General features: G+C 40.5%; 2 protein-coding genes across 3 annotated transcripts in view; both read left to right on the forward strand.

The window, feature by feature from the left end:
- Window positions 1-16,896: 16,896 nt before the first annotated feature.
- On the forward strand, window positions 16,897-49,274 carry MCM6 (minichromosome maintenance complex component 6). Of its 2 annotated transcripts, none has more exons than XM_032411221.1 (17): window positions 16,897-17,070; window positions 20,709-20,855; window positions 22,602-22,712; window positions 24,010-24,259; window positions 24,676-24,841; window positions 25,122-25,267; window positions 26,225-26,375; window positions 28,619-28,760; window positions 34,118-34,259; window positions 34,964-35,071; window positions 36,098-36,253; window positions 38,383-38,511; window positions 40,046-40,207; window positions 41,846-41,981; window positions 42,946-43,101; window positions 45,335-45,474; window positions 48,804-49,274. In XM_032411221.1, the coding sequence occupies exons 1-17, from the start codon at window positions 16,964-16,966 to the stop codon at window positions 48,918-48,920; spliced, it is 2,466 nt and encodes an 821-aa protein (XP_032267112.1). In that variant the 5' UTR covers window positions 16,897-16,963; the 3' UTR covers window positions 48,921-49,274. The 2 variants fall into 2 exon arrangements, with proteins under 2 accessions (XP_032267112.1, XP_032267113.1); XM_032411222.1 differs by having other exon boundaries at window positions 34,994-35,071; window positions 48,804-49,242.
- Window positions 49,275-55,063: 5,789 nt separating this feature from the next.
- Window positions 55,064-72,089, forward strand: part of LCT (lactase) — a 50,852-nt gene continuing 33,826 nt past the window's right edge. The window contains exons 1-4 of the mRNA XM_032411223.1: window positions 55,064-55,703; window positions 64,226-64,305; window positions 66,854-66,937; window positions 70,568-70,670. Of these exons, the coding sequence (XP_032267114.1) occupies window positions 55,064-55,703; window positions 64,226-64,305; window positions 66,854-66,937; window positions 70,568-70,670 (907 nt within the window). The remainder of the gene's footprint in view (window positions 55,704-64,225; window positions 64,306-66,853; window positions 66,938-70,567; window positions 70,671-72,089) is intronic.

Consider the following 72,089-nt stretch of genomic DNA (forward strand, 5'->3'; position numbering starts at 1 on the left):
ATAGATAGACCCCTTAATTATGATATAATGTAACTCTTGTTACAGTCTTTTGTTTAAAATTTAGTTTGTCTGATATAAGTATGGCTACTCCAACTTTCTTTTGATATCCATTAGCATGACAGATGGTTCTCCACCCCCTCACTTTCTTTTTTTTTTTTTTTAAGATTTTATTTATTTATTTGACAGAGAGAAAGAGAAAGAACAAGCACAAGTAGGAGAAGCAGCAGACAGAGGGAGAGGCAGGCTCCCTGCTGAGCAAGGAGCCTGATATGGGGCTTGATCCCAGGACCCTGGGATCATGACCTGAGCCGAAGGCAGCAACTTAACAACTGAGCCACCCAGGCACCCATCCATTCCCTCACTTTCAATCTGCAGTTGTCTTTAGGTCTAAAATGAGTCTCTTGTAGGCAGCATGTAGATGGGTCTTGTTTTGGTTTGGTTTGGTTTGGTTTTTATCCATTCTGACACCCTGTGTCAGATTGGAGTATTTAGTCCATTTACATTCAGAGTGATTATTGATAGATATAAATTTAGTGCCATTGTGTTACCTGTAAAGTTGGTGTTTCTGGTGATGTTCTCTGGTCCTTTCTAGTCTTTGTTGCTTTTGGTCTTTTTTTCCCCACTCAAAGGATCCCCTTTAATATTTCTTGCAAGGCTGGTTTGGTGGTCATGAACTACTTTAGGTTTTGTTTGTCTGGGAAACTCCTTATCTTTCCTTCTATTCTGAATGACAGCCTTGCTGGGTAAAGTATTCTTGGCTGCATATTTTTCCCATTCAGCATGTTGAATATATCCTGCCACTTTCTTCTGGCCTGCCACATTTCTGTGGACATCTGCTGTGAACCTGATCTATCTTCCCTTATAGTTTAAGGACTTTTTTTCCCTTGCTGCTTTCAGGATTCTTTTCTTGTCTGTGTATTTTGTGAAATTGACTATGATATATCTTGGTGATGGCCGGCTTTTGTTGAATTTAATGGGAGTTCTCTGTGCTTCTTGGATTTCACTGTCTGTTTCCTTCCCCAGATTAGGGGAGTTTTTAGCTATAATTTGCTCAACTAAACCTTCTGCCCTTTATCTCTCTCTTCATCTTCTGGGACTCTTATGATACAAATGTTATTTCATTTTAAGGAGTCACTGAGTTCCCTAAGTCTACTTTCGTGATCTAATACCTTTCTTTCCCTCTTCTTTTCAGCTTCATTATTTTCCATAATTATATCTTCTTTTTTTAAAGATTTTATTAATTTATTAATTTATTTATTTATTAATTTATTTGAGAGAGAGTGAATGAAAGAGAGAGATCAAGAGGAGGGGGGAAGGGTAGAGGGAGAAGCAGACTCCCCGCTGAGCAGGGAGCCCAATGTGGGACTCTATCCCAGGACCCCGGGATCATGACCTGAGACAAAGGCAGACGCTTACCCAACTGAGCCACCCAGGCACCCCATAATTGTATCTTCTATATCACTGATTCATTCCTCTGATTTGTCCATCCTCATTTTTATGGCATCCATTTGGGTTTGCATCTCAGTTCTATCATTTTCACTTTCAGCCTGACTAGATTTTAGTTCTTTTGTCTATGCAGTTAGGGATTCTCTAGTGTATTCTATGCTTTTTTCAAGCCCAGCTAGTATGTTTATAATTGTTGTTTTAAATTCTAGTTCAGACATCTTACTTATATCTGTATTGATTAAATCCCTGTTACTTCTTCCTGTTCTTTCTTTTGGGGGTGAATGCCTCTGTCTTGTCATTTTTTCCAGGTGGGAAAAAAAGGGAAGCTAGATCCTAGGTGTGTTTGGTCTGCTTTTAAAAGAACCTAGATCCAGGGAACCCAGGTGGCTCAGCAGCGGGGGCGTGCTTCTCCCTCTCCCTCTGCCTGCTACTCCCCCTGCTTCTGCTCTCTCTCTCTGTCAAATAAATAAATAAAATCTTTTTTAAAAAAAAAAGAATTAATCACCACGATCAAGTGGGATTTACTCCTGGGCTGCAGGGGCGGTTCAATATTCACAAATCAATCAACATGATACACATTTTAATAAAAGAAAGAATAAGAACTATATGATCTCAATAGATGCAGAAAAAGCATTTAACAAAATGCAGCATCCATTCTTGATAAAAACCCTCAACAAAGTAGGTATAGATGGAACATACCTCAACATCATAAAGGCCATATATGAAAGACCCACAGCTACTACCATCCTCAATGGGGAAAAACTGAGAGCCTTTCCCCTATGTTCAGGAACAAGACAGGGATGTCCACTCTCACCATTAATATTTAACATAGTACTGGAAGTCTTAGCCTCATCAATGAGACAACAAAAAAAAATAAAAGGCATCCAAATCAGCAAGGAAGAAGTCAAGCTTTCACTATTTGCTGACAACATGATACTCTATATAGAAAACCCAAAGGACTCCACCAAAAAATTGCTAGAACTAATACATGAATTCAGCAAAGTCTCAGGATATAAAATCAACATACAGAAATCTGTTGCATTTCTATACACAAATAACGAAGCAGCAGAAAAAGAAATCAAGGAATCGATCTCATTTACAATTACACCAAAAACGGTAAGATATCTAGGAATAAACCTAACTAAAGAGGTAAAAGGTCTGTACTCTGAAAACTACAGAACACTTATGAAAGAAATTGAAGAGGACACAAAGAAGTGGAAAAACATTCCATGCTCATGAATTGGAAGAACAAATATTGTTAAAATGTCTATACTACCCAAAGAAATCTACACATTTAATGCAATCCCTACCAAAATACCACCAGCATTTTTCACAGAGCTAGAAGAAACACTCCTAAAATTTGTGTGGAACCACAAAAGACCCCAAATAATCAAAACAATACTAAAAAAGGAAAGCAAAGCTGGAGGCATCACAATTCTGAACTTCAAGCTATACTGCAAAGCTGTAGTCATGAAGACTGTATGGTACTGGCACAAAAAAAGACACATAGATCAATGGAACAGAACAGAGAACCCAGAAATGGACCCACAACTATATGGTCAACTAATCTTCAACAAAGCAGGAAAGAATATCCAATGGAAAAAAGACAGTCTCTTCAACAAATGGTGTTGGAAAAACTGATCAGCAACATGCAGAAGAATGAAACTGGACCACTTTTTTACACCATACACAAAAATAAATTGAAAATGGATAAAAGACCTAAATGTGAGACAGGAAACCATCAAAATCCTACAGGAGAACACAGGCAGCCTCAGCCTTAGCGAATTCTTACTATACACATCTCTGGAGGCAAGGAAAACAAAAGCGAAAATGAACTATTGGGGCTTCATCAAGATTAAAAAGCTTCTGTACAGTGAAGGAAACAATCAACAAAATTAAAAGACAGCCTCCAGAATGGGATAAGATATTTGCGAACAACATACCCAATAAAGGGTTAGTATCCAAAATCTATACAGAACTTATCAAACTCAACACCCAAAAAACAAATAATCCAGTTAAGAAATGGGCAGAAACCATGAATAGACACTTTTACAAAGAAGACATCCAGATGGCTAACAGACACTTGAAAAGATGCTCAACATCATTCATCATCAGGGAAATACAAATCAAAACCATGAGTTACCACCTCACACTTGTCAGAATGGGTAAAATGAACAACACAGGAAACAACAGATGTTGGCAAGGATGCGGAGAGAGGGGAACCCTCTTGCACTGTTGGTGGGAATGCAAACTGGTGCAGCCACTCTGGAAAACAGTATGGGGGTTCCTCAAAAAGTTAAAAATAGAACTACCTTATGACCCAGCAATTGCACCACTAAGTATTTACCCAAAGGATACAAAAATACAGATTCGAAGGGGTACATGTACCCCAATATTGATAGCAGCATTATCAACAATAGCCAAACTATACAAAGAGCCCAAATGTCCACTGACTGATAAATGGATAAAAAAGATGTGGTATAGGGGCGCCTGGGTGGCCCAGTTGGTTAGCAACTGCCTTCGGCTCGGGTCATGATCCCAGGGTCCTAGGATCAAGCCCCACATCAGGCTCCCTGCTCGGCGGGAAGCCTGCTTCTCCCTCTCCGACTCCCCCTGCTGGTGTTCTCTCTCTCTGTGTCAATTAAATAAATAAATAAAATCTTTAAAAAAAAAAACGATGTGATATATATATACACACACACACACACATATAGATATATAAAATAGAATATTACTCAGCCATCAAAAAGAATGAAATCTTGGGGCACCTGGGTGGCTCAGGTGGTTAAGCATCTGCCTTCAGCTCAGGTCATGATCCCGGGGTCCTGGGATTGAGTCCCACATTGGGCTCCCTGCTCAGTAGGGAGTCAGCTTCTCCCTCTACCCCTCCCCCCTGCTCGTGATCTTGCTCTCTCTCAAATAAATAAATAAAATCTTAAAAAAATAAAATACTTTTAAAAAAGAATGAAATCTTGCCATTTGCAATGACATGGATGGAGCTAGGATATATTATGCTAAGAGAAATAAGTCAGTCAGAGAAAGACAAATACCATATGTGGAATTTCAGAAACAAAACAGGTGAACATATGAGAGGGGGGAAAAGAGAGAGGGGGAAACAAACCAAACCATAAGAGACTCAATAACAGAGAACAAACTGAGAGTTGATGGAGGGAGGTGGGTGGGGGATGGGCTAGATGGGGGATGGATATTAAAGAGGGTACTTTTATGAGGAGCACTGGGTGTTGTATGTAAGTGATGAACCACTGAATTCTACTCCTGAAACTAATATTGCACTGTATGTTAACTAACTAGAATGTAAATAAAAGTTTGGGAAAAAAAAGAAAGGAAGAGAGGAGGGGGAAACCTTGAAGACGCTTTTTCCCACACTAACTCAGTACTTTCCCCCTCATTCTAGCCTCCACCTCAGTGTCCATAAAACTACCATAGCTTCTTTTTAAGATTTATTTATTTATTTGAGAGAGAGAGCGAGAGAGAACACATGAGTGGGGGGGGGGCAAAGGGAGAGGGAGAGAGAGAATCCTCAAGCAGACTCCCCACCTAGTGCAGAGCCCAACTTAGGGCTGGATCCCAGGACCCTGAGATCATGACCTGAGCTGAAATCAAGAGTCAGCCGTCCAATCGACTGAGCCACCCGGGCGCCCCTACCATCGCCTTTTGTTCAAGGTTACCTCAATAATGAGATGACCCCACCTCTGCACTGATCCACCTGACCCTCCACCACTCATCAGTCCATGGGGGAAAGTGCAACAGAGAAGATTTTGCTTTCTCTGCTTTCAGCATCTTGCTCAATATCATAGTGGTAAGGGATTTATGGCTTTCACTTTGGGCTTCCTGCTTGAATCAACTATTCAGACACTTGACAGCTCAGCTCTTTCTCAACTCATTTGAGTTTCCAACACTGATTCTATTACATTCTGCACCACCCAGAAGCTTGAAGCCTTCTAGAATGATAGAGGAGCCTTCTGAAGGTTTGACCAAGGTGCCAGTATGGAGATACTGTGCAGGGAGGGGGCACCACCTCCAGGACATGGTATGTATATACCTTGAATCAACAACCACTGTAAGATGCATGGTGCCCATCAGATGGAATGCAAGGGTCCAGGATACAAGAGTTGGAAGGAGTGGCCCTGCTCATCATCTCTTCCAGTAATCCCCTTGGGGAAATTTGTGCCCTTCTGCACAGCTTGAGACCCAGGATCCAGAGGTCCTGGCTCCAGGACAGTAACATCTCTACCAGGAGACACAGTAGAGCCCCATAAACCTGAAACCACAGCTGCTGCTCTGCCATTTTAGGCTCCTCATGCCAAAAACTAGGAGGCAAGGAAGAGTCACAATATGGCAGGTTTAACTAACCTTATTAGCAGTAGCTGTTACGCACTGGGGGGAGGGGAAATGTCTGACACCAGATAATCCAGTAGGGCTTCTCCTCATATGACCATCACCAGATTCAGCCATGGCCTGAAAAAGGTATGGTACCCTTGTATAAGCCATGGTGGAACAAAGAGATCCAGGCTTAGTGCAATACACTGAACTGTATTTATTGAAAGCTGGTAAGGTGTCTTAGGAAATGATTAGAATATATGTAAAAACTAAATGTGGTCTCATTTTTCCATCTTAAATTGGCAAGGAAGAACAAACTTGCAGTGGTACTACTATAATGCTGTACAGAGTGCACAAGTTTTCTAGAGGTCAGTGTGGTAACCTATATTAAGAGTATTAAAATGTTTTCCCCTTTGACTCATTAATTCCTCATCAAAAAATTATCTAAAGATTTAAACTGGGGCGCCTGGGCGGCTCAGTCAGTTAAGCGGCTGCCTTCAGCTCGGGTCATGATCTCAGGGTCCTGGGATCGAGCCCCATGTCAGGCTCCCTACTCAGCAGAGAGTCTGTGTCTTCCTCTCCCTCTACCCCACCTCCAACCCTCCCCCTGCTCATGCTCTCTCTCTCTCAAATAAATAAAATTTTTTAAAAATAAAAATAAATATTTAATTAAATTTGTAAAAATATACTACCTGGATGGACTTCACAGTAATCTAGACAGCCATTAAAATAATACTGAAATATATTTACCAACTGAAAAGATGTTCATTATATATTGTTGACTTCTAAAAGGAAAAAAAAAAAAAAAACCCAGCTCACATAATAGTGTGTTTCACAAGGAAGGAGGTACAGCACCAAAATGTTAACAAGTAATATTTCTGTGTGATACAACTTGAGATGGTTTTTATTATCTTTTTGTTTATCTGTGTCTCTGCTCTTCTTCTGTTAATGTGTATTACCTGCAGTTGTTAAAATTATAATTTACTATAAAATAGGGAATCAATGATTATCTCATTTTACAGAAAACACACTATTAGAATCCTCCATTTCTACTTTCCTCTTGTGTATCACTTTATACTTTACATATTACGTATACTGGCATATTTCTGCAATTTGCTTCCATCTTTAGGTAAGTTTCTAAGGCCCTACCTTTTTTTTTTTTTTTTTAAGATTTTATTTATTTGAGAGAGAGAGAGAGAGAGCGCGAGCAGGGTGGGGGGCAGTGGGGAAGGACAGAGGCAGAGGGAGAAGCAGGCTCCCCGCTGAGCAGGGAGCCCTACTCGGGGCTCAAGCCCAGGACCCCAGGAGCATGACCTGAGCCGAAGGCAGACACCCAACCGACTGAGCCACCCAGGCGCCCCTCTCAGCCCTATATACAAAAACGGCTGCCCACTGCAAGATACGTCAGCACTTTGATGAGTGAATAACAGAATACACACACCAAGCTGTAGCACAGAAGGGACTAGTAGCCGCACAAAGCACTAGAGCCCTTTGTCCTGTTAATTAAAATATAACACAAAACCCATAGAGACCACACCCTTGGATATTTCAGTTGCAGTCATGCTGGGAATCAGACTAGCCATCCTGTTGCCTCCCACATACCCTGCAACCCGATGCTTTCTAGAGAGCTGCTATGGGTCATACAATCCTCTCTCTAACTGCTGAGAAGAGCTTGGGCTCTTTTTGGTTTTGTGTTTGTGTTTTTGTTTCGTTTAGTTACTTCAGAATAACTTGTTGGGCTTGCAGCTCAGATCAGAAAAATGTTTCATTTGGTTCCATCTGAACTGCTTGGAAGTGCATCTTTTTCTGAGTTGCCTGTCAACCACCAGTCCCCTAGGCCCAGGATGATCTCCTGGAGCTGATGAAAAATGGATGATTAACCCATGACACTCACACAGCCTGCCACAACTGCACATGAACTATATGAATCTCTTTGTCTTTGAAGAATGGGGTGTGAAATTTTCTTTTTCCATTTCAAGCCAAGGAGATGGGTTTTATCTCTTTGTGAAACACTGGGTAATTATTGGTAGAGAGAGGAATGAATTATATCAAAGTCTTCAGTATGCTCCAGTGTGCCTGGCTCCCTAGAATGTAAGCTCCATGACAGGCAGGGACTTTTGTCTGCTCACTATGGTATCACTAGTTTCTATCTTAGTACTGGCATATAGTAGGTACTCATTAAATATTTGTTGCATGGAGGCACCTGGGTGGCTCAGTTGGTTAAGCGACTGCCTTCGGCTCAGGTCATAATCCTGGAGTCCCAGGATCGAGTCCCGCATCGGGCTCCCTGCTCAGTGGGGAGTCTGCTTCTTCCTCTGACCCTACCCCCTCTCGTGCACTCTCTCTCTCACTCTCTCTCAGATAAATAAAATCTTTAAAAAAATAAAATAAAATAAATATTTGTTGCATGATTGAATAAATAAATGAATGGAACAAAGTACGGGGATTGCTGAAATTTTAGGGGCACCAGGTAGCTTCTATTGCCCAAATAATCTTTTTCCATCAGAAGACCACAGCCTGTAATTCTAAGGTCAGAACTGAATCCATTTGCCTTAAGGTTCTTATTACACTTAAAATGAAAATGCCCTTGGGGCACAAAGGTGGCTCAGTCGGTTAATCATTCAACTCATTATTTCAGCTCAGGTCATGATCTCATGGGGCATGGGTTCCCACTCAGCAGGGAGTCTGCTTAAGATTCTCTCTCTCCCTCTCCCTCTGCCCCTCCCCCCACTTGTGCACACTTTCTCTCTCAAATAAATAAGTAATCTTTTAAAAAAATGAAAATGTCCTGTGTGTTGTTAAGAAAATAAATTGGTGGGCGCCTGGGTGGCTCAGTTGGTTAAGCGACTGCCTTCGGCTCAGGTCATGATCCCGGGGTCCTGGGATGGAGTCCCACATCGGGCTCCCAGCTCGGCGGGGAGCCTGCTTCTCCCTCTGACCTTCTCCCCTCTCATGCTGTTTCTCTCTCGCTCACTCTCTAATAAATAAATAAATAAAATCTTTAAAAAAGAAAAAAAATAAATTGGTACAACTTTATTGAAAAATAACTTGGCAGTTTATGAAAATGTAGAATGTCCATTCCCTCTCACCTAGGGCCTGCCCTTCCAAGAATTTATCCTCAAGAAATACACACACATACAAAGATGTTTAATGCACTGTTGTTTCTAATGGGGAATAAGGGAAGGAAAAGAGGGAAAAAACCCTAAGCTAATCTAAATAGCCATTGGTAGGGGATGCATTAAGGATAAAAAATTTAACCACTGACTCTCCTCTTCCATTGATCAAAGATTCTCTTAGGGCCTTCACTTCATTTCTCCTCCACGGTGCTTCTGAGAGGCATGAGCCAGTTCCTCAGTGCTGACAACAGGGAAACCTGAGAGGCACAGGGGTAAGGAGATGCAATCAAGTGGCTCAGAGCCCACATGGAACTGGAATGAGAGACAGGTGAGCCTGGGAAGATCTGACCGGATGCATAAGAGCATCTGAAAAAGTGATATAGTGGTGATATAGATAGATAGATAGATAGATAGATAGATAGATAGATAGATTGATAGATAGATGATAGATGTATACATATACATATATATATACACACACATACATACACATATACATACATATACACATACACATATGTACACATACATACACATATATATGTATGTATTTTTTAAGAATGCTCATCTTTTAAAGATACATTACATACTAGAATATTTACAAAAGAAATTATATGTCAGAAATTTGTTCCCAAATAATTTGGCATCAGGAGAAGATGGTGAGCTTATAGATCCAGCAAGATTGGACTAGATGATGGATACGTGGGGGGTGCATAATTCTATTCTCTCTGCTTTTTTATATATTTGAAATTTTTCCATTATGCACACCAAAAAATTTTAAGAAAATGTGCTCTTTTTTTCTTAAATGATTTTAAGTCTTCCCAAGTTCCCAGTTTTAATCACTCAATGAAAATGTCTGGCATCAAGCCAAAAGATAACAACCCGAAATGAAAACCAACCAAATTAAGGCAGAAAACTGCTTGTGCCAACTGGGTGATGTACTGTTTCCAGAGTTCAGAGAAAAGAGGGAGAATCATAGGTGGGGAGGTCAGAAAGCTTCACAAAGCAGGTGGGACAGTAAGGAGACAGGTCTAATAGTTATGAGCACATGTCCCATGCTGATAAGGGGACTATGGATCCCTACAAATGGGAGTGCCAGCCAGATCAGCCCCACGTGGGTCCTCATAGCACAGTCTTCAGGGGAACATACTCCTGGAATATTGGCATTTAATCTTGGCCTCCTCAAAACTCCAATAGTTTCTCCCAGGCATACATCCTACACATTCTCGGTCTCTGCTCCCAGGTGGCAGTGATGTTTATGATGCCCTTCCTAACGTCCGTCTTCCACCAACCTCCAACTGCTAGTCCTAAATACAGCTGAGGTGCAGAATACACCCACGTCAGCAGATGGTGGTATGCAGTTTTGCAGTGTGGTGGGCTAATGAACCTTTACTGGTACAGAGGGTTACAGTGGCTCTCTTCGGCTGAGCACACGTAAGCACACTCAAAGCAAGGTTTCACAGACACATACACACACACATTACACACGTACATATGGTACACCATAATGTATTTATATTATATAAATATACTTTTATGGAAAACATTTTAGACACGGAGTTATAATTAATCAGTCCTGAACAGGGTTAAATAATAGAATATGAGTATGATATATGTGCCAGGCATATTTACACATATTATGAAGCACTTTACACATATTCTCTCACTTAATTTTTATGGCAACAGCCTTGTTAGCAGATACTATTATTATCCCACAGATAAAACCCTCTTGCACAGAGAGGTTAAGTAACTTACCCAAGATCAGTTAAGTAGTGGTCAGGATTCCAGTCCAGAGCTCATGTGCTTAACTGTTTAAGCTACAGCATTTACTCAGCATACAAAATGTCCTTCCTGATGTGACTGGATTCTGGTGCAAAGTTCTAAGTGAGTACTCCTTCATTGCCCACACCTGTGTAGAGCAAAACATCTCCCCCATATTTGCCTTTTGGGGAGGAGAAGTGGGATTAGCTAAGGCCAAGATCCTTGGAGAGAGATAGGCTATTTGCAGGGAAGCGGCTAGCCCATCTGGTGGCTCTGTGCAATCCGGAACAAAGTTCTCCTTCCTCCCTGGTGAAAGGCTGGAGTCGGACTGGATTCCAGCAGCCCCGGGCCTTGCCTACCATAGGTGGTGACCCTGGCCATCAGAGTGGAAGAGGGAATAGCGGGAAGCCTCCATAGAGTATGACACACATCTCATCACAAAAGTTGGGGGCCACGTAGTCCCCCCTCTTCTCCTGGGTTGCCAAGGGGAGGCAGTAACCGCTGACTTGGCTGGCTCTCTCTCCCTGCACTCCTGCTCCAACAGCTAATGGTTTCAAAAGCACCAAAGCTTGGGTTAAGGGTCTCTCAACCCAGGGCAGAGCAGAGCAGGTCCCTCACAATCCACTCTGTCATTGCAGACTGACTTGGTAAAGCATGGCTGCCTGTCAGTCTGCTTCCTGGCCTCCCTTCACCCCCCTGCAATCTGACTTCCACCCCTTCCATGTCCCTGAAACTCCTTCTACCATGTTCAGTTGCTGTCCTCTGGGACTGCTCTGCAGCACTCTCTATTGACAAGAAATGTTTCTGGAATCTCCTCTTTTGACTTTTGAGATTCTCCTCCTATTTCTCTGGCTGTTCTTTCTTAGTCTCCCCCATGGCATTTCCTCCTCAGCCTCTCCTTTACTGCTGGTCGTCTCCAGCTTTCATGCTTGGATCTGCCTTTTCTCTTTCTTCAGATGCTCCCCGGGTGACTGCATCTACTTCCAAAGCTTTTCCATCATCTCTTCTGAGGATTTCTCAACATGTTTCTGCTGCCCAAATCTCTCTCTTCTAAACTGAGAATCAAAAAAAAAAATGTTAACTTCAACACACCTCTGTTTATACATTTTTTAATGAAGTGTTTTCATTTTATAATCTTTTTAAAATATGATTCTGGAAAATGCCCACCATTTAACCCACTAAGCAAAGCCCATCCTCATTTTAAATCAGCCTAATCATACTTACTGTTTGTTAGTACCCAACTTCGTTTTTCAATACAAACAGATGTATTAATACTTGTTTCAATAAATAGTCTAGGGGAGCCTGGGTGGCTCGTTTTTGGTTGAGCATCTGACTTCGGCTCAGGTCATGATCCCAGGGTCCTGGGATCCAGCCCTGTGTTGGGCTCCCTGCCCAGGAGGGAGTCTGCTTGTCCCTCTCCCTCTGCTGTCCTTCCGTTTGTGCTCTCTCTCTGTCTCGCATGCTCCTGCTCTCTCTCTCTCAAATAAATAAATAAAATCTTTAAAAAAAAGAGGAATAGTCTAATAACCACTGGGGGACTAAATATGGAATACAATTTGTAAAGGTGATGATTAAAAACTGTTGAATCAATATTAAAATAACATGGGTACAATGTGATTAATGTATCCATTTTTATAACAGCTATAAAAACAAGAGTAAGTCTGAATGCAGTTTCTCATTCTTTTAATTTATAATAATATAATGTAAGGTATGGTTTAAATAAATTGTGAAATGAGAAGTATGATGAAAGTTTTAAATATTTTTTCAGTAACTGTGTATGTGTATAATTCTGATATTTAGCTTTTAGGAAAAATTAAACAAGTATCATATAAAAATAGGTAAAAACTGCCATCATTCCCACTGCCCTCACCCCTACTTTTGATATACATCATGATCAAATCCTACCTTCTCATCTGTAGGTAACTAAAGAGAAAAGCAAATGACTAAAAAGGCATTTCATCAAGTACTGCTAAAAACTAATTTGGTCAGTAGCTAGCATGAAATTTTCTTATCCTGTTAAATAAGAGATAGGATATATTAATATTTTATAAGTTGGGGATTGACTATATTTGGAAAAAAATACCTCATAGTATGTTTGGTAAATATCTTATTGAATATTGCACACCAGCTAAAATAAATCACATCAAAATTTAATCTAGTAGTTTTATTCAAAGTGAGATAAAGTGTTGGTAATCCAGGAAAATATTATAGTTTGATTTAAATTATTATAGTTTGATTTAAAAGAATCAGCATCATTAATCTGTACTGCTACAGCTGTTTGAAGGAACGTTCCTTCCCAGCCAAAGATATGTCTCTGGAAAAATAGCCCTTTTTTTTATTGAAATATAGTTGATGTACAATGTTATATTAGTTTCAAGTGTACAACATAGTGACTCAACAATTCTATACATTACTCAGTGCTCACCATAAGCACAGTCACCTTCTGTCATCATGTTATTACAATCTCATTGACTATATTCCCTATGCTGTAGTTTCATCTCCATAATTTATTTATAACTGGAAGTTTGTACCTCTTGATCCCCTTCACTGATTTCGCCCATCCCCCACCCCCTTCCCCTCTGGCAATCATCAGTTCTCTGTATTTATGATTCTGTTTCTATTTGTTCATTTGTTTTGTTTTTTAGATCCCATATGTAAGTGAAACCATATGGTATGTGTCTTTGCTTGACTTATTTCACTTAGCATAAATACTCTCTGAGTTCATTCATGTCACAAATGGCAAGATATCATTCTTTTTTTATGACTGAGTAACATTCCAATAGTCTGTATCTTCTAGAGATTCATTCTGAAATGTCTACATATGAAATGATACACCTAGGATTTGCTCCAAAATTGTAAGGGAGTGGTAAGAACTATACTTTACTTCTGTGGTCTTCCTTCCAAAACCAGTAACTACAGTTTAATCATGAGAAAAACATTAGACAAATCCCAATTGAGGGATGTTTTGCAAAATATCTGAGCAGTATTCCTCAAAACTATCGATGTCATCAAAACCAAGGGAAGCCTAAGTAACTGTCACAGACCTGAGGAGACTAAGGAGACATGACAGTACGATGTAATGTGGTATCCTGGATGGAATCCGAGAAGAGAAAAAGGACATTAGGGGGAAACTAGCAAAACTCAAATAAAGTATGGAGTTTAGCTAATAGTACTGTGCCAAAGCTGATTCTTTAGTTGTGACAAATGTATTATAGTAAGATGGTACCAATAGGGAAAAACAGGCACAGAATATATGAGAATGGATGTACTATCTTGCACAACTTTTAGTAAATCTAAAACCATTCTAAAATAGGTTTTTTTAAAGACAATAGTAACAGTGGAGAAGGAAAAGCAGAGAAGTGTGTTGTTGGACCAGGAATGGCCACATGTTGACAGTTATTGGGGCTATATAATGGAAGTTCATTATACTATTCTGTCTATATTTGAGTATGTTTAAAATTCTCTTTACAAGAAGGTTTTATATATATATATAGTGTTGGGGGTCCTCAGTTTTGATACTTTGCTAGGAGGGCTCACAGGACTCAGCATATAATTGTACTCCCAGCTACCATTTATTACAGCAAAAGGATAGAAAATAAAATCAGCAAAGAGAAAAGGCACATGGAGCAGTCCAAAGGAGACCAAACACAAGCATCCCAGAGTCCTCTTCTTATGGAGTCATAGGGAATGCATTTAATTCCACCCCAGCATCTAACCGTGACAACACGCGTCACACTGTTTACCAGGGAAGCTCATTAGAGTAGCCCAGAGTTTTTACTGGGGTCTGGTCACATAGGCACCCTCTAACTAGCACATATCAAGATTCCAGACTCTTAGAACAAATTCAGCATAAACTACATTGTTTGCACAAACATTTTAGGCACAGTGAGCCATCCTTATCATTTAGGGAAACTGTCTTATCAGTGTAGGGAACTTTTACCCGTCAAGTTCCCAAGTGCCAGCCAAAGGCCAACCTTGCAAGCAGGCCTTTCTAAGAATGGCAATCTCAGGCCTATACATACCCACAGGCATATGACTCTCTGGGACATAGCAGAGAGATGTTTCATAACCCACACCCTCCTCCTGCTATGGAAAGAATTCCCACAACCCTCACTTGGAGACCTCATGTACTATTCTGGGCCACAGGTGCATGTCTGAGAGAGGAAGGGAGGACCTGTGAGGTGTGGAGAGCTGAGAAGAGGAAATCCCAATTTTCTCAGTGAGCATAGCTCCAAATTAGCCTGGAACTCTGCACTCTTTTTCCTTGCTTTTTTCCTTCTGTATGTGAGACTAAAGTTCTGAGAAATTGACCCTGAGGATAGAAGAGAAAGAGGAGGGCAGAAAGGAAAAATGGGAAAGAAAGATGAGACCTTTGGAGAGGAAGAGACCAAATCGGGTCAGCAAACTGCTCTTAGCTATCTCCTAGATCCATTCTTAGTAGCATGAGGGTTATGACTGTCCTGTAGCACATGGACTTTGAGGTTCCTAAAATGCATACAAGTGGTGATGTCCAGAATCTGGACGTTGTGAAGAGCTGAGGGATACAGGGCCACAAGTGTTCCCATCCCCTTCAAATGAGGTAAGACATACAGTCTCAGATAGTACATCCGCAGTGAGCATTTTTGTTAAACCTTGTATTTTGTGAAGAGTGTATTTGTACACGCGTGGCGGTGTTAAAGGAATTACAGTAACTTTTGTCACCCTGTTTGGCATTAAGAAAAAAATATTTTCATGTGTGGAAGCCTCAAGAAATGGAAGTGGTCCAGGCTTCTCTTAATCTCTTGGAAGCCCAAGAAAGAGTACTGGTTGGTGATACACAAGTTGGAAGTCATTGGCACCCAGAAGCGATGGTGATGAGAGATAGAAGCAGAAAAATGTTCATCTTGGGGCACGTGGGTGGCTCAGATGGTTGGGCGTCTGCCTTTGGCTCAGGTCATGATCCCACGGTCCTGGGATCGAGTCCCGCATCGGGCTCCCTGCTCGGTGGGGAGCCTGCTTCTCCCTCTCCCTCTCCTTCTCCTGCTCCCCCCTGCTTGTGCTCTCTCACTCTCTCTGTCAAATAAATAAATCAAAAATCTTAAAAAAAAAAAAAAAGAAAAATGTTCATCTTTAGCGCAGAAGGCTGACCTATTGCCTGCCTAATTCTGATAAGGATCAAATAAGTGCTGGCTGCTACATTCTTAAAGAGTCTCATGACTGCATGTACATCTCACCAATAATATCAAGCTGAATAAGCACCAGAGAACTCTTGTGAAAGTAGTTTTATGAGTAGAAATTCCAAGAAAATATTTATGATCTAATACTTCCTGCACGTCCCCTCCCCCTTGAACACTAAGTATATAACCACCAGTTTCACACAGCAAAGGTGCAGCTCTTTCTGCTGACGGGTCCTAGCCCCGTGCTATTTAAGTAAACTTGCTAAGTTGCACCGTAAAACCCCTCAAGAATTCCTTCTTGACCAGGCTTACTCAACGATCCTGCAACAACAGGAATGAAGAGGGTCGCCCAACAGAGCTTCTTTAGGAGAAAGAAGGGCCCTGGGACCAGACCACTTAAGGGGCTCACTGAAGAAGAGGCATCTACAAAGGCTAACCAAAAATGACCAAAAAGGAGAAAAGGCAAGTGGAACGAAGTTGGGTAAAGATTGCCAAAAAGAGAGTAAAGAAAATCAAGAGGACGCAAACCAACAGTTGAGTTTAGGAGAGGAGTTAATCAACAATGTCAAACATTTCGCTGATTTTCCCCAGTCAGCACCAACTACAATAACTCTGCCAACGCCCCTCCCTGGTACTATTTATACATCTCTTTGGGCTCTTGTACAGCTTTACCCGGTGATTTAGTTTATTTCCTCCAATTACACGGCTCAAGCAGGTCTGAATCTTACTCATTTCTCTTTTCCATGGAGCTTTATGTCTACTGCTCAGTTAATATCAGTGAAATGATTTGAAGAACATTTGAAAAACCACCCGAACCGAGATCCAACCTGTTCCAGAAACCAAACTGCCGGTGACACGGCCACACTACGCAGGCGCAAAGGCAGAACCCGCGGGCTTCCTCCAGGTCTTAGCATTTGGCGCGAAATCCCGGCTCCGTGGGCGGGGCTGAGGGAGAAGCCGCGCTCATTGGGCAGGTTTGGCGCGAAATCCGCGAGCTCTTGCGCCGCGATTGGTTCCGGCCATCCCGGTGGGGCGAGGGGGCGAGCAGTGGCGGCGGCGGCGCGCGCAAAGCTGTAGCGTCGGTGGTGAAGCGACTCGTGGCTGCGGAGCGTGTCGGCTGCGACCCCTCGGCTCCAGGCAGCCATGGACCTCGCGGCCGCAGCGGAGCCGGGCGCCGGCAGCCAGCACTTGGAAGTGCGCGACGAGGTGGCAGAGAAGTGTCAGAAACTGTTCCTGGATTTCTTGGAGGAGTAAGTCGGCGGGCGCCCCTTCCTCGCGGAACTTCCCCGAGCTGCCCCTCCCCGCTTCCGGCTCCCGGGGCCCGCCGACTCGCGGCTCCCGGGGCCGTGGGGCCGCCGTGTATTGGGGAATGGAGGGGTCACGCGCCTTGCAGAGCGTCCCACGCCCCACTTGGGGCTTAGCCGGGCTGCCGCGGGGCACTAAAATCCACCGCGAGCCCTTCCTCAGACTCAATGGGCAGCGCTTTGGTCCCATCATTCAGTCTTCACCGCCTGTAAGGCTGGTGGTCCCGTCGGCCCTGGGTACCTGTACGGAAACTGAGGCTCGGGGAGGATAAGTAGCACGATCGAGTGGGGATCCCTGCAGAGTCCTGATTGGACCGGACAGCCAGGCCCCTTGGTGTTGGGGGCGCCGAGGGCCCGGGCAACCCCTGGAGCCTTTGGAGATAAAAGTACTAGAGTGAACCCTGAGCGTAGACAGATGCTGCGGGGGGAGGGGAGAGCCCCCGACCTGCTTGAAAGTGAGCACGCTCCTTCCATCCATCCCTCCCTTTCCTTCCACCGCCCCCCTCCCCATGCACGGACTTTTTTTTTTTTTTGGTCAGTTGCCTTCCAAGCCCCTGTCCTCTCATAACCTCCCTGCCTGGCTTTCCGCCACTGCCGCCAGTTACTTTTCTTAGATAGTGCAGATGTATCACTTCTTTCCCTAAGACTATGGACTTTGGAGTGTCTTATGAAATTCTTTTTTTGTTTATTGTAAAATATACATAACAAAACTTGGCATTTAACTTTTTTAAGTGGAGAGTTGAGTGGCATGAAGTACATACATGCACCTTATTAAGCAACTATCACCATCATCCATCTCCAGAACTCTTTTTGGTGTTCTCAAACTGACACTCTGCAACCACTAAACAGTAACCCCAATCCCCCACCCCGCCCCAGCACCTGGCAACCACCCTTCTCCTTACTATGAATGTCACTATATGGTTATCTCATATACTTGGAGTGTGTGTCCTTTTGTGACCAGCTTATTCCACCGTAATGTCTTAAAGGTTCATCCGTGTATACAGCATGTGTCAATTTCTTTTTAAGGCTGAATGGTATTTTAACTGTATGCGTGTACCACTTTTTGTCCATTCATCCACTGACTTTTGGGTTGTTTCCACACTTTTACTACTGTGAATAATTCTGCTGTCTTAGGAAATTCTGATATATTTAAAACAATAATTTAATTTACATTCTCTACCTCTGCCTAACAGCTCTTCATCTTTCAAAGCCAGTTAAAGACTCACAACTCCTTTGTGAAACCCTATAAACCTTTCAGGCAGCACCAATCCTTTCTTCCTTTATGCTCCTAAGGTGCCATTTTCCATTATCTCTGTAGAGTATCTTATATCTACCTGTCAGCCACTTCATCTTGAATGTAAATCCCACCCTTAACCCCACCTGGCCACCACACCATATTGCAAAAATCCTCAATGAATGTTTAATTTTAACAAAGGATATAATTGCCTTCGTTACCTTGCAGTTTACCATACAGCTAGGTGCTGGGGATGATGATAGATAAGACAGATAATCACTTTATGGGGGGGGGGGATGTTAACTTCCTCTCAAAATTCCAGCTTTGATTTGCCCTTGTTTATGGAATAAAGTCCCAAATTCTTCACAGCTCTTCCCAGTTTCATCTTTCACAACCAGCCTGTTCCTGTACCTTTCCACAACCATCCCTGTTCCTATACCTTTGCTGACATTGCCACTTATTTGCCAACATCTGCAGTCAGTCTCACCACCACTGGGGGTTTTTTGGTGTTTTTGTTTTCTTTCAAATTCTGAACCTTTTGAATTCTTGAAGCCTTTCTACATGTTCCTGTTGGGCAGAATTAGTTTATAGTCCCCCGGCACATTTCTTGTACTTTTTTTTTCCCCTTGATTTTATTTATTTATTTATTTACTTTAAAGATTTTATTTATTAGAAAGAGACAGCAAGAGAGGGAACACAAGCAGGGGGAGTGGGAGAGAGAGAAGCAGGCTTCCCACTGAGCAGGAAGCCCGATGGGGGCTCAATCTCAGGACCCGGGGATCATGACCTGAGCCGAAGGCGGACACTTAATGACTGAGCCACCCAGGCACCCCTTTTCCTTGATTTTATTGTGGAAAGAACACAACATGAGACTAACCTCTTAACAAATTTTTAGCTGTACAATATAGTATCATTGACTATAAGTACAATGTTACACAGTAGATCTCTTAAAGCTTATTCAGTCTCACTTGGCTGAAACCTTATGCCTATTGATTAGTACCTCCACATTTCCCACCTTACTCTAGCCTCTGGCAACCACCATTCTGCTGTCTGTCTATTTAATGTAAGCTCAGCACCCAACCTGGGGCTTGAACTCCTAACCCTGAGATCAAGAGTCACATGCTCTACCAACTAAGCCAGCCAGCTGCCCTCATTCCACTTGGACTGTATTAATTTGACTATTTTAGATATATAGGCAGGATCATGCAATATTTGTCTTGCTGCGATCGGCTTATTTCATTTAATGTAATGTCCTCAGAGTTCATCTTTGTTGACACATATAGCAGACTTTCCTTTTTAAGGCTGAGTAGTATTCCTTTGTATGTGTTCTATACATTTTCTTTACTCATTTGTCATGGATGTTTAGATTCTCTTGTTACCTCTCTTTAATAGGAGTGTCTCCTGTGAGAGTGTCAATCCTAGGGCAGGAACAACACTGTCATTTTTAGCTTCAAGTATCTCTGGCATAATGCTTTGCAGGTAGATGTCCAGTATATATCTTAACAGAGCATGCTGTATTTGAAGAAGGAATTGATTTTTGCCTCAAAATGAATCTGCATTTTATGTTAAAAGAACAAAAAGAAAAATATTTGTGATAATCCTTTATATTGTGTGTATAGATGTTTGTTTTCCTGAGGTCTTGGACAGTGAAGCACCTCATCTCTGTATTTTCATGTTTTTAAATTAGCAACTAGTCTGTTAGTTTTCCCTATAGTAACTGAATCTTTGGATTTCAACCTGCATTTCTTGGTTTAATATTTTCCAATCTTAATTATACATAACAATAATAAAAGAATAGTTGGCTTTTTTTTTTTTTTTTAAGATTATTTATTTATTTATTTATTTGACAGAGAGAGAGATAGCGAGAGCAGGAACACAAGCAGGGGGAGTGGGAGAGGGAGAAGCAGGCTTCCTGCTGAGCAGGGAGCCCGATGTGGGGCTCAATCCCAGGACCCTGGGATCATGACTTGAGCCGAAGGCAGATGCTTAACTACTGAGCCACCCAGGCGCCCTAGTTGGCATTTTTTATTAGAAAATACTAAATTAAGAAATGCAGATTAAAATTGGAAGGCCTAGTTTTTCTGTGTTCTAAGCTCTGTGCAAAGCATTTTACAGGCATTCTCATTTAAACTTCACAGTAATCTTCTGCGATAAAGCAATGTCCTAATTTATTTATTTTTTCTCAAAAAAGGGGGATAACTAACTTGCCCCAAGTTACACAATTAGTAAAGTGAGCCTGTCTGACCCTACAGCTGATGAATTTTAACCAATACACTGAGTTATCAGGCATCTAGATTCTTCTTTTTACTACCTAATTCTTAAGTTTAATCTGACTTACATGTACCTGCAGGTTCCAGAACAGTGATGGAGAAATTAAGTACTTACAGTTAGCAGAGGAGCTCATTCGTCCCGAGAGAAACACGTTGGTTGTGAGTTTTGTGGACCTGGAGCAATTTAACCAACAACTTTCTACCACCATTCAAGAAGAGTTCTATAGGTATGGTGTATTAATCTTCTTTACTTTAAATAGGCATGGAGCCTGTGAATCCAGATCTTCTTGAACTGCCAAGTGTTCATTTGTGAGGCAAAAGCCAGCTGTCACAGAGGCCCTTTGATAGAGCCAGTGGTCATTTTAGTTGAACTAATTTAGGCCTTTGTGGAGCCGAATATTTTTCACATGCGAATGTTGAAAACCTACGCCTTCTATGTAGCTTTCCCATTTTCAGAGGATCGCTTACTTTCTTTCAGGCATTCAGTGCTATTGCTGTGTCATTCATTTGATCCTTTCCCTTGCCCCCAGGAGTAGGTATTTGAGAAAGTGTGTGGATCCTATTCTTGATCAGGGTGTCTTTAAAGTATGACATTGTCCTTAAAGTTTAATTTTTTTCTGATTATGAAAGTAATGTGTATGTTGTAGGAAAGGTAGAAAGTAGAGATAAGTAGAGGGAATACACACATATCTGTGGATAGTGGGATTACATATATATTCTCACCATCCATAGATAACCATCATTAGCAGGTCTGCAAATGTGGAGTTTCCCAAGGATCTTCTGGCACATTTTGTTTTATTTCTGGGTATTATGTAACTGTTGAGGTCATACTGTAGATATAGTCGCCTGCCTTCACTTAACAGTATAACATAATTTTCCATATCCTATAAAATCCCTGGAAAACATTTTAATAGCTGAATGGTATTTCTTTTGGGCAGAAACTAGACATTAATTAGTCTTTCATTTTATTTTTAATTGCTGTATAAAATAAGAAACATCTCTTTAAACAAATCTTTGTCAGCATTTGGATTAATAAATTAATAAATAACATTATGTAAATACATATATAAATAAACGTTAATAAATAAATGTGACAATCTGTATAAATAAAACTAGGTTAAAATAAACATTGTGGACAGTTGTGAAAGAGAAATGAAGACCCAGAAGTAAGGAGAGACAACCCTGTTCCTTTACATGGTGGGCTGGGAGATGGATGACTTGTTTCAGTGTTTCTGATCATCGGGAATAGTTTCAGGGATAAGCAGCAGAGTTTATTGTAAGAATACACAGCAGGAAAAGTTGTATTGACGAGTGAGGGAGATAGAAAATCCAGGCTGGTGGTAGAAATACCTATACCCATACCTCATGCACAGGCCATGTAGCAGTTCTGTCTCCTGAAGGTAGCTCATTGTTCAGAGGACTTCCAGATCCCACTGCTTAAACAAACCAAGCTGTAACAACTACTGGGAACTTGTATCAAGACACTTCAGTCTAACCGATCAAGTGGTATGTTTCTGCCAGTTTGCTCTCATGTCAGTACACAAATTTCTCCCCTCATCCGTTTCTTATCAGTCAAAAATTATACCTAGAAAAATATACCAGGCCTTGACATCAAATGGGAGACTGTCTTGCTGGATTGTAAACCACCAAGGTTGTTCAGGTAGATTCATCTTGGACAGAGGAGTGGCCTACAGTGTCAGTGCTAAGTGCTAATTTAAAGATAGTGGATATTTGGGTATAGCATTTTATCTTTTGTGTTTCTTTTGTCTTAGATCTATTTATGGTGGATAGGAGAGGATTGGAAGAGGCTCATAAACCTAGACTAGACAATATAAGTGTCCTGCATAGTTAAATTTTAAGGCTTGGTTGTAGCCAGATGAAATTGCTTAGTCTCAGCTGTTCATAAGCATGAAAGGCCTTGGTAGGCCTCTTGAAGAGGACGTGTGATTTTTGTTCGTTTGTTTGCTTTTCAGAGTTTACCCTTACCTGTGTCGGGCCTTGAAAACCTTCGTCAAAGACCGAAAAGAGATTCCTCTTGCCAAGGATTTTTATGTTGCATTCCAAGACCTACCTACCAGACACAAGTAAGAAACCTTTCTTTGGAAGAACAGGAATTCACCAAACAGTATAGGCATCATTTAATGATTAAAAAACTCAGGAGATTTAGTTGTTTTTTGTTTTTGTTTTTAAGATTTTATCTATTTACTTGAGAGAGAGCAAGTAGGAGAGCGAGCACAAGCAGGGAAGAGGGGCAGAGGGACAGGAAGAAGCGGACACCCTGCTGAGCAGGGAGAAACACAGGGCTTGATCCCAGGACCCCAGGATCATGATCTGAGCCGAAGGCAGACGCTTAATTGACTGAGCCACCCAGGCACCCGTAGGTTTAGTTTTATATGTGTAAAGAGTTAGGCTTAGTTATCTAGAAAGTTTGATTTTGGAGAAATACATTTTTCTAGGGAGATGAAATAGGAAGTAAGTTAAATCAAGCCATTTCTGGGGATTGTCATATTTCAGGACGCCTTTCAGGGGACATCTGGGGAAAAATCAGTCAAGTGAGAAAATACGAAAACTGAGAACAGTCACAGAAAATCATGAATCTTTGGAAATTTTTGTCAGAGCTTAAATGGCATAACTTTAAAACATTTTTTCCTGTTAGCAGTTATTTAAAGAATAAATTTACTGGAAGAAATTGAAGTGATATTTTGAAAACTTAAACTACTGAAATTACTTGTAAAATTAACAAGTTATTTAATATAAAATGGGTTTGTGAGGTAAAGGAAGTGTTTCTGAACTTCTGAGTATACCATTTTTTTCCTGTGATGATTTTATTGTGAAACTAATACATGATTATTTAGAAATTGTAGGTAAGCAGAGAACATTTGCATATAAAATAAAATGGGATCATCTGTTTTATAGTTGTAATTTCATTTCTTTGGTGTCCTTTAGTTTTCATATTGATGTTTTTTGCTGTGAATGCATATACACTGTCCAATTTAGGAATGGGCACATTGACTAAATCATTCTTGGAGAAGTCCAAAGAATTCCTTCTCTTGTTGTTTTGTTTTTGTTTGTTTGTTTTAACATAAATTTATCCTTGAATACCCTATCATTAAAATGGAAACATTTCGGGGCGCTTGGGTGGCTCAGTCAGTTAAGCGTCTTTCGGCTCAGGTCATGATCCCAGGGTCCTGGGATTGAGCCCCACATTGGGCTCCCTGCTCAGCAGGAGGCCTGCTTCTCCCTCTCCCTCTGCCTGCTGATCTGCCTACTTGTGCTCTCTATCTCTTTGTCAAATAAATAAATAAAATCTTTAAAAAAAAAAAGAAACATTTCTTAGTTTGGAAATGAATATTTACTAATGAGACATCTATCTTTAAACAGAATTCGAGAACTCACATCATCCAGAATTGGTTTGCTCACTCGCATCAGTGGGCAGGTGGTACGGACTCATCCCGTTCACCCAGAGCTTGTGAGTGGAACATTCCTGTGCTTGGACTGTCAGACAGTGATCAAGGATGTAGAACAGCAGTTCAAATACACACAGCCGAACATCTGCCGAAATCCAGTTTGTGCCAACAGAAGGAGATTCTTGCTGGATACAAATAAATCAAGATTTGTTGATTTTCAAAAGGTATTATCTTCTGTTGCGTTCAGATTCAGTTTATGCTAATAATTCACCTCTAGGCACTATTTGAGAGAGAGCGCGAGCGCGCACACAGAGGGACAGGGCGAGGGAAAAGCAGATCCCTGCTGAGCAGGGAGCCTGACTTGGGACTCGATCCCAGGACCCTGGGATCATCACCTGAGCTGAAGGCAGATACTTAATTGAGCCACCCAGGTGCCCCCTAAAGGTGAAGTTTTTAAGTAGATGTTATCTCTTACCAAATTGCGAGGAGTATTAGGGTAGAGAATTTTTACAGTGAATTTTGGCAAATGTCAAAAGTCTGCAAATGGTAAGAATTTGGAATATGTTGATATTTGTGGCATTACTTTAGATTATATGGCATTTGAAAGATAATCTCTTCTCCTTCTTGGCCATTGTTACAGGTTCGTATTCAAGAGACTCAAGCTGAGCTTCCTCGAGGGAGTATCCCCCGAAGTTTAGAAGTGATCTTGAGAGCTGAAGCTGTGGAGTCAGCTCAAGCTGGTGACAAGTGTGACTTTACAGGGACTCTAATTGTTGTGCCTGATGTCTCTAAGCTTAGCATACCAGGTCAGTAATCTTTGGCTCAAATCTAACAAATTCTCATTACCTGAAACTACAGAACATTCAGCTTCTTGAATCTTCCTTATTTTTGGCTATCCATCAGGGTGACCAAGGAAATATGATAAGAATAGAGACAAATTGATTTTGCATCAAAAAGTACAGTTCTGAAAAATTTCAAGGCCTAAATGAAATCTTTGGATTTACGGGTTTTGTTTATTTAAGCAATTTTGAGTCTCAGCACCTTTGATATTTGAGCTGTGAAACAAACTGTCATTCATTCTTTCAGGAGCACGTGCAGAAACTAATTCCCGTGTAAGTGGTGTTGATGGATATGAGACGGAAGGCATTCGAGGACTCCGGGCTCTTGGTGTTAGGGATCTTTCATACAGGCTGGTCTTTCTTGCCTGCTGTGTTGCACCCACCAACCCAAGGGTGAGTCTTAATAGAATGGAAAAGGTTGAGAAAGGTCCCCTGGGGCTGCCACAACAATATAGGCTTCTGAAACTGCTGAGTTATCTAGTCAGTGTTAATGGTGGGGTGGGAGGGTTCTTTAGTTTTTGTGTTTTTTGGTTGTTTGGTTTTTTTTTTTTAAGATTTTATTTGTGAGAGCTCGCATAAGCGAGCAGCAGAAGGAGAGGGACTCCCGCTGAACAAGGAGCCTGATGCGGGGCTTGATCCCAGGATCCCAAGATCATGACCTGAGCCAAAGGCAGTTGCTTAACCAACTGAGCAACCCAGGCACTCCTGATTCAAATCTTTTCATGTGTTTCTGACCTTGAGGAAAAACCTGTTCTCATGTTTAAGAGCTCAATGCCTTAAGAGCATTGATAAAAATTATCCATGGTATAATTTTATTGTTTTTTTAATTAACACAGTTGCTCTATCATGCTCCTGGAGAAAGTACAAATAGAAAAATTTAGTAATCTGGGAAGTAAAGTAACTTGATCTTTCTGTGAGCGATGGATTCCTGGTATTAATAGTTGTGTAAAACTTGATTCTGTGTCCTTAGTGGGAAAGCAGTGAGAAAAAGTTTGGAAAATAGTCCAGTATTGGAAGAAGAGGGGTGGATATAATACTATGTTACTTTATGTTCGTATCAGTGATTAACATTTTATTGTGGCTCATCTCTTGAGCGTTCAGATTCATTTCGATAGCAATATAAAACTGTGAGCTTTTTTGTTTTCAATTCACTGGAGAAATGACAAACTCTTCAGTATCTTGATTGACTTAGGCCTTACAAGTTTGGGGATTTTTTTGAAAACCTTTGTAGTCAAGAGATTCTGAAGTTGACTTCCCAGGCTATTTTTTGTTTGTAATGAAGCTCTCTCTGTTTCACTTTACTTTGACTGTTCCGTGCAAGTATATTTTCCTTTCTTCTCCACCCCTCAGTTTGGAGGGAAAGAGCTCCGAGATGAGGAACAGACCGCTGAGAGCATTAAGAACCAAATGACTGTGAAGGAGTGGGAGAAAGTGTTTGAAATGAGTCAGGATAAAAATCTGTACCACAATCTCTGTACCAGCCTGTTCCCTACTATACATGGTAAGAGTTCTTTCCATTTGTGGCATAAACTTGAAATCAAAATGATGATTAAGAAATAGCAATGAATACCTATGTTAACTATACTGGAACTTAAAAATTTTTTTAAAACAGCAATAAGTGATTTCTTACAGCACATAAATCAGATCAAAAGGTTTTTTAGTGGACTTACAAGGGGTGTTAGAGTCATTTACAAAAGACAGATATTACATGATTCCACTTAAAATGAGGTACCTAGAATAGGCAAGTTCATAGGGACATAAAATAGAAAGAGGTTATCTGGGGGGCGGGGGACTGGGGAGTTAGTGTTTCATGGATAAAGTCTCTGTTGAGGATGATGAAAAGTTCTGGAGAACGGATAAGGGTGGTGGTTATAAAACATAGTATATTTAATTCTGCTGAATTGTACACTTAAAAATTATAGTAAATTTTATGTTATGTATATTTTAACATGATTTTTTTTTTAAAAGAAAAAAGTTCATTTAGGCTTCTTTTTCTGGCTTTAGGGTAGAACTGTACTTAAGTATATTCTAATATGTTAGACTAATATACTGATTTTTTTTTCAAGAAGGAGATTTCAAGAAGGAGTACCTATAATCAGACATATGTACTATGTCTGTACTTTCAGTGGTTTCTTTATGTTTCCTTGGCTGTTGGTTGCTAGTTGCCCACCATCATTTAATCCCCTTTGTGTGTTGAAGGATGTGACTAAATTTTCAAGCCTCGTGCTTTACCCTTGTTTTTTCCATCCTTTCATACTGAATTGGAGTTATGGCAGGAACTCATGGGGTTATGGGTATTTCTCTTAGGTATATATTTTTAACTATTTAAAAGTAAAGTAATTTTTTTTCTATCTAAATATTTGGCCAGTGAAATTGAACTGAAATCCTTTATGTTAATAATCTTTTGTGGATTTTAGAGTGTCCTCCCTTAATTGAGTAGTAGGAGTCCCAATTTTGATCTAGCTCTACTCCCCCCCCCCCCCAGAAATTAATCCATTGCTGCATAACAAATTACCCCCAAAACTTAGTGGCTTCAAACAACAAATAGTGTCTCATACAGTCTATGGGTCAGGATTTGAGAGAAGCTTGGGTGGTTCTGGCTGAATGGTTCCTACTCAGTCTTTCACGAGGATGCAGCTAAGATATCAGCTGGGGCTGCAGTCATCTGAAAGCTTGACTAGGCTGAAGGACTTACCTGTTAGTGCTAGCTGTTAGCTCAATTACTTGCCACATGAATCTCTTCCATAGGGCTGTTTTAGTGTTCTCACAAACCAGCAACTGGCTTCCTCTAGATCATGCATCCAAGAGAGCAAAGCAGGGAGGAAATAAAATGCTTCTCAGGACCTACCTAGTCTCAGAAGTTACACACCCTCACTTCACCCTGTGCTATTTTTTAGAAGAAAGATATAAAGGCCAGCCACTCCTAAACAGAAGAGACTTAAGGTCCATTTTCAAGTGAGAAGCATCAAAGAATTTGTATACTATTTAAAAACCATGATGCTTCCCAACACATTTGTTTCAAAGATCATAAGTCAGAGAAGTTTTGTTTGTGGAATGGATTCTTTTTTCTGCCTTTAAGGGGTGGTTTGTGTAAATGTGCCCAGCGCTTAGTTGATAGAATTCACAAAAAGTCATAATGATGAGCACAGAAAAAATGGATTTTTAACAGCACATTTTTAAAGATCCAGTTTTTTTTCTGTACATTTCCTTCTTATATTGGATTCATAAAAAGCTTGTAGAAGCAGCCATAAATCACATTCAGCATCTTATCTAATCCATAGCAGTTCATTTAGAGTGTTTTTGTATTTAGCACTATTCACTGTTGGTGATACAAAAGAAGTAAATCATGGACTGTTTCCTCAAACTCTGGATACAACAGCAAGATCTGCTGTTAGAAAGAACTGGTAAGTGCAGTGTGCTGTGCTGGACATAGTTTATTTATGGAGTTATTTTGAGAAGTACTACATCAGAAAAGGCTTTATGAGGAAGTAGGACCTGAAGGAAAGACTCTTAGGATGGTGAGCATCACCATTGGTGACATCTGTGGTATAGGTGAGAACATTGGGACAGTGGTTGGGTGGCTTTAAGTTCACAAAGCAAGAACCGAGATTAGAGGCCAGATGTTTTTATTCAGTCTTACACTTCACTTCAGCTCTCTTGGCTCTTGATTAGTAAACATGTCTTGTAGTTTCTTGTGGAATTGTTTAACCTCATATTGAAAAATACCTTGTGTTTTCTTTTTAGGCAATGATGAAGTAAAACGGGGTGTCTTGCTGATGCTCTTTGGTGGTGTTCCAAAGACAACAGGGGAAGGAACCTCTCTTCGAGGGGACATAAATGTTTGCATTGTTGGTGACCCAAGTACAGCTAAGAGCCAGTTTCTCAAGTAAGTGTTTGCCTGAAGTAGTACATTGGAAAAAACAGTGTGTATAGTTCCAGGTTTTCTGTGCTGTCAAGAATGCAGTCAGTGTGCCTTTACTAAAGCAGGAGTATAGATTATGACTGTTGAAAATATAACTTGCTTAGATTAAATCACCTTAATTCGTTTAACAGAATGTGACAACATTTTACAATTTTTTAGAACAGGGAAAAATTGCCTATAATCTCAATCCCATTTAGAATTCTTTTAATCCTTGTATAATGTCTTCGTATAATCTTTTTATAAGTCTTTGGATACATGAATATGTATTTTCATGGTTATAAATCATAGCATAGCTATTTTTTTTTTTAAGATTTTATTTATTTATTTGACAGGGACACAGCGAGGGAGGGAACACAAGCAGGGGGAGTGGGAGAGGGAGAAGCAGGCTTCCTGTGGAGCAAGGATCCCGATGCGGGGCTTGATGACAGGACCCTGGGATCATGACCTGAGCGGAAGGCAGACGCTTAACGACTGAGCCACCCAGGCACCCCAGCATAGCAATTTTTAATTTTAATTTGCCCTAATTTCCATGTTTATTTTCACCATTTTTTTATTGGTGTACCATAACTTAAAAATTATTTTCCTAGCCTGTCTTCATTTATTTTAATGATTATGGATATCGATACAATGAACATCATGATTTGTATAAATTTTTATTTTATTTTGTTTTGTTTCCTTTGGGAAAATCCCTAAGCATGGGATTGCTGAGACTAAGGATACAAAACATTTTTAAGGTTTTTGTGTTTTTTTTTAAGATTTTATTTATTTGACAGAGAGAGACACAGCAAGAGAGGGAACACAAGCAGGGGGAGTGGGAGAGGGAGAAGCAGGCTTCCCGCGGAGCAGGGAGCCCGATGCAGGGCTCGATCCCAGGACCCTGGGATCATGACCTGAGCCGAAGGCAGACACTTAATGCAGTCAAATGCTCTACCACTGAGCTATACCCCCCGAAGGCAGACACTTAATGAATGAGCCACCCAGGCGCCCCCATTTTTAAGGTTTTTAACTAGGAAACTGCTTTCCAATAGCAGTGCAATAAGGATGAGACACGTTATGCTAACCTTATCAGTATGTGTACTGTTTTATCAGTTTTGCTTATTTTTAGAAGCTATAGCAAATACTTGCTTACTTTCAAACTTTTAAGAAACTTGGAGGTCAAAATAAAAGCAACCAGTTTTGAAACACCTGCTGTGTTCTTGGTGCTGTATATGTATATGCATCTTGTCCTAGCAGCACCCAGACAGGCATGTAAAATAATCATCTTTTTGGGGGGAGGCAAACAAAACTTCTCTGAAACTTAGTAAATTACCCAACTTGTCATAGCTAACAAGTGACTGCTGAGCCATGAATATTAGAATTCAGATGTATCTGACTGCAAAGCTTTTGCTCTTCATACTATATCAAGCTGCTTTTCCTTTATTTGTTTGGGAAATTTGCAAAATGGCACTGTTCTAGAACAGAGAACATTTTTAGTTGGTTTGGAATTTTATAAGTAAATATTATTTCCTTCACATATATCAAGGACTAGGCTTTAGATTTGAAAATAGTAGTCCTAGGTTGAAAGGAATTCATCTGGGGTGCCTGGGTGGCTCAGTCTGTTAAGTGTCTGCCTTCGGCTCAGGTCATGATCCCAGGGTCCTGGGATCGCAGCCCTGCGTCCAGGTCCCTGCCCAGCGGGGAGCCTGCCTCTCCCTCTGCCGCTCCCCCTGCTTATGTTCGTGTTCTTTCTCTCTCTCTCTCTCTGTGTCAAATAAAATCTTTAAAAAGCGGGGGGTGGGGGGGATTCTTCTCTCTTCATTTCCTCTGTTCCCACCTCCCCTCCACCACCACAAAAAGATGTGCCACAGTGTTGCTGTTGGTAACAGAATTGTACACAGTTATCTTAGAAATAGCCTTTTATATCTATTTATATCTTTTAGCATCTTTATTGCAATATAATTTCCATATCATAAAATCCACCTCTTCAAAGTATACAGTTCAGTGGTTTTAGTATATTCACGGTGTTGTATGACCATCACCAAACTAAGTTTACAACATTTTCATTACCCAAAAAGAAATCCCATACCCACTAGCAGCCTTCATTCTCCCCACTGGCCATAGGCAACCACTAATCTATGTTTGAGTCTCTATCTGGACATTTCCTATAAATGGAATCATATACTATGTGATTCATTTTGACTGGCTTCTTCTATTTAGCATAATGTGTTCAAGGTTCAGCCATGTTGGAGCATGCCGGTACTTCATGTCCTTTTATTACCTAATATTCTATCATACGTATTTACCACATTTAGTTGTCTATTTATCAGTAATGGGCATTTGGATTGTTTTTACTTTGGCTTTTATAAGCAATGCTGCTATGAACATTAGCATATAAGTTCACCATTTTTCTTAAATTGTAAAATATACATCACATTTACCATTTTAAACATTTTTATATGTACATTTCAGTGGCATTAAGTACATTCAAATTGTGCAGTCATCACCACCATCCATCTTCAGAACTCCTTCATCTCCCAAACTGAAAGTCTGCATTAAAACAGTAACTTCACATTTACCCCTGTCCCAGCCCTTAGCAACCACAATCCTACTTTCTGTCTCTAAATTTGATTATTCTAGGTCCCTCATATACATGGAATCATATAGTATTTGTCCTTTTGTGACTGGTTTATTTTACTTAGCATAATAGTGAGGGGTCACCCTTGTTGTAGAATATCTTAGAATTCCTTTCTTTTAAAGAGTGAATAATAATTGATTGTATGGACTTAACCACCTTTTGTTTTATCTGTTCATCCATTGATAGACATTTGGGTTTCCACCTTTGGGCTATTGTGAATAATGCTGCTGTGAACATTGATGTGCAAGTATCTGTTCAAGTCTCTGCTTGTAATTCTTTGGGTTAATTTTAGCTTTTAAAATTTAGGTCCTTGGGGCGCCTGGGTGGCTCAGTTGGTTAAGCGTCTGCATTCGTCTCGGGTCATGATCCTGGAGTCCTGGGATCCAGCCCCACATCGGGCTCTGTGCTCAGTGGGGAGTCTGCTTCTCCCTCTCCCTCTGCTCCTCCCCCCACTAGCGTTCTCTCTCTCTCTCTCTGTCTCACTCTCTCTCAAGTAAATAAATAAATAAATAAATAAGGTCCTTGATCCATTTTGAGTTAATTTTTTATATAGTATGAGGTAGGGGTCCAACTTTATTCTTTTGCCTGTGGATATCCAGTTATTTGAATACCAAGACTATTCTTTTAGCCTGTTGAATTGTTTTTGGCACCTTTGTTGAAAATCAGTTGACTGTAAGTGTCAGGGTTTATTTCTGGCCTCTCAGTAACATTTCATAATCTCGATGTCTGTCCTTAGGCCAATATCACACTATCTTGATTACTATAGTTTTGTAGTAAGTTTTAAAATCAGAAATGTGAGTCATCCAACTCTTCTTTTTCCAGATTGTTTTGGCTATTCTGGGTACCTTGAGTTTTCACATGAATTTTATTATTTTTTTTTTAAATTTTTTATTTTTTAGTTTGTTTTAGAGAGAGCGCACATGAGTGGCAGGGGGAGGAGCAGAGGGAGAGGGAGAAAGAGAATCCCAAGCAGGCTTCACATCCAGAGTGGAGCCCAATGTGGGGCTCGATCTCACAACCCTGAGATCATGATCCAAGCTGAAATCAAGAATCGGACACCCAACCAGCTGAGGCACCCAGGTGTCCCCTACATGAATTTTAGGATCTGCTTTGTCAGTTTCTACAAAGCGAGTTGTGATACTAATAGAGATTGCATTAATATGTAGATCAATTTGAGGTATATTATCTTTTTAACAATTTTAAATCTTCTGATCCATGAACATGGGATATCTTTGCATTTATTTAGGTTTTTAATTTTTTTCAATGGTGTTTTGTAGTTTTCACAGTATAAGCTTATGCTTCTTAAATTTGTTCATAAGTATTTTATTCTTTTTCATGCTATTGTAAGTAGAACTGTTTTCTTATTTTCATTTTTTACTTGTTCATTGCAGGTGTATAGAAATACAATAGATGGTTGATCTTTTATCTTGCCATCTTGCAAGCACTCATTTATTCTGTTTTAGTGGATTCCATAGAATTTTCTAACTATAAGGTCATGTTATCTGGGAATAGTGATAGTTCTTCCTTTCAAATATATATGCCTTTTTGTTTTTCTTCCCCAATTGCCCTGGCTAGACTTTTCAATATAATGTTGCACAGAAATGACAAGAGCGAACATCTGTATCTTGTTCCTGAACTTAGGGAGAAAGCATTCAGCCTATTACCATTAAGTATGATGTTAGCTGTGGGTTTTTATAGATGCCCTTATTAAGTTGTGGGAAATTCTTATATTTCTAGTTTGTTGACTTTTTATCATAAAAGGGTGTTGGATTTTGTCACATGCTTTTTCTGCATCTATCAAGATTGTTCTTATCCTTTATTCTGTTGCTATGGCATATTATTAATGTTTAGATCTTAAACCAATCTATTATTTTGGAATAAATCTCAGATACAGTTTTGTCTTGTTTTTTAAGTGCAAGGCCTTCTAATAGATCATTGTTGCCAAACTTAATTATTAAAGACTTCTTTAAAATGATGTTCTTGTCGGGGGAGATGGACCATGAGAGACTGTGGACTCTGAGAAACAAATTGAGGGTTCTAGAGGGGAGGGGGGTGGGAGGATGGGTTAGCCTGGTGATGGGTATTAAAGAGGGCATGTATTGAATGGAGCACTGGGTGTTATACACAAACAATGGATCATGGAACACTACATCAAAAACTAATGATGTAATGTATGGTGATTAACATAACATAATAAAAAAAAGAAAAAGAAAAAAAATGATGTTCTTGTCATGTATGAACTTCATCTTCCATTTGACAGGAATGGATTTAAGTTGATTTAAAAGGCCAAAGGAGATATAAGGCTTTCTGTTTAGTCTGTGACATATGTGTTTATGAATTGCTTATGTTTAATACCTCTCTCAGATGTTCTTTAAGAAATTTCAATTTTGGGGGGCGCCTGGGTGGCTCAGTCAGTTAAGCGGCTGCCTTCGGCTCAGGTCATGATCCCAGGGTTCTGGGATCAAGTCCCGCATCAGGCTCCTTGCTCAGCAGGGAGCCTGCTTCACTCTCTCCCTCTGGCTGCCTGCCGCTCCCTCGCTTGTGCTCCCTCTATCTTCCTCTCTCTGTGTCAAATAAATAAATAAAATCTTTAAAAAAAAGAAAAAGAGATATTTCAATTTTTGATTGACATAAGCCCTGTCAGCTGACATTTCTAGAAAAGATGCTTTTGTAGTCATGTATTAACGAATATGATAACGTTGAACAGGCACGTGGAGGAGTTCAGCCCCAGAGCTGTCTACACCAGTGGCAAAGCATCCAGTGCTGCTGGCTTAACAGCAGCTGTTGTAAGAGATGAAGAATCTCATGAATTTGTCATTGAAGCTGGAGCTTTGATGTTGGCTGATAATGTAAGAACATTTTATACTTTACTAAAGAAATCAGAATAGCCCCTACCCTATCAAAAAGGCCTATAAATTTCTATTAAAGAGAAAGCCTTTAAAAAAAAACCATTTTTTAGTAAATAATTCATAGTTTTATTAACTTAGAATTTGAGATAGTCATCATTAATTGCTTTCTGAGCTTCTCTAGAATGTATTGCCTGGCCTGAGCATGTGTTTGCTGTGACTAGTGGTTCCCAGCATTTGTTCCTTTCCAGACCATGACACCTCTATGAGTATGTCTCTTGCATTTTACATGTATTTGACATAGATCTGTTAGATCTGTGAAAGCATATAAGCTGTAGCTATACGTTTATAAATGTTGTTCCAACTTTACCTTTCACTACCCCAGCCTAAAATGAATGCTAAGGTGACCCAGAATATTTGACCTAGAGATTTACACAAAGTTCTGATGTTGAATAAGGATGCAGTAAGTAACTGTATGTTTTTAATCTTGCTCTTGGTTTAAAATGAGTCCACATATATGGTTCCTTCTAGCTCTGGAATCTGTCGAACTATCCTACTCTATCTAGTAGGGGAAATTAAGATTGCTTAGTTACCTACCTTAGAGTTACTTAGAGAATGAAAAGATCTCTGTAGTAGCAAACTTGAGTGTATACTTGGCATTTGACATCTCAAAGGCAATTTCTTATGCTAATTTGTTTGGTTACGAGGGTGTATGTTGTATTGATGAATTTGATAAGATGGATGTGCGGGATCAAGTTGCTATTCACGAGGCTATGGAACAGCAGACCATCTCTATCACTAAAGCAGGAGTGAAGGTATGTATGTTCACTTCTGTTCTGCTGCATCATGCCTTAGCCTTAAAGATTAGTGTAGCTCTAGAAACGTTCACTTGGATAAAATGCATTATTTCAACATGAAATGCTGATCCTTGAAGTGGGAAACATAGTCCTGAGCATTATTAATCCAAATTATAGGCGCTTTTTAGGGTACTTAGAAAATGTATTGCTATGACAGAAAATAGAGAAAGCATTGGTAAAATTTTTAGCATTTCACTTCTCAGAATTTCCACCAAGCTTCTATATTCTTTGGTAATGTGTGCTTCCAGTTGTAACAAAAAATAATCAGAGTCAACAGATTATTTAAATGAAAATAATAAGAACAGTACTGTAACCAATATTAGAGAGAAACCAAACTTTTTAAATAAAAGTAATGCATTCAAATAGGTAAGGAAAATTTAAGCAGTAGAATAAAATATAAATTAAAAGGTGAAATCTTCCCCTGCAACTCCTATCACCAATAAATGTTCAGAAGTTATGGCCCTTTCAGAAATTTTTCATATATAAGTAAGCATAATACATATAAGTTAGTTCTTTGCTCATTTAACTTCATAATTTTGTTTTGGCAATCTTTCTATACCAGCACATATTAGATCCATTTTAGTATTTATTTTACTACATGGTTTTCAAGTCTTGTGTCCCCCAGTTTGGCTCATTAGACTCCCATAGAGTGACATTTGGTCATTTTCAGCCTTTTGATTACAAGCCATATTGTAGTAAACATCCTTGAACATGCATCTTCCTGTACCTAGCTGCAAGATAAATTCCTAACAAATTGCTGGCTTAAAAAATGTGTGTGTCATAACCCCACCATTAATATGGGACTGCCTGTTAGCTATACATTACCAGACTTTAATTTTGATGATTCAGTAGGTGAAAAATGATGCCTTAATATTTTGGTTTGCATTTAGTTAATTATGAGTAAGATTGAGCATTTTGTCCTATGTTTATTGACCATTCCAGATGTCTTTTTAAACCTATAACAATGATTTCTTTTATGGTCAGGCTACTCTGAATGCCAGGACGTCCATTTTGGCAGCAGCAAACCCAATCAGTGGACACTATGACAGATCAAAATCTTTGAAACAAAATATAAATTTGTCAGCTCCCATTATGTCCCGATTTGATCTCTTCTTTATACTTGTGGATGAATGTAATGAGGTAACTGTGTGAACTGTCGCTCTTGGGTTCCTTTGTTATTTCCAGTTTGAGTAACTGAAGGAGACAAGACTGTAGGATGTACTCTTGAACGGCTGGTGCATGTGTTCGCACTGACTTTCATTTCTCTCAGAATGGCATAAGATTGGGCAAAAGGTTTATTAAGAAAATCAAAATAAAGTCACTTTAATTGCTGGCTCCACTTAATTGTGCTGAGGAATATTGAGTTTTTTGTTGTTTTTGTTACTTTTTTTTAATTCTGAAGAGATAAAAGGAAACATTATGGTTAACTCCCAGCCATACTCTTAAAGATTTTTACAGGACTTTTTTTTTGTTGGGTGTTGTTTTTTGTTTGTTTGTTTTTTAGTAAGCTTGGAAAAAATTAGTTTTTTTCCACCAAATCATAAGTCATTTATCTTCCTATATCTTCCCACCCAGTTGTTGAATGTATATCACACTTTTCTCCTAATTATGTAACAGTTTTAAGGTTAACTGTAAACTTGTAGATTTACTTGGATTCTAACATGTTAGTTATTAAAGTTATTTATACCTAGACTTAAATATTCAGCCACATTGCACAGCTCAGATGTGCACAGAAGTACAAAATGACATTATATGGAAGCTAACATTCTAGGCTATACAGTTAATTGCTAAGCATGAAAAGTCCCTACATTACATTAGACAAAACGATTACCTCTTGCTTATAGCGAAACTTTATTATCTAAATAAAAGCTGCCTTCCATTATGTGAATGTTTGGGGATTTTTAGTTTTTTATGTTTTGTTTTTTCCCTTCACAAATCCATATAAATATTTAACCCAGTCCTCCCCCTTCCCTATCTCCACCCTCATAGCTGGGAGTTGTCTGATTTTCATATATTTGTGTTTGTGTGTGATTCTTTAAAGATTTTATTTATTTGACAGAGAGAGCACAAATAGGCAGAGTGGTAGGCAGAGGGAGAGGGAGAAGCAAGCTCCCTGCTGAGCAGAGAGTCCTATGTGGGGCTTGATCCCAGGACCATGGGATCATGACCTGAGCCGAAGGCAGCCGCTTAACCGACTGAGCCACCCAGGCACCCCTGTGTGTGATTCTTTAATTTAGTTTTTAAACTTTTTATTTGGAAATAATTTCAAACTTACACAAAAGTTGCAAGAAATAGAATAGTGCATGTAGCACCCATGTACCCTTTATTCACATATTAACATTTCTCTATATATCTATGGTTTTTTTGTACTATAGGAGAGAAAATTGCTTATTTTTAGTGTGATTTTTTTTAAGATTTTATTCATTTATTTGTCAGAAAGAGAGAGAGAGCACATGCAGGGAGGAGCGGCAGGCAGCCACTTAACCGACTGAGCCACCTAGGCGTCTTTTTTTTTCAATGTGAATAACAATTCTTTGATTATCTTCATATATTCACAAGTGGCAATATAATATTGTGGCTAAGAGCATGGACTCTGAAGCTAGACTGTTCAAATCCTGGCTCCATTATGTATTGTGATGTCAGAAAAGCTACTTTACCTCTCTGGGCCTCAATTTACTTATCTGTAAAATAGGGATAATATTACCTACCTAATAAGATTTTTGTGAGGGTTGCATGAGTTAAATGCTTCTAGACACACTTAAGGCAACTGCCTGGTATATACGGAGCACCCTAGAAATCTTAATTCTGGTGTTGTTATTAAAGTCCATTAATTCCTTCAGGAATATTCTTAGCGTGGGGCAAAGGTATGCATTAAACTATTAATTTTAGGGGTGCCTGGGTGGCTCAGTCGTAAAGCGTCTGCCTTCGGCTCAGGTCATGATCCCAGGATCCTGGGATCGAGCCCCACATCGGGCTCCCTGCTCAGCGGGAAGCCTGCTTCTCCTTCTCCCACTCCCCCGCTTGTGTTCCCTCTCTCGCTGTGTCTCTCTCTGTCAAATAAATAAATAAAAATCTTTGGAAAAAAAAAAAAGAACTTTTGATTTTAAATGAAACTGGTACCAAACTTTGCTCAGAAACTTGGTACCCATTGATACAGCTTTCATTGGCATATTAGAGCTTGTTTTTAGCTATAAATAATTTTGTAATGCCAGGGATAATCTGGAGTGGATATTATTGTGACTGACCAAAGTGATCTTCTTTTGAATTAGGTTACAGATTATGCTATTGCCAGACGTATAGTAGACTTGCATTCAAGAATTGAGGATTCCATTGATCGTGTCTATTCCCTTGATGATATCAGGAGGTATCTTCTCTTTGCAAGACAGTTTAAACCCAAGGTAACTTGCCCTTTTGTACTGGCATAGGGCATTGAAGAGGGCATTAAAAAGGGTTCTGTGGAAATTAACTGAACCTGTACTTGTTTGGGGTTTTTTTTGTTTTTGGGGGGTTTTTTTGTTTGTTTTTGTTTTGTTTTCTTTTTGAGGTTTTTCTGTTTTGAGAACAATGTTTCTTCAGAAAATTGGGAAGAGGAAATTTTCTAAAAATGTGAATAATTTTCTTTTACTTGTTAGGTGCTAATAAAAAGATTTTTATGGGTGAAGAATTTTGGATAACCAAATAAAGTCGGACATACTTTTATTTCAGCCATTATTCCTAAGAATCTTAAAATTATATGAGCTCAAATCAGTAGTCTACTGAATGTTCTGGAATCTTTAAGGAAAAATTTGGATTCCTTTAGGTCATTGTGATGAACATGGCTTAATATTTTACAGTAATTGATGTAGTTCATTTAATTGAATCTGTACTGGATCCAGGACATTTATTTTTAAAGTAAACTTTGTAATCCATTTGTTTTGTTTAACATTTTCCTAAAATAGAATACCAAAAAAAAAAAAAATTTGATTCTGGGTGAGGTTTTTACACTATTGTCTGGCTCAACTTTGGGGAGTTGCCCTTAGATTTTAATTATCTATCACCTTCACTGATTATCCATAATATTGAGATTGATTCTCATTGTCCTGAAAGAAGCTTAATGAGGCATTTAAAACTAAGGGTTATTGGTCACATATGTTTAAGGAGGCTTTTGTTCTCTATGACTGTGTACCGGTCCTATGACCTTGGCAGGCTTCCTTAATGGGCTGAGTTCCTCGCTCTGAAAAACTGAGTATTCTTTTTAGTATTCTCACTTTGTTGTTATTATTCAACAAATAATAAGGTTTACTGAAATAGCTGGAGTGTGTGTGTGTGTGTGTGTGTGTGTGTGTGTAGACCTCTCTTTTTCTCAAAGACAGCATAAGTTAATTAACTGAGTTTCAAGAATAGTTTGAGCATTAATTTTTTTAATGAGCTTTGGCATCTTGGGTTTAAAAGGCATTACATCCTATTCCACTGCTTTAGCTTGTTCTGTGTCTTTTAGAAATGGCATTTGCTTAAATACCCTGCTGTATTCCTGTTGACAAAATTAGTATATGAAATTCACAGGCATCCTTAGTTTAGTGTTTTTTGTTTGTTTGTTTGTTTTTTAAGATTTTATTTATTTGACAGAGAGAGCAGGAGAGCACAGGCAGGGGGAGCAGCAGAAGGAGAGGGAGAAGCAGGCCCCCCGCTGAGCAGGGAGCCTGATGTGGGGCTCCATCCCAGGACCCTAGGAACATGACCTAAGCCGAAGGCAGTCCCTTAACCAACTGAGCCACCCAGGCACCCCAGTTTAATTTCTTTTGAAATGCATTTCGGTGTTAATTCTTTGTTGACTACAGAGTTTTGACCCTCACAGTTCCCCAGAGTGTCTCTACCTGGAAGGCTCTTAAACTTATGTTTAATGCAGCTCCCATCAAGTAGAAAAGCTCTGACTTCGGTGATGTTCTGAAACAGATTTCTAAAGAGTCAGAGGACTTCATTGTGGAACAGTATAAACGTCTCCGCCAGAGGGATGGCTCTGGGGTAACCAAGTCTTCATGGAGGATTACAGTGCGACAGCTCGAGAGCATGATCCGTCTCTCTGAAGCAATGGCTCGGATGCACTGCTGTGACGAGGTATCAAAGTCACCTTAACATAACAGGAGGAAAGAGCAATTGATTTGTTGGTTTATAAGCATGTTTTTATCTTTGGTATGACAGTTGAGTGCTCATAGGATACACGATGCTAGGATTTGTCCCTTGAAGGTTGCTGGTAAACATTTATTAAATATAGTTAGATTAATATGATGAAATAATCATGTCATAGATTATAGAGTACATATAGAGGTGAGTTACCATTAAGAGGTAGATGATCCTCCTGAAGTATTGTGAGAAAGTCAGTAGTAGCCTAAAGCTACATCATCACATCACAAGAAGGGTGAGTACAATGTAATAAGTTATTTTGAGAGAGAGAGACCACATTCACATAACTTTCATTACAGTATATTATTGTAATTGTTCCATTTTATTATTAGTTATTGTTAAGCTCTTACTGTACCTAGTTGATAAACTTTATCATAGGTATGTATGAATAGGAAAAAACAGTTTATCTAAGGTTAAGTACTATCTGCAGTTTAGGCATCCACTGGGGCTCTTGGAACATAATCCCTGAGAATAAGGGGAGATACTGTGTACCACATTTTATTTACCCATTGATCCATCAGTGGACATTTGGGTCACTTCCACCTCTTGGCTGTTGTGAATAATGCTGTGATGAACATGGGTATTTATATGTTTTGGATATTAATCCCTTATTAGATATATAACATGCAGATACTTTATCCCATTCTGTAGGTTGCCTTTTTTACTCTGTTGATTACCTTGATGCTCAGAAGTTTTTGGAATTTTATACTGTTTCATTTGTCATTTTTCTCTTTTGTTGCCTATGCTTTTGACACCATTATCAAATCCAATGTCCTGAGGCTTTTTTCCTGTGTTTTCTTACAAAAGTTTTATAGTTTTAGGTCTTCAATCTATTTTAAGTTAATTTTGTATGTGATGTAAGGCAGGGGTCTAACTTCATTCTTTTATATAAGATACCCAGTTTCCACAGTACCATTTGTTGAAGAGACTATGCTTTCCCCAAGGAGTGGTCTTGACACCCTTGTCAAAAATAACTTTGACCATATATGTGAGGATTTAAGGATAACCATTACTCTATATAAGCGCGATCATAGAATATGTCCCCCTTGTGTCTGGTTTCTTTTATACAGCATTAACACTATAAGATACCATCCAGGCTTTGTGTAGCAATAGTTTGCCTGTTTTCATTGCTTTGTAATATTCTGTCAATACATCACAGTGATTCACCTGTTCTGTTAATGGATATTTGGATAGTTTCCAATTTGGGTTCTCATGGGATATACATGTCTTTTGGTCTATATATGTGTGTGTACATTTCTGTTGGGTATACACCTAGAAGTGGAATTGTTGTCATAAGTTGTAGGTGTGTTCAGTTAAGACTGCCAAAATGCTTTTCCATAGTGGTTGTATCAATTTATATTCCCACCAGCAGTGAATGAAAGTTGTTCTACATTCTTTCCAGTACTATATATTATTGGTCCTTATAAGCCATTCTGGTGAATTTATGGTGTTAACTCATATTCTATGTGTGTGTGAGAAAACTAAAATGCCACTGTGATTTGGTATGGAGAAAATCTGTGTGGTGTATCAAGAACACTGACTTTCTGATTTACTTCATCTTGATTGGTTTAGGTCCAGCCTAAACATGTGAAGGAAGCTTTCAGGCTACTGAATAAGTCAATCATCCGTGTAGAAACACCTGATGTTAATCTAGATCAAGAAGAAGAGGCCCAGATGGAGGTAGATGAGGGCCCAGATGGCATCAATGGTGAGACACTTGTTTACTGTTCTGGAGTTAGGGACCAAAATGTTCTCTGAGATGTATACTTGTTGATAGTTTTGAAGTCTATATAACAAAAGGGAAAAAATGGATATTGTACTATTTACAAAGTAAAATACAATTAAATAGTTAATATAAAATATATATGCTTGAAAGACTGAAAGAAAATATACCAAAATGGTAAGAGTGGACCTAATTCCCCGGCCTTATTTATCATTATTTTGCTTTTGAATTAAACACATGTTCCAGACAAATACCAGATTTTTAAATTTTGTGTATAATATTGCAAATGAACTTTTAGGTCATGAAAGCTTTGTATCTGCCATCCTTCCCATTCCTTCCACTTTAGTTTTTTTTTGGGTTGTTTTTTGTTTTGAGAGAGAGAGAGTGCACTCACACAAGGAGGGACGAGGGGCAGAGAGAATCTTAAGGAGGCTCCACACATGGAGTCCTTCGTGGGGCTCCATCTCACAACCCTGAGGTCCTGACCTGAGCCAAAATCAAGAATCAGACGTTTAACCAACTGAGCCACCCAAGCACCTGCTTTCAAATTAGTTTTTGTCTTCACTAGTAGCATTTACAAATTTGCTTCTAATTTATTTGTAAAATTACTAAATACTGAGTATAACTAAATGCTTATTTAGAAGTTAGTATTAAAATAGAAGTAGTAGGGCACCTGGGTGGCTCAGTCGTTAAGCGTCTGCCTTCGGCTCAGGTCATGATCCCAGGGTCCTGGGATCGAGCCCTGCATCGGGCTCCCTGCTCCGCGGGAAGCCTGCTTCTCCCTCTCCCACTCCCCCTGCTTGTGTTCCTGCTCTCACTGTCTCTGTCAAATAAATAAATAAAATCTTTAAAAAAAATAAATAAAATAGAAGTAGTATACTTACAAACATTTGATAGGGGAGTGTTGGAGGCACAAAAACAAGATTCATATGGTTGATATTTTACTTAGGTCATGTTGACAGCCCTGCTCCTGTGAATGGAATCAATGGCCACAGTGAAGACATAAACCAAGATTTGGTTCCTAAAGCCTCCTTAAGGCTGAGCTTCCCCGAGTACTGCCGAATCTCCAACCTTATTGTACTTCACCTCAGAAAGATGGAGGAAGGTAAGGCTGTACCTAGTGTGCACACATGCTCAGTCATTATGTAGGTTGTATTTGCATAACCCACTTCTGTTGCTAAAGATTCTGTTTTGTCAGAAGAGATAATAAATGTTACACAAGCTCGCTTTGGCAAAGAAAGTCTTTGGGATATCAGTATAGCTGACAGTCTGGACATTTACCTGTAAGTTCATTGTCAGACAAAGGTCATTTGTTTAATGTCCTTGGCCTATTGTAATGTTTTTGAGAAGCAGAAGTTGGGATCTGATAATATGTAAAGAAGCACTTAGCAAATGTTTATGCAGATGCAAAATCACTGTTCCTTAGAATAGCTTTACTTCAAATGGATGGAGTCTAGGTTGTTTATATCTCGTAGCCAAGTAATTGAACTGAAAGGACCATATTAGCCCAGGTTATTCTGTACTAGAAATGAAGTAAAATCCTCATTTCTCCATAGGTAAAGTGTGATACCTGGACATTAGTACACTTCTACCTTGACTGATTTACTGTGCTATTCTAACATGCCTATAGTTAACCACAAGGCAGAAGGAAAAATGATGAAATCAAGGGGTCGAACTTAAACTTTCATTAGGTGGTTAGCCATCAGGTAGTTCTTACTTAAAAATCCCCAAATGCTGGCTTCCATACATATTCTCTCATCACAGTGTGCTGTCTGTGATGGAAGAAGAGAACAGCAGAGATTGTCTTAGCTTACTAAAGATTTCAGCCCTGTAGTTTTTCCCCTGTTTCCTTGGAACTGTAGGCCAGGCGCGGGAAGGAGAGAAGGCAGTAAAGAGGCCACTAGGACAGACAGGTTTTAGCCCCACCCTCTTCTCACATAAAAACATTGGGGAGCTTACATGTTCGTGTGTTCACATTGTATTTCATTTTTCTCTTTATCATGCAACTGAATTTTAAACATGGCAAACCATTAATGGAATAGAGGTATGGTTAGCACCCAGACACTATCTGCATTCCACAGACAAATTCTGCTAGGTCTTCCTTCAAAAAAAAAAAAAAAAAAAAAAATACTATTCACCCAGTCAAGTAAGTTGTGAATTCTCAGTCTTCAGGTAGACAGCTGTTCTCTAGTCTAGCGCAGGAAGCACAACCTTTTTTTTTTTTTTTAAAGATTTTATTTATTTATTTGACAGAGAGCACAAGTAGGCAGAGCAGGAGGGAGAGGGAGAAGCAAGCTCTCCGCTGAGCAGAGAGCCCGATGCGGGGCTCGATCCCAGGACCCTGGGATCATGACCTGAGCCGAAGGCAAATGCTTAACCGATTGAGCCACCCACGCGCCCCACAACTTTTTTTTTTTTTTTAAGATTTTACTTATTTTTGCGAGAGAGAGAAAGCACAAGCACAAGCTGGGGGGTGGGGCAGAGGGTGAACAGGAAGCCCGATGTGGGATCCATCCCAGGACTCTGGGATCGTGACCTACCTAGGCTCCCCCCACAGGGAGCACAACTTTAAACCAAGAAGGTCACTTACCAAGAACGTTTAGATAATGAAGTTTCAGTACACCCATAATAAAACTTTTCAAAGGCATTGTCAGTAAAGCTAGAATTTTCTTGTTTTTGATTTTGTATTTTATTAGCAATAGCTAGAGTCAAGACTGAGTAGTTTTCTTTTATTATACTTTCTGTAGTAGTTGTATTATCCAAGTTCCAACTTTTCTTGTGACTTTAGAGTTCTGCTTTGGAGTCTTAAGAAGTAGAAAGTCATTCAGTATAGATAGACCTTACTGAAATAAATTGGTAATTTTTTATTTTGAGTGAAAGCCCATGGTTCACTTCTTGGTTGATCTCAGCTGCATGAAATCTTCCGTGTTCCAAAGAGGAAAAGTTATGTTTAAGAAGTTTTGTTTGCTGTTGCTAATTTATGCTTTCAGTTGCTATTGGCAAACGTTCCCATGGGTAATGAAGCATAGAAGGTGGAGGAAACACCTTCATACTTTGAAATCTTAATAGCTTTAAGAAACTTGTTTCTTATAATCTCTATTTATTAGATTTTTTTTCCTCAGGATAAAGTGAAGCATACTTTAATACAAGTAATATGACAGGTTATTTCAGGCTTACGCTGGAACATTGCAAATCTTACTTCAGCAGATACACTTTCTGACAGGTTGATGGTTATCTAATCTGCACATTATCTTGTTGTGTATGCAAACCCCAAGGATTGGCAATACAATTTGCTAGAAGGAAAATTTAATCCTTTTGAAATGTATTTTTTGTTGCAGAAGAGGATGAGTCGGCATTAAAGAGGAGTGAGCTTGTTAACTGGTACTTGAAGGAAATCGAATCAGAAATAGATTCCGAAGAGGAACTTATAAATAAAAAAAGAATCATAGAGAAAGTCATTCATCGACTCACCCACTATGTACGTACAGAACTACTGCATGATTATTAATGGGGGAGGGAGTCCATGCCTCATGTTCATTTATTTTGAATTCTTGGGATCTACTTAGAATTATGAATTGTAAAAAAGAATTTACAGCAGTTAATTGACTTCTTTCCTCTGCTGAAACAAGCAGAACCTAAGTTAAATCTGGGAAGGTGGATTTAGGGTCTTACTGTCTGAGTGTTTTTAACCTTTGTTTTCTACTCCCATAACCATAAACCTGCAAGCATTCTGACCCCTATCTCCTGTTTTCTGTGTTTCCTCTTCCCCATATCCTCACTTCCCACATCACCCAGCCTACATATGTTCTGTCCCAATGATCACTCTTTTCTCAAACTTTAAGCTGTAATCTCTCTGTTTTACTTGATTGGTGAAACCCCAGCCTTGGTTAAATATAATTCTTTAACTATTCTGCATCCAAGCAGTTAAAAGTATCTGGAGAAAGGCATACCACCACAGGCCATGTCCTACTTTAAATTCATGACCACTAATCTCAAGCGGATCATTCTTTACTGCGTCTTACCAACCTCACAATGACGCTGTGCAGTGCTGTGACTTCTCCCACTCTCTTACGGACCATTACAGGCATATTCCTCCCTACCTACATCAGTTGGTCATTCTCTGTATTCAGCCTGTCATTAGCATTTGTCACGTTGATTGCTCCTTCTAAGTCACCATATTTTCCTGGCTCTTCTCCTATCTCTCTGATTATTTCATCTTAGTCTCTTTTCTCAAGTCTTGTAACTTTTTAAATGGAGTGCTATCCTCAGTCCTCAGACATCTTTTCTATTTACATTGATTACCTGAGTGATCTCATTGGGTTCTATGAGTTTAAACCCATCTATTGATGACTCCCAGATTTAGCTCTCACCTCTCAACTCCGCATGTCTAGCCAGCTGCCTACATGTGAACTATAGGCATCTCACACTCAGTGTGTTCAAAACAGTTCTTCCCCCATGCCCATGTACTTACTTGTTCTAAGCCTTCTACCTTAGAATCATCCATGATTCCAATTTTCCCTCATAGCTTCTCCTTTTAGCAGCAAACCCCATGAGCCCTGCCTTCAGTATGTGTATTCTGTGTTCTGTTCTCCCCACCTTCACATCTTAAGCTCCCATGCGTGGACTTTCACAGGAGCCTCCTAACTGTCCTCCTTTGTACTGGCTCTGTGTCCAGCAGCCAGACAGAGCTTCTAACAAATCAGAATGTTTAGTGCCCTACCTTCCAGTCCTTCCCTCATGTTTGCAGTAAAATCTCGTCTCCATACCGTAGCCTGCAAAACTTACACAATCAAATCCCTTGTTCACCTCATTGCGTAGGACTCTTCCTGTTGCTACTCAGTGGTGCTGGCCTTGTCACTATTCTTAGACACACCAAACATGAAGACCTTTCACTTGTCTTCCTCCTTTGTCTCTTTACCCAAATCCCCTCTTCCATTCTGATGTCTGCTCAAATGTTACCTTCTCAAAGAGGTGGTTCTTGCCTGGCCTGTCAGAATAAGAGCCTCCTTGGTATCACTCCCTAACCTGCTTCACGTTATTTCATAGTGCTTATCATTGTCTGTTCAGTTTGTCTCATTAGAATGCAAGCACCAAGAGGGCAGGAACTTTGTTTTGTTAACTACTATATCCCCAAGATCTGTAGTGGTGCCTGGCACATAAAGAGGTCAAATATTTGTTGAATGATTGAATATTTCTGTTTAAACGGCAGATTCAGCCATCCTGCAGTTCACTTTACAGTGTCCACTATATGAATATTATGGGTGTCACATATCAGTGTTGTGTCATCTGAAAAGTTATTTACTTGTGGGAGTAGATGTGAGTGTATGATTACAGGTGGTGTCTTTTGGAGCGGGGTGTTGAGAACAATTACTCAGATCAGAATTTAATAAATAATATTTATGAAGATAAAGCTGAATTGGGGTGGTGTGCATTCAGAGGTCTTTCTAGTGCTGGGCAGTGTTTGCACCAGGCCAAGCCCTTCCCTCCCTAGTGTCTCCTGGGATCAGTGTAAGATAAAATGACCCACACAAGAAATCCACATTGGGACACCTGGTGAAATTAGCTGATCTGAACTGGGGCTACCTTTTTAACTTTACACCACCTGAGCTAGCTCACTACAGAATACTAGAGAAATTATACTGTGCTGATAAGGTGTTCTCCCTGTGAGGGTGTGTTAGTACATAAAGTGATCTCTTGAAAGTGTTCAGTCCCTCTTAGTGACAATAGTGCTCATACTATGGGACATTTCTGCCTTCTTTGGATCAAATCACTGTTTCCTGAGTTCTCTATGGGCTTGGCCGGAAGTCCCTCTCCTTTGTGGGTTAGTCTTGTTTTTTTAGAGAACACACATGCCCTGGGGGGCCGGGGGGAGGGGCAAAGGGAGAAGGAGAGAATCTTAAACAGGCTCCACGCCTGATGCGGGGGTTTGATGTCACAACTCTGACATCATGACCTAAGCTGAAATTAAGAGTCGGATGCCGAAGCAACTGAACCACCCAGGTGCCCTTCATTTGTTTGGTTATTTTAGAATGAATCACAGGTACATGTGGCATGTTCTACCTTTTTTTATTAGCTCATAGCTCAGAGTGAAAATTTTTCCATGTTGATTATCTTTAGATTCTGCTTCTAACTGAATTATGAATGGATGGTATATGAAAGAGTTCAGTGGCCAGTAATTAGAAATTAACATAAGTGAAATTAAAACACTTTTATCAGAGTGATAAACAGAATGATAAGCATATTTATCATTCGATTTTACACAGTTGCATAATCTTAAAATTCATGCATTGTTATCTTACCTTTTTTTTTTTTTTAAGATTTTGTTTATTTATTTGAGAGAGAGCACAAGCAGGGGGAGCAGCAGAGGGAGAGGGAGAAGCAGGCTTCCCACTGAGCAAGGAGCCCGATGTGGGGCCCTATCCCAGGACCCTGGGATCATGACCTGAGCCGAAGGCAGACACTTAACTGATTGAACCACCCAGGCATCCCATCTTATCTTTTTTGAAATTATATTTATAGGCTGTAGTATGCCAGGAAACCTTACTGAAATCACAATGTTGTTGAGCTCATCTATGTATTTTGTAATTTTTCAAGAGGTTTATGGTATGAAAGGGTCTGTATCCTAGTGGGAAAGGAGTTTAACAGAACCTTGGTAAAGATTTTAAGGGGTAGTCCTTTTTCTAAGTCCTTCTGAAGGGGAAATGGAAGAAAACGCTAATAGCAAACACTCAGAAGGATCAAGTTCTATGGATGGGGGCACTTTTACAATACCGCTGGAGACATGAGGACAAATGTTTGTGTTCACAGGATCATGTTCTAATTGAGCTCACCCAAGCTGGATTGAAAGGCTCCACAGAAGGAAGTGAGAGCTATGAAGAAGATCCCTACTTGGTAGTTAACCCTAATTACTCGCTGGAAGATTGAGATACTGAAAGTAACTAACTGAGAGACTGTGGCCCCTACGTCCTGGCCTGGAGTACAGATGTAGCTCTACTAGCAAGAGAAACGTTTCTGCCAGCAAGGCTTCAGTAAAATTTATTTTGAGGAGTAAGAACCTAGTTGGTGTCCTGTATGTCACATTCCTGTAATACGCTTTTGTATTAACATAAGCTGTGTTTATTGTCTAAATGAAGTTGGAACCCAGTGTTTGGTCTCTGTAACCAAGACCTTGTTTTCACATATATAGGAAAAGGTGCAGTACTTTTATGGTATGTGAATAACTTTATAATTGCCAATGACTGCTTTTCTTCATCAAAATAAAATAATATGTTCTTCAGTTGTCTATTAGATTTATTTCCTCCCTTCTCTAATTACTGCTTTCATCTGCAGTTGACCCTTGAATAACATGGAGGTCAGGGGCACCAGATCGTCCAGTCAAAAATCAATTAATTTTGACTTCCCAAAAACTTAACTAATGGCCTACTGTTGACTGGAAGCCTTACTGATAATATAAAGAGTTGATTAACACATATATTGTATTTTTTTTAAGATTTTATTTATTTGACAGAGATAGAGACAGTGAGAGAGGAACACAAACAGGGGTAGTGGGAAAGGGAGAAGCAGGCTCCCCACTGAGCAGGGGGCTCAATCCCAGGACCCTGAGATCATGACCTGAGCTAAAGGCAGACGCTTAACGACTGAGCCACCCGGGCGCCCATATTGTATTCTTAAAGTAATACTTTTTCTTAATTTTTTCAGTATTTCCAGGCTATAAGTCTTGTCTACAAGTTTTTTCAAATTGTTGCAGATCTCTAAAAAATTTTCCAATATATTTATTGAAAAAAATCCATGTATAAATGGAGCCACACAGTTCAAACTTCAATTATTCAGGGTGGTGGGGGGCAGCTGTACTCACAAACATGAGTCTTTCCCTTTTTGTTTAATGGGTAGGTGGGTGGAAGTTTATAGCATTATAAGCCTCTAGGATTAGGTTCCTGTGAGGAGTCGTCCTTAGAATTAGTATGACAGATAAGGGGCTTTGGAGATTACTTTCCAAGGTTTATTCCAGTTCTGTGTTTTATTTTTTCAGACAGTTTATAAAAATGAAACGTTTATTATACTTTTTCATCATTAGTATGTTCATGATGTAGCAGTTCACACTGTTGCACCCTTTAACAACAGATGGCATTTGGGGCCCTGCAGGACCAGTTAGGGAATGTTTATATGTTTTATGTGAGTTCATTCTCCAATGGCTTGAAAACAGTAGGGTGAGGAGGACTGGGAATGGATAGAGAAATTGTGCAGTTAGCAGATACAGACTATAAACTCCTCTTGTCAAAAGTATGTTCCTAACTAATGAAGGTAGAAGCTGTTGGGAAGAGGAAACCTCAGGGTTTAGGATACCAAGCTTCCTGTTGAGGCAGTTAGGAGATGCTAGCATAAGGCACAAATAACAGGCAGGACATTCAGTTAACAGGCTAGTGAAAACTCGGGACAGCAAGAAAGAGCCCCTCTCTGCACTGACTTCCGACATGATGAAATGAGATGGGGAGGTCCTGAAAGAAACACCCTGACAAATTTGAACTTTAATTTGATAAGTACCTACCTAAAGGGAAATTTGAAGCGTAGGAAAGATGAGTTTTTTGGTAAATCCTCCTCTTCCCAATTTTGCCATTTGAGTGGGGGCTTCCAGAGCAAGGTGAAGTCATTACTATAAATAAAGCCCCAGTTTTTGCATGTCTGAATAAGTGTGCTTATATTTCCACACACCCTTCTGTACAAGTTACTTGTCAAGGAGGTGAAGTGGCTAATGGATGATGGAGCATGTATAAGATCCTTATGGAGAAATTAGACACATGTTTAGTAAATGGATAGATGTAACATGTTTCTGAATGGGAAGACTTGAATGTTTTAAGTTAATTGAGCTATAATGTATTTCCCACAAAATCCCCACAGGTATCCATCAATAAAGAAATGACTACATAAATTGTGGTATAACTGTACTGTAGGATATACAAACAAAAATGGAGTAAACCTACATGTTTGAAATGGAAATTACCTCCAGGACACATGGGAAAAAATGCAAATATAGCCATAGGAGTACCTAAATACATAAAGCAAGTATTAACACACCTAAAGGGAGAAATAGGTAGCAATACAATAATAGTAGAAGACTTCAGTACCCACTTTGACCAATGAATAGATAATCCAGACAAAATACTAATAAGGAAACATTGATTTAAATGACCTATTAGACCAGATGGACTTAACAGGCATATATAGGATAGTCCATCCAAAAGTAACAACACACGTTCTTAAGCACACAGGGAACATTCTCCAGGGTAGATCATGTTATGCAACAAAATAAGTCAATAAATTGAAGAAGATTGAAATCATTAAGCATCTTTTCTGACCATAATCTAGTGTGAAACTAGAAATCAATTACAGAAGAAAACGGGGGCACCTGGGTGGCTCAGTCTGTTAAGCATCTGCCTTCGGCTCAGGTTGTGATCCCAGGGTCCTGGGATTGAGTCCCGTGTCGGGCTCCCTGCTCCACAGGGAATCTGCTTCTCCCTCTGCCCCTCCTCCCACTTGCTCTCTCAATATCTCTCTCTCAAATAAGTAAAACCTTAAAACAAGCAAACAAAAAAACTGGGAAATCAACAAGTATGTGGAGATGAAACATGCTACCAAACAACCAATTTCAAAGAAGAAATAAAAAATTCTAAAATACCTGAGACAAATGAAAATGGAAATACAACATACAAAAATTTATGGAATGCAGCAAAAGCAGTTCAAAGAGGGAACTTATTTTTTTTGTTGTTTTATTGATTTAAGTAATCTCTAAACCTAACATGGGGCTCAAATTCATGACCCCTAGATCAAGACTCACACACTCTTCCAACTGAGCCAGCCAGGTGCCCCTAAGAGGGAACTTTACAGGGATAAATAGCTACATCAAGAAACAAAGATCTCAAATAAACAACCTAACTTAACATCTCAAAGAACTAGAACAGAACAAATGTTAGTAGAAGGAAGGAAATAACAGAAAATAAAGACTAAAATTAGACAATAGAAAAGCTCAATGAAACAGCTGGTTTTTGAAAAGAAAAAAGACAAACCTTTAACTAGACTCACCAAGAAAAAAAGAGAAGACTCAAAATCCAAAAGAAGAGGAGACATTAAAACTGATAGCACAGAAATACAAAGGATGGTAAGAGACTACTGTGAGCAATTGTACACAAATAGAACAACCTAGGAGAAATAAATTCCTAGAAATATACAACCTACCAAGACTGAGTCATAAAGAAATAGAAAATCTGAACAGACCAATTACTAGTAAGGAGTTTGAATCAATAATCAAAAACCTCCCAACAAACAAAAGTACAGGATTATATGAATTCAATAGTGAATTCTACCACACATTTAAAGAAAATTAATGCCAGTCCTCCAACTCTTCCAAAAAATAGAAGAGGAGGGAACACATAAACTTATTTTACAAGGCCAGCATTACCCTAATACCAAAATCAGACAAGGTCACCAAATGAAAAAATTACAGGCAATGTCTCTGATGAACATTGATGCAAAAGTCCTTACATAATATTAGTACACCAAATTAAAAAATATATTAAAAGGATCATACACCATGATCAAGTGGGATTTGTTCCAGGGATGTAAGGATGGTTCAACATCTGCAAATCAGTGTGATACACCACATTAACAAAATGAAGGACAAAAATATGACCACCTCAGTAGATGAAGAAAAAAGCACTTGACAAAATTCAACATCCATTTATGATAAAAACTCAACAAAGTGGGTGTAGAGGGAATGTACCTCAACATAATAAAGGCCATATACAACAAGCCCACAGCTAACATCATACTCAAATAGCAAAAAGCTGAAAACTATTCACCTAAGGTCAGGAAGGAGACAAGAATGCCCACTCTCACTACTTTTATTAATCTAGTATTGGAAGTCTAAGCCAGAGCAATTAGGCAAGAAAATGAAATGAAAGGAATCCAAATCAGAAAGGAAGATGTAAACTGTCACTATTTGCAGATGATATGATATTACATATAGAAAACTCTAGAGAATCCACCAAAAAAAATTGTTGGAATCAATAAATTCAGTAAAGTTGTAACATACAAAATCAATATGCAAAAATGTGTTGAATTTCTATACACTAACAATGAACTATTGGAAAGAGAATTTAAGAAAACAATCTCACAATTGCATCAAGAATAAAATACCTAGGAGTAGATTTAACCAAAGATGTGAAAGACCTGTACACTGAAAACCATAAGACATTGATGAAGTAAATTGAAGAAGATACAAATAAATGGGAAGATATTCCATGCTCATGAATTGGAAGAATTAACATTGTTAAAATGTCCATACAACCCAATCTATGGATTTAATGTAATCCCTAACAAAATTCCACTGGCATTTTTCATAGAAATAGAACAAACAATTCTGAAATGTATATGGAACCACAAAAGGCCCTGACAAGCCAAAGCAATCTTGAGAAAGAAAAACAAAGCTGGAGGCATCACATTCCCTGATTTCAAACTATATTACAAAGCTTTAGTAATCAAAATAGTATGGTATTGGCCTAAAAACAGACACATAGGTGAAGGGAACAAAATAGCCCAGAAATAACCCCACACATATATGGTATAACACGAACAGCTAGCTATCCCCTTTAAGCAGAAAAATGAGAAATCAACAAGAAGATAATATTTTCATCTTTCAAAGTGTGAAAAATGTGAAGTTTTATAACAGGTGTTAGCAAAGTAGAGATTTAGGCATCCTTCTAACATTAGGTAGGATTTAAATTTGAAGAAGCCTGTTTTGGAAGACTATTTGGATTTCAATCAAAATTCTAATGTGTATAACATTGAGTCCAGAACTTAATTTCTAAGACTCTGTCTTAAAGACATGGTCATACATCTAGACAAAGATGTATAGATATAGATATTCATTTGCAACACATTAAAATTAGGAATCAACCAGTGTTCTATATACTAGAGCTTCAATTAGGGTACATCCTTATGTGGAATGCTATGCATCTGTTAAAAATAAGTGGTTCTATATATTCTGATATAGACAGAGTTCCAGGAGCTGTTAAGTGGAAAAAAAGAAACCTGAGGAACAATACATAAGGCATAATCCCATATACGTTAAATTATATGTTTAAAATGTTATACACTTACATAGGTTTGCATTTGTATATATTTAGTAATAGTTTTCATTGAGTTGCATTGTTCTAAACATGCTAAAGAATGATCTCATTTCATTCTCACAACTTATCTATTCACTATTTTTACCAATGAGGAAACAGGCATGGAGAAATTAAGTAACTTTCACCAGATAAGATTTAAACCCAAGCATTCTGACTCCTGAATAATCATTGAACTACAGAAAGAAAGAAAACTGGAAGGAAGCACAGTGTTGAGAGTGCTTACCTGAGGAAGGCAAGGGGGGCTGGGGAAGGGGAATTTGCAGGTTTTTCATATATGTTTCTATATTTGAATCTTTTACACAATGTTCATCATTTACTTATATATATTTCTTTACATTTTATAATTTTTAAAAAGATTTTCTCTATTTATTTTAGAGAGAGAGAGCAGGGGGAAGGGCAGAGGGAGAGGGAGAGAATCTCAAGCAGACTCCGTGATGAGTGCAGAGCCCGATGGAGGGCTTGATCCCAGGACCCCGAGATCATGACCTGAGCTAAAACCAAGAGTCCAACATTTAACCAACTGAGCCACCCAGGCGCCCCTACTTACATTTTTTAAGGGGGGAGAAAGGCTTGACAAGGACTCACCTTTGTTCTATTATGTAAACGAATTTTAAAATAATTCATAATTCAGGGGAAAATGTGGACTACTTTTCCCCTTCATACATTTTCCAGGCTCATCTGCTTAAATTATGTGAGATGTTTGAGGTTTTCGTGTTATCTCTATGGTCTTTAAATTTTTGATATTATGCTGGTAAGCCGTGCACTGATTTCATTACCATAGATAACCCAGTTAAATATTAAGTGTTAATAATCACTTAGCATTTTACAACCTAGCTATTGTTATAAAAGTAAGGATTCCACATACTTCCTAACAGGTCCTTGAAAATGGAGCTGGCTTGGAATTCAGTGTTTATTGTCCTCCTAAGCTTTTCATGCTGGGGGTTAGATTGGGAATCTGATAGAAACTTCATTTCAGCTGCTGGTCCTCTCACCAATGACTTGCTGTACAACCTGGGTGGTCCACTGGGAACCCAAGGTTCTAACTTTGCAGCAGAGGACAAAAGCGTTTATGTTTGTCAACAACCACTGCCCTCTTCCCTGCCGGAGTACTTCAGGCGTGTTCGTGCCAGTGAGATCACCCATTATAAAGTATTTCTGCCGTGGGCACAACTTCTCCCAGCAGGAAGCTCCGAGAACCCAGACAGCAAGACAGTGCAGTGCTACCGGCGATTCCTCGAGACCCTCAAGACAGCGCAGCTTCAGCCCCTGGTCGTTCTGCATCACCGGACCCTCCCTGCCAGCACCATCCGGAGAAGTGCAGTCTTTGCTGATCTCTTTGCAGACTATGCCACATTCGCCTTCCACTCCTTTGGGGACCTGGTTGAGATCTGGTTCACGTTTAGTGACTTGGAGGAGGTGATAAAAGAGCTTACCCAACAGGAATCAAGATCTTCACGTCTCCAGACCCTCACTGATGCCCACAGAAAAGCCTATGAGATTTACCATGAAAAATATGCTTCTCAAGGTAAGTGCACACCACCCCGATGGCTGACCCACTGGCCATCTTCATCACCCACCCTCCCCTACCCTCCTTACAGCAGGACTTCGCATTTCTTCCCACTCCCCTTCAATAATCTTGTCATGTGTATTCATTAGTGAGAAAATAACATTGTACTGAAAACTTCCCCATGGAGAGGGGCACAAGTGGCTCATATTGCAGAGTGCCCAGCATTTCCTTTGAAAATCTCTTTTCAGCACTCCTTCCCCAATCTTGAGTCTGTGCCACCACGGAGTATCTTTCTGCCCTTCCTTCTCCAGTCCTGCCTCCGACTCTCCAAGGCTTCAGGATTGCCCGTCCTCCCTCAGTCTCCCCTTTCTCTCCTGCAAAGCAAGTTATGCATTCTAGCTGAAGTTTTCATTCCAGCAAAGAAGACAGATAAAATAGGGATATACTGATAGGTAGTGAGAAGAGCATAATTGCAATTGTCCATATTCCTGCTTCAAAGCTAATTTTGATTCAGGTTCTGATTCAGTAGGTTTGGGCAGTATGTATATTTGTATACATAGTATGTAACATATATGCCATACTTGTAAATCCTACTGTTTAAACTTAAGATATTTTATAAGTATATTCTCATTTTATTAAAAATTCATTGAAAGAGAGCATGATTTTTTTTAAAGATTTTATTTATTTATTTGTCAGAGTGAGAGAGCACAAGCAGATGGGGAGAGGCAGAGGGAGAGGGAGAAGCAGGCTCCCCGCTGAGCAGGGAGCCCGATGTGGGACTCCATCCCAGGACCCTGGGATCATGACCTGAGCTGAAGACAGACGCTTAACCAGCTGAGCCACCCAGGTGTTCCAAGAGCATGATTTTCAATGGTCTTACAGATTCTCATCATATAAAGTGATCAGAGTTTTAAATATTTCTTTCATGGGGTGCCGGGGTAGCTCAGTTGGTTAAGCTCAGGTCATGATCCCAGAGTCCTGGGATCGAGCCCCGAGTCGGCCTCCCTGCTCATCAGGGAGCCTGCTTCTCCCTCTCCTCTCTGCTTGTGCTCTCTCTGGCTATCTCTATCTCTTGCTCTCAAATAAATAAATAAAATCCTTTAAAATATAAATAAAATAATATATATATAAATGAGAGAAATATTTATTTATTTAAAGATTTTATTTATTTGAGAGAGAATGAGAGGGGGGAAGGTCAGAGGGAGAAGCAGACTCTCTGCTCACGGGGAGCCCAATGCGGAGCTCCATCCCAGGACTCCAGGATCATGACCTGAGCCGAAGACAGAGGCTTAACCAAATGAGCCACCCAGGTGCCCCATATATATTATTTTATACATAAGTTTATTTAATTTTCACCATTATGAATTACACTGCAATGAATGTTCCTATATATAAACCTTTGCCTACCTTCTGATGAATTCTTTCTGATTCTTGGAATTGAAATTACTAGGTCAAAAAACATGCACTCTTTAAGACTTTAAAGCATGTTGCTAAATTATCTTCCAGAAAAGTTTTAATAGTGTATACCAACAGTTTTTTTAAAAAGATTTTATTTATTTATTTATTTATTTGAGAGAGAGAGAAAAAAACAGCATGAGAGGGGAGAGGGTTAAGAGGGAGAAGCAGGCTCCCCGCCGAGCTGGGAGCCCGACGTGGGGAGCCTGACATGGGACTTGACATGGGACTCGACAGTGGTACCCGATCCCAGGACTCTGGGATCATGACCTGAGCCCAAGGCAGTTGCCCGACCAACTGAGCCACCCAGGCGCCCCAGTGTATACCAACAGTTTTAAAACTGCTCTGACCCGACTCAGCCTGTCTTCAATGATGTAATCATCTTTGTTATTGGTAATTTGACAGCTGAAAACTATTATCTTCTTATATGCTTCATTTGCATGTATTTGATTATAAAGAGATCAAATATTTTTTCTATGTTAAAAATGAAAGCAGGGCAAGGGAAGAAAGTGTGCGTGTGGACAGGGCCATTTCAGACGGGGGTGTCGGGAAGATTGTCCTCAGAAAGGACAGCAAGGGAGGGAGCTAGCAAATGGATTGGAGAAGAGGATTCCAGGTGGAGAGAAGAGCCCCTGCAGGGGGACAGCGACAAGCCCAGCAGTCATTTTAGTGAGCTGGGAGTAGAGGGTGGGAGATGAGGGGAGGTTGAATTTGAAACTGGATTCTTTGGAAAGAAGAACCCTCCTTGGAGAGGGTGAGCAAGTAAATGTTTGTTGGCTATAATTCTACTGAAGAAGCACTGGGTAAATGAACTTTGAAAGAAGGCAAGACTGAACTTGGTTCATCTCAAACAAAGGAAAATCTATCTTGTTTTGAAGACAGACTCCATAGACTTATTTTGATTATAAAACTGTATAAACATGTTTATCAAAATGTTTACAGATTCCATTTTTAATCTTCATCAGGTTACTAAAGGCTGCTTTTTAAGCTCATATTTTCCTTTTCTTCTGCTGCTCATTCCTCCTATCCTTCATTTTGTGTTTCATCAATATCATTAGATTTTCTACCCCAATATAATGCAGGACACAAAATAAATTCTTTTTCCAGTCTCCTTCCTATTCCCAAAGGTGGTTTTCTTCTTTCTCTCTCTTATTCTCCTCTCCCTTTTTAGTCCAATCCCATAGCCTTTTGTTCTTTTTAAAATATATCACCTAATATACACAAAAAAGTTGTATTGGTTAAAAGCAAAATACTATAAAAAATTACTGAACTGCTTTTTTAAAAAAAAAAAAGCAAAATACTATAATAAATACCCAGTGAGTGACTTCTCAATCCAACAATTAAAATAGAATACCACCTCAGATCAACTAGGATGGCTGTAATAAAAACAAAATATACAAAAGCAAGTGTTGGTGATGATGTAGAGAATTTGGAAACCACACCACTGGTGGGAATGAATGATGGTGCAGCTGTTTTGGAAAACAGTCTGGCAGTCTGTCAAACAGATAAACTTTAGAGTTACCCTATGACTCAACAATTCGTCTCTTAGGTATATCTCCAAGAGCAATGAAAATAAATGTCCGGGCGAAAACTTATCACAAACATTCATAACACCATTTTTCATAATAACCCAAAGTGGGAACAACCCTAATGTCCCTCAACTGATGGATAAACAACATGTGGTGTATACATAAAATGGAATATTAATTACCCAAAAAGGAATGATACATGCCACAAAACAGGTGCACCTTGAAGACATTAAGCTAAGTGAAAGCAGCTCGTCAGAAAAGACCACATATTATATGATTTCATTTATATTAAATCTCCAGAATAGGCATAGAGACACTACAGTAGATTAGCAATGTCTAGGGCTAGAAGAGAGAACGGGAAGTGACTGCTAATGGATAAGAAATTTTGGTTTTGGTGATGAAACTGTTTTAGAATTAGTGGATATGATTGCATAGCTTTGTGACTATACTAAAAACCACTGAACTGTATACTTTAAAGATTTCATTTTTGAGTAGTCTCTGTACCCAACATGGGGCTCCAACTATCATCCTACTACCCCCGTTCCCCTCTCTCACCTCAGCCCTAAACAACCACTAATTAGCTTCCTGTCTCTAGAGATTTCCCTGTTCTGAACATTTCATATGAATGGAATAATATAATATGTGGTCTTTTGTGACTACCTCTATTGGGATTTGTTGGATATTTCTCTCATGGATAGGCTGAGATTATGAGTTTTAGGAAGGAAGATTACAGAATAAAGTGCTATTTTCATCATATCATATCAAGGGCACATACCATCAACATGATTTATACTGTTGAAGTTGACCCTGATCACCTAATTGAGATTGTATTTGTCAGGTATCTCTAGGGTAAAGTTACTCTTTTTTCCTCCTTTCCAACCTGCACTCTTTGGAAAGAAGTCACCATACACAGCTTACACTTAATGACTGGGGAGTTATGCTCCCTCATTTTTTTTTTTTTTTTAAGTAAGCTCCATGCCCAATGTGGGGCTTAAATTCACAACTCTGAGATTAAGAGTTGGATGCTCTCGGTGCCTGGGTGGCTCAGATGGTTAAGCATCTGCCTTCGGCTCAGGTCATGATCTCAGGGTCCTGGGATTGAGCCCCACTTTGGGCTCCCAACTCAGCGGGGAGTTTGCTTCTCCCTCTCCCTCTGCTTCTCCCTCTGCTTCTCCATTTCCCTCTGCCTCTCCTGCTTGTGCTCTCTCCCTCAAATGAATAAATAAAATCTTTAAAAAAAAGAGTTTAAAATAAAAGAGTTGGATGCTCTACTGACTGAGCCAGCCAGATGCCCCAAGTTATGCTCCCTCTAACAAGTAGTTTTTTAAAGTTATTTTCTAGGGGTACCTGGGTGGCTCAGTCAGTAAAGCGTCTGCCTTCAGCTCAGGTCATGATCCCGGAGTCCTGGGACCGAGCCCTGCATCATGCTCCTTGCTCAGCAGGGAGTCTGCTTATCCCTCTCCCTCTGCCCCCACTCATCTCTCTCTTTCTCTCTCTCTTCCAAATAAATAAAATCTTTTTTAAAACAGTTATTTTTAAAACTTAACCAAGGAGGCAAAAGACTTGTACACTGAAAACTTTAAAACATTGCTGAAAGAAGGTGAAGAAAACAAAAATAAATGGAAAGACATCCTTTGTTCATGGATTGGAAGACTTAATATTGTTGAGATTTCAGTACTACCCAAAGCAATCTACAGATTCAATAAAATCCCTATCAAAATCCTAGTGACAGTTTTTGCAAAAATAGAAAAATCCATCCTTAAATATGTATGGAATCTTAAAGGACCCCAAATAGCCAAAACAATCTTGAAAAAGAACAAGGTAGGGGCGCCTGGGTGGCTCAGTTGGTTAAGCAACTGCCTTCGGCTCAGGTCATGATCCTAGAGTCCCGGGATCGAGTCCCACGTCGGGCTCCCTGCTCAGTAGGGAGTCTGCTTCTCCCTCTGACCCTCCCCCCTCTCATGCTCTCTCTCTCTCTCATTCTCTCTCTCAAATAAATAAAATCTTTTAAAAAAAGAAAAGAAAAAGAACAAAGTTGGAAGACTCACATTTCCTGATTTAAAAACTTACTACAAAGCTACAATAATCAAAATAGTGTGGTACTAGTGTAAGGACATACATATATACCAATGGAATAAAACAGAAAGTCGACAAATAAACCCTTGCCTATATGGTCAAATGATTTTCTACAAAAGTGCAAAGACTGAACTTTCAGTGGGGAAAAGAGAGTCTTTTCAACAAGTGTTCCTGGGAAAACTGAACATCCACATACAAAGGAACAAAGTTGGACCCTAACCTTGCACTATATACAAAAATCACCTCAATCATTAAGAATGCTCAGCCATTATGGAAAGCAAATCAAAACCACAATGTGCTATCCAGATCTTCACATCCATAAGAATAGCTATTATTTTAGAAAGCAGAAAATCACAGGTGTTGGTGAAGATATAGAGAAATTATAATCTTTATGCATTGCTGACAGGAGTGTGAAATGATGTAGCCAGTATGGAAAAAGAGTATGGCAGTTCCTCAAGAAATTAAACATAAAATTACCATATCATCTAGCACCTGTGGAAACAGACACAAAAGAACTGAAAGCAGGGACTTAAACAGGTATTTATACACCTATCTTCATAGCAGTGTTATTTACATAGCTGAAAGTTTGAAATAACCCAAATGCCCATGGATGGATGAGTGGATAAACAAAATGTGCTATTTACATACAATGGAATATTATTCGATCTTAAAAAGAAATGAAATTCTGACACGTACCATAACATGGATGAACCTTGAAGACATTATGCTAAGTGAAATAAGCCAGTAACAGAAGGCCAATTATTGTAGGATTCCACATACACAAAGGACCTACAATAATCAAATTCACAGAGACAGGAAGTAGAATAGTGGTTACCAGGGACAAGGAAATGGGGAGTTACCTGTTCAATGAATACAGAGTTTTAGTTTGAGATGTTGGAAAAGTTTTGAAGATGGATGGTGGTGATGGTTGCACAACAAAGTGAATGTACTTAATGCCACTGAAATGTACACTTAAAAAATTTAATGGTGGGACACCTGGGTGGCTCAGTCGGTTGAGCTTCTGACTTGATTTCAGCTCAGGTTGTGATCTCGGGGTCGTGGGATCGAGCATTTTGTCACGCTGCACACTCAGCATGGAGTCGGCTTGTCCCTATCCCTCTGCTCCTCCCCATGCTTGAGCTCTCACTTTCTCTCTCAAATAAGTAAAATCTTAAAAAATATATATATATATAATGGTAGGGGTGCCTGGGTGGCTCAGTCGGTTAAGCATCCAACTCTTGATTTCAGCTCAGGTCATGATCTCAGGGTCGTGAGATCAAGCCCTACATTGGGCTCTGCACTCAGCAGGGAGTCTGCTTGAGATTCTCTCTCCCTCTCCCTCTCCCCTTCCCCAGACCCCATCCTTTCCTTTCTTTCTCTCTCTCAAAAGAATAAGTAAGTAAAAATAAAAATTTAATGGTAAATTTTATGTTATATATATTTTACCAAAATTTTTAAAAAATTATATTCTGGGGTGCCTGGGTGGCTCAGTGGTTAAGCATCTGTCTTTGGCTCAGGTCATGATCCTGGGGTCCTGGGATCGAGCCCCATGTCAGGCTCTCTACTCAGCAGGGAGTCTGCTTCTCCCTCTCACTTTCCCTCTGTTCTCTCTCTCTCAAATAAATAAAATCTTAAAAAAAAAAAAAAAAGAAAGAAAACAAAATATAAGTCTTTCATTTATTTCATGACATCCCTGTAAGGGATAGTTTTGAGTAATCTGCCTTTTGCAGCATTTTAAGAAGGATAGTTTATGCTTGCACTGGGAAAAGTTTGGCAACCATGGTGGGGAAGTTTGATTATTTTGTGTAAGAATTTCTGGAACTTCAAGTACATTTGTTCACTCTAATTCTAAAAGCAGCTTGCAGAGTCAAATAGAAATGCTTTGTGAGTTCATTCTGCTTAGGGATTAACTGTAGTCTTGTTTCATTAGTCTAGAGATGACGCTAAATTGTACATCTTAAAATGTTAAGCACAAGCTGTATGTTCCATGTGTGCTGACATGATGATGGACCAAAGCACGGAAATCTGTGAAAGGCAAAACGGAACCATCCGGCACAATCACTGAGTAACTAGATAATGGCGCTATCTTATCAGAACGAGGACTGAATGTCTCTAAGTGATATTCCTTACTCAGAAGATTTCAAAGTTCTATCATGTTTATCAAAATAAAGCCCCTTTGGGGGCACCTGGCTGGCTCAGTTTGAAGAGCGAGTGACTCTTGATCTTGGGGGTTCTGAGTTCGAATCCCACGTTGGGCATAGAGATTACTAAAACAAAGGCAAACAAAGCCAAGCACTCTTGTAGTTCTCAGTGGTGGTTTCATTGTCTCAGGAGATCTTCTCCTGAGAGAATTTGGGTGAAAGTGAAGTCAGGCATACAGCCTTACAGTTTAACTCTCAAACTCCGGTTTTTTTCAGTTTTTGTTTAGTGTTTCCAAACCCCAGGTCTGCTATGCATCCAGTATTGAAGTTGATATCTGGAGGGATTAAGGAGATGTTTTAAATTTTGCTCCTCAGCAAGCACACAATCCAGGGGGAGAGAAACACTCAAGCGCAAGAAAGAATCCTAGAGCACAATGCAAACAGCTGAAGAAGCCCTCCCCCACCGCAGTGTTCTCAAAGGGTGGTCAGGAGCACCTGGGAGGCTCCTTAAAGTGCACTTGTTGTGGGCTCAGCCCAGTCCGCGGACAAGCACGCGGGGGATTCCGAGGCACACAAGTACCAGCACCACTTTGGGTAATCCAAGATCAAAGCAAGTGGGTCCACGCGGCAGGTGTTCACAGTGCCTTCGGTTCCCCTCTGTGCATGCGCAGTAGGGTCTGAACAGCTGTTCCTCCAGTGAGCGAGGACCTGGGAACAGCAGCTTCCCGAGAGCACCCTGCCTTTAAGCAGGTGAGGAAGCAGTTCTCCCCACACCGCCTTCTACACTGTGGAGGGGCAGGGCATGGTAATTGCTTTTATTCTTCTAAAAGACTTACAGGTGTCCTGTATTTCAGGGTCCTGCTTTAAATGGAACATTCTGTAAAGGGACTTTTTTGTTTTTAAAGCCACCTTGTTATCCAAAATCTTTCAGCTGGGGTAAAGTGATGTAAGTGATGTTTTTAAAGCCACCTTGTTATCCAAAATCTTCCAGCTGGGGTAAAGGGATGTAAGTGATTTCTTCAGAAATCCTCCCCCACCCTTTTTTAAAGGCTTTATTTTATTTGAGAGAGAGAGAGAGAGCACAAGCATGAGAGGGGCAGAGGGAGAAGAAAACTCCCAGCTGAGCAGGGAGCCCGTTGCGGGACTCGATCCCAGGACCCTGAGATCATGACCTGAACAGAAGGCAGTCGCTTAACTGACTGAGCCACCCAGGTGGCTTTAAAAAAGAAATCCTTTTTTAAAGTCGATGAACACAGAACAGGAAAAGAGTCCCCACGCAGCTTCCATGGTCCCAGTCCTACCTCGCTCACCTGCAGCTGGTTCCTCTGGTTGGTTTTAGGTGGAAAGCTCTCTGTGGTCCTGCGAGCTGACGCCGTCCCGGAGCTCCTGCTGGAACCATCCGCATCTTTGCTTGCCAAGGTGATGACAGTCGCCCCAAGTAGTATTTGTAACATCTGAGGAAAGTTGTGATTTTAATTTTAGAGCACATGAGAAGTTTTCATCTGTCAGCTTGACATTTTTGTAAGTGCCTCTTCTGAGTGCGGTCCATTCTCTAGATTCATGTTTACAAACAAAATCTCATTTGTTGCAGCCCCAGCTTTTGTCTATGCAAAAAAGTCCAACACCTCTGTGTGCTCTGATTTTTTAGTCCGAGTCCAAAATAGCTTATTAGAGGAGAGGCCAGTTTGTAGCAAAACAGATACAAGGAAGAGGAAAGGGTTTTGTTTTTTAAGTAATGTGCTCCCTGGAGTACCATCTTGGTTCCTGCCTCCTCTAAACATAACTTTTTAACTACAATTTTAATAAAAGTTTAAATAAAAATCTGAGAATTAAACAGCTTTGGCCTCTGTAAGCTTGGCTGCTGGGCAGTGTGGAAAGTCATCAGACAAAATAGCTGATTTCTGTAGTTCTGTGGCATTCGACAGGGTGCCTTATAGATAGCATGGTGCTGGATGACAGACACGGGTGTCTCCATGTCCATGGAGGCTCCGTGGGTCAGGGTCCGGCCCTCAGATTTACCAGCTCAGGAACTTAAAATGCAGATGAGATAAGGTTCTGAATAACCAGCTCCGAGGCTGACTGTTTGGCCAGAATGCCATCTAAATTAATTTACAAGGGGTAATAACCGCTATCGGTCATGAACCCAGAAGACCAAAGTGCTGATCACAAAAGTGCTTGTTGAGCAATAGCCTTTGAACTGGTCTCTTTGCCCCAGTCCATGCCACCCAGGGCTTCTGGATTTTCCAAGAGCACAGTGTTTATCAGTTCCCTACTGGGAAGCTACACTCAGTGCTCGCTCTGAGACTTTAAAATGCATTGCATGGATGGTGGTGATGGTGGCTCAATAATGTGAATGCACCTAATGACACTGAACTTGCTAAATTTTATATAATGTGTATTTTGCCACAGATTGCAAGAATTGGTGCAAATTCCTCAGGGCCTTCCAGAGTGTGGCTCACTTGGGCTGTCTTGCTCTCTCTCAGGTCGCCCCTCCTGTTTTTCCCAGTGTGTATGCTATGCTTTCTTCCTGCTCACTTGCATGGGCACTCATGTGAGTTTCCTATCCTAGCCTTGCTCAAATCTCTTCCAACAAAATTCTACCCATTTACAACATACATGCGCATATGCTCTCCATCAGGAGGCCTCATTTAATAATACTCTCTTGCTCAACCTGATGTGCTCTCTCTCCACTTGGAACACTTAGCCCTTTATTTAGACCAGCACTTCCCAAGCCTTGTGAATCAGAACCACCTGGAGAGCTAGTAAGGCACATAAGGGCCACGGCTTAATGGGGAGGGACCGTCCTGGGTCTTCATAGGCTTCCCCAGTTCCCAGGTGAGTTTGAAGACCACTGGTGTGGACTTTGCTTATCACATTTCTAACTCTCCGTGTTTTTTCATGTCATTGGCGCATTTGCTAACACTCTATTAATTGGTAAGCTTCTGTGGTTCTTACTCTTTAAATGCGAATCCTCATCTGCTGCACTGAGCACAGTGATTTTAAGGGTAGGAACTCAACGACTATATGTGTTGTACAGAATCAACAGACCAAAGTAAGAGCTGAGAGGGTGAGGGGAGAAGGGCTGGAGTGATACTCAGGAAAGTGGAGCAAGGTGTGGACTATTTGGTAAACACTGATGACGACTTGATTAGGAAAGCCAGAGGGAACCACTGGTGAGTCAGTTATCGAAGGTCCACAGGGCCCTTGGTTGTCATCGGATGCCGTTATCCAGGGTCTTTGTCCTGAAAGAACAGATCATCTGTGGAGGAGAGATGACAGGTGATGATCTAGTCCTGATAAGGATAGAATGACTTCTGAGAAAGGCAGAGAGGGAATCCCAGTGGTATCTTTATGGGTTTACTCTGCGAATCTGAAGTTCTTAGAATGTATGCAGGGTGGTATGTCCAGGACCGTGAGAGCTGTGTTCTCCGATACTATGGGCCAAGCTAGGGTCCACTAGGGCAGACTTTAAACTGTGGCCTGACAGTAGCCAGTGACTATAGCCTACAATTAAAAAGATCCCCAAAATCCCAGTAGGGTCTGGAGAGATCCCTGAGGGTCCTGTGGGTGTCTGAGGGCTCCACTCTCTCCATCCCGGCAAAATGGGAGGACTGCTGACCAGGGCAGCTCTGGCCTCTGACTCCCTTAGTGCTCACCTGTTTGGTGGGAGCCCACAATTTCTGGCATACAGTACTTCATTCATTCACTCATTTAATCATATACATTGATCAAGCACTTACTGTATGCCAAGCACTTTGCTAAGTCTCTGGTGATGTATTCCCAACAGAACATCCCACACACACATTCTCATGCTGTCCCAGCTTGTCCTCTGCCTGCTTTTCCCTTGGAAAATCTCACTTCAGAGTATCAGTTTAGGAATAGGAGGAGAAAGAAAAAAGGCTATTTCCGAACAGTAGTTTGCCTTGAAATTGCTTACGTTCTAACAACCCTATTTATTTATTTCTAGGGCACTGTCGATTTCCTCTCTCTTGATTTGTCATATGAATGCCAAAGTGAAGCAAGTTTGCCACAGAAGCTGAGTAAATTGCAGGTAATTTGAGCCATTTCCTATATTGGTGATGAATGGAGAAGGTTCCCAACAGCATGGTAGACATTTAATGGACTGGCTGATGAGTAAACTGAGCTTGCCCCCACAGTTGGCAGAGATATAGAGTTGCACTGGGGGAGATCGCCCTTGAATGCATGGCTGGAGAACATCGGGCCGGGGGTGGTGGTCAGGCAGTCTTCCCTGGCAGAGATCACAGGGTTATCATGTTACATATTTACGTGATCTCTTGTGTAGAAATCTGAGAATTGAAATTTCAGTGTTCTTTCTAAGATTTAAGAAGGAATTTCATGGACAGTGGTCATGGTTATACAACAGCGTGAATGGACTTAATGCCACTGAACTATACACGTGAAAATGGTTACGGTGGTAAATTGTATGTGTATTTCCCCACAACTGGGAAAAAAAAAAAGACATTTCACACCCAGGTCTGCTAAATCAGAGGCCAGCTCTGGGAACCTTGCTGTAACCTTAGGCCCTTTCGTCCTGTTCCCAGTATTGTTTTCCTCGAGGGTAATGATTGTGACTAGTTAGAGAAAGTATGTTGGTTGCCACCTACCTACCTGTTAGCTTTCTCCCCTGTGCTTGGTCACTGCTGAGCTACTTCCTTGAGGATGACAAACTCCAAATTCCCCGGAGTCCTGACTATTCCCCCCACCTCCTGACAGGGTAGAACGGATTGTACCTTCCGAATCCTAGCAGCATTTCCATACTTACCCCTGAAGAGCTACCTTCTCACAGGCCTCTCTGGGGATGCCTGGCCACCAGCATTCACCCGTGCCTTCCTGTTGCTCTTACAGGGGTGGGCACAAAGCCGCTCCCCTCTTCTTTCTGCCCTGTGCCTCCTGGTTTGGAATCCCAGCATCCCCACCACCAAGCCGGATGGATTGTTAGAGGAATTATCTGTTGAAAGGCCAAGCTCCTCAGTGTCAAACCCTCAGTGCTGCAGCTAGGTGGAATCTCCATTCGACCTGAGGCTGGAAGCTGGAAACGGACAAATTAGCGTCAGTCCCACCCCCGGGGTCTGTGGGTTTCCTGCTGCCCCTTGTAGGCACCACCACTTTTATTATCTACAAGTAATAGGATCTCATAAAGCCAGCAGATGCAGTCGCAAGACGTTTGAGTGATAGCCGCTGTGATTTTCATGGCTGCTCTGTGCCCAGCACCACGTGGGGCACTTTATCCTCACAATATTTCTCCCCTCACAGCAGACCCCAGCACGTAAGAAACATAACCAAGGTCAGACACTAGGTGGGGAGCAGAGCTGGGATTGGAAGCAGGCTTTCTTGTGACACCACACTGCCTCTCCAAAACAAAAGTAATTCCAAGGTGTTGGGGACATTATAATGAGAGTGGCGTTTTTGAAAATCACATATAATTTTAGTTTTTGTAAATATATATATAATTTTTTTTTTTTTTTTTTTTTTTTTAGTAAATATCTTCTTACCTGAACCCAGATTGCCTTGACCCAGAGCCTGCCCTGGTGGGCTTGCTAGCCAGATTTCTGGTCCTTCAGCGGCACTTAAGTAGTGTCTTCAAGACCTTCCGATGCCTGTGATAACTAAATCTGTCTTTTATCATCCTTAAGGAAGTCAACCAGAGCTTGTTGCTCAGTTAATGGGTTCAGACAAAGCTGACATTTTAAAACTGTCTGGGTTATGCAGACGCAGCACGCTTCGGAGAGCCCGTCAACAGAGCTGGGGCTTAATTTCTGCTTGAGGATGTGGTTTACCAGGTTTCCTTTTTTATATCAAAACATTTTCAAGAAGACTTGCTCCCACCAGTGCCCACATACAGCTGTGAACCCTCAGTCAATAGCTGGCCAGCCAAACAGTAAAACCTTCCCTGGACAAACTTGGCAGCCATTGATTATGCCCTGCTGCGATTCTTTGTTCCTTTTATTTCCTTAGGTAGGAATTAAATTCCAGATGTTGCACTTGACAGCTCAGAGGCAGCCCCAGAGATTCAGGATGACCACCCCGATCACCAGCTATGAGGAGAGAACCGAGCTGGAGAGGAGACTGTCCCTCTCTGCGGTCGTCGGTTACGAGCCTGTGGCATTCCCACACAGTTAGCACCCCCAGGACAGGAAGAACAGCTGAGTTCTCCCCGGGAACCCGAATCACACCACCCACAGCTTCCTTCCCAGCATACCTACCGTCCCTCCTCAGCCCAGCCTCCCTGCGTCCTCCTGGGGCTGCAGGGAAGATAAGGCAGGGCAGCGAGGAGCAGGTGCCCACTCCTTTCCCGTTTCCCTTCACCCTCCCCAGAGCACTTGCCTGTCCCTCTCTGAGCCTCAGGGACCCTCAGCTGCTGCACCTCCCACCAGCACACCAGTGTTTTAGGGCTGGAGGGCATCCTCAGGCCCAGCACCTCGATAAAGAGCCACAGCACTTCTGAATTCTGCAGAAGGTCCATGAGCAGCCTCCCACATCGTCTTAGCAGGAAAGGCCCTGCTCACCCAGGGAATTCTCCACCCAGCAGAAGGCTCCTCCAGCTCTCCCATCCTGTGATATCACAGGCTGCCCCCACTGTGTATTGACCTTGCAGGAAAGAGAAAACCCTCTGTGTTCTTAATAGTTGGGCTTTCCCACACTGACCCAGCACGGGGAAAGGACAAGGGCTGTGTGTGAGCTGCAACTCTACTAATTGTGGTCCTGGGCCACTTAGCTTCTCAAAGCTGAAGGCACCTTATCTGTAAAGAAGGGGCACTGTTGCGGGTGACTCAGAAAATAATGTGCCTGCCTTCTTTGGCAGTGGTGGTATTGGTATCTCTCAGTGGCCTTTAGCCCCTCAGAGGAGGAAAAACTTGGTGTGGGGAAAATGACCAAACCCAGCCTCCCCAAAAAAGGTAATTTAAGGTGAAGTCAAACGACAGGTCAACCTACAAATGTTTCCTTCCACAGTGACATGGTTTAGAAATGGGAGAAAAGTCACACCTGTTCCATTTGAATGTGGACCACTCCTTTTAACTTTTTATCATGGGAAATGTCAAATATATCCAAAGGTAGAAAGAAAAGTATCATGATGCCATCCCCAACTTCAAAAGCTATTGACTCATGGCTGACCTTGTTCCATCTATCGCCTACCTTTCCCTTCTCAAGCCAGAGTGGGTTTTTTTGTTGTTGCTCTTGTTGTTTTTAACTCACAACCCTGAGATCAAGACCTGAGTTGAGATCAAGAGTCGGTCACCTAACAGACTGAGCCACCCAGGTGCCCCTCAAGCCAGATTGTTTTGAAGCAAACCCCAGACATTCATAAATACTGTTATGGTGACACCTGATTAAGCTTCTTGTAGTAACAAAGGCCCCTAACATGAGTGGATGGCCTTGTTCCTGGTCCCAACACTTAGTGCCTGGTTCTAGGAGGAGCCTTGTAAGCATGTGGAACCTGTCTCTTTGCTGGGGGTCAATGGGGAGGGTGGCTAATGTTACTGAAAAGTGTAGACTGGTTTCCCTCAGGGTCTAGAGTCTGCTCCCTTTATTAATTGACCTGGCTAGAGAACATTTCCCAAACTAGAGTGTTTATAGCTTCTCATCTTGAAGATCTGTCCCTGTTATCAAAACACTTACTCTAGGCAGCTTCCATTCACTTGCTGGCTTTGATCTTTTTCAGACTATTGAGCCAAAAGTGAAAATTTTCATCTTCAATCTGAGATTCCAGGACTGCCCTTCCACCAGAAAGAACTCAACCGGGCTGCTCTTCAGCCTTCTCGAGGGTGAGTGGACCATTGCTGGAGAGGTTTGTTTTTGTCCTTCCAAGTTTTTATTTCAATTCAAGTTAGCTGGCATAGAGTTTAGTATTGGTTTCAGGAGGAGAATGTAGTGATTCATCACTTACATAGAACACCCCGTGCTCATCACAAATGCCCTCCTTAATGCCCATCACCCATCTAGCCCACCCCCCCACCTCCCCCCAGCAACCTCAGTTTGTTCTCTATATTTAAGAGTCTTATGGTTTGCCTCTCTCTCTGTTTTTATCTTATTTTTCCTTCCCTTCCCCTATGTTCATCAGTTTTGTTTCTTAAATTCCACATATGAGTGAAATCATATGGTATTTGTCTTTCTCTGACTGACTTATTTTGCTTAGTTTAGGCTAGTTCCAGCCATGATGTTGAAAATGACAAGATTTCATTCTTTCTGATGGCTGAGTAATATTCCATTGCATATTTACACCACATCTTCTTTATGCATTCATCAGTTGATGGACATTTGGGCTCTGTCCATAATTTGGCTGTTGTTGATAGTGCTGTTATAAACATGGAGGGGGCAGCTGCCCCTTCAAGTCACTATTTTTGTATCCTTTGAGTAAATACCTAGTAGTGCAATTGCTAGATTGTAGGGTATTTTTATCTTTAACTTTTTGAGGAACCTCCATACTGTTTTCCGGAGTGGCTGCACCAGCTTGCCTTCCCACCCACAGTGTAGGAGGGTTCCCCTTTTGCTGGAGAGGTTTTCAGTGACATTTGGTGCATTGGCTTGGGGAGTAGCAGTTTTAGAAGTCTGGGGTTCCAATAAGAGGAGGGACCAGAAGAGGGCTGGTCTGAGAGCCCACGCCAGACAGGTTTAATGTCCCTTGCCTTTGTATTATTGGTCCCTTAGCTCCCATTGACTCAAGAAAGAAGACAGGTTCTGTACAAAAATGACAAAGAGGCCTTGGTCTTGTGGAAATAAAGACCATCCGGCTTCCAGGTTCAGGTATAAGCATGGGAACTGCTCTGTGCCTGAGTATCCCTTTTCATTACCGCTCCCTCCAAGATCTCTCACCTTTGCCCCCGCTCTGCTTACGCTTGCTCTTTTCCCCATTACCTCAGCTCACACGTGGCCCTGGTGGGCACCTCACTGAAGCCTTCAGGTCTAAGACCCACAGCTCATGGACCATCTTCTCTGTGTCTCTTAGTTCAAATTCATGAGAGTGAATCTGATTGGTGAGCCATGGATCAAGAGATCACTCCGGGTCCAATCACATCAAGGGAAAGGTGGATTGTGTTAAGGCATCAGGAGCTGAGGGCCACTAGGGAGGGGCAGGTTCCTGGGTGTCCTGATATTCATTCCAGTCGCCCTATAAGGCAGAGTATGGTAGAAGTCACTAGTGCCTTCTCTACTACCTGTAATCAGTGCTGAGCTAGCTTCAAAGA

Source organism: Phoca vitulina, unplaced genomic scaffold (assembly GCF_004348235.1).
Source record: "Phoca vitulina isolate PV1807 unplaced genomic scaffold, GSC_HSeal_1.0 scaffold1, whole genome shotgun sequence".
Classification (NCBI taxonomy): Eukaryota; Metazoa; Chordata; class Mammalia; order Carnivora; family Phocidae; genus Phoca; species Phoca vitulina.

Coding starts and splice junctions, on each gene's coding strand:
- MCM6 (XM_032411221.1), top strand. CDS start 16,964: ATGGACCTCGCGGCCGCAGCGGAGCCGGGCGCCGGCAGCCAGCACTTG. Junction 17,071..20,708: donor TTCCTGGATTTCTTGGAGGA/GTAAGTCGGCGG, acceptor ATGTACCTGCAG/GTTCCAGAACAGTGATGGAG. Junction 45,475..48,803: donor TTCATCGACTCACCCACTAT/GTACGTACAGAA, acceptor TTGTGTTCACAG/GATCATGTTCTAATTGAGCT.